General features: G+C 45.7%; 3 protein-coding genes across 3 annotated transcripts; 2 read left to right on the plus strand and 1 right to left on the minus strand.

Moving 5' to 3' along the window:
• Window positions 1–24,600: 24,600 nt before the first annotated feature.
• On the plus strand, window positions 24,601–30,170 carry LOC119362172 (2-oxoglutarate dehydrogenase, mitochondrial-like). The gene is made up of 9 exons (XM_037627369.1): window positions 24,601–24,743; window positions 24,846–26,408; window positions 26,901–27,127; window positions 27,216–27,548; window positions 28,131–28,377; window positions 28,668–28,796; window positions 28,891–29,106; window positions 29,198–29,321; window positions 29,686–30,170. The coding sequence occupies exons 2-9, from the start codon at window positions 24,861–24,863 to the stop codon at window positions 29,919–29,921; spliced, it is 3,060 nt and encodes a 1,019-aa protein (XP_037483266.1). The 5' UTR covers window positions 24,601–24,743; window positions 24,846–24,860; the 3' UTR covers window positions 29,922–30,170.
• On the minus strand, window positions 30,156–32,930 carry LOC119362173 (receptor-like protein kinase THESEUS 1). The gene has a single exon (XM_037627370.1). It carries the CDS (start codon window positions 32,836–32,838, stop codon window positions 30,361–30,363), a length of 2,478 nt encoding a protein of 825 aa, XP_037483267.1. The 5' UTR covers window positions 32,839–32,930; the 3' UTR covers window positions 30,156–30,360.
• Window positions 32,931–32,968: 38 nt separating this feature from the next.
• LOC119362174 (telomere-associated protein 1-like) lies at window positions 32,969–35,491 on the plus strand. Its single transcript, XM_037627371.1, has 5 exons — window positions 32,969–33,458; window positions 33,641–34,035; window positions 34,660–34,817; window positions 34,964–35,030; window positions 35,135–35,491. The coding sequence occupies exons 1-5, from the start codon at window positions 32,984–32,986 to the stop codon at window positions 35,174–35,176; spliced, it is 1,137 nt and encodes a 378-aa protein (XP_037483268.1). The 5' UTR covers window positions 32,969–32,983; the 3' UTR covers window positions 35,177–35,491.
• The last annotated feature ends 36,343 nt before the right edge of the window (window positions 35,492–71,834 follow it).

The raw sequence follows: 71,834 nt of genomic DNA on the forward strand, positions 1-71,834 counted from the left end.
GTAAACAGTACAAAAAATTCAGATTATAATGTTGGAGCCTATAACCAAACTTGCCTTAATTGAGTAAAAAATATGTTTGAGAGCTGCGCTAGTAATATTGGATTACAGAGGATTCTACCCAATTGACTTAGTAAAATTTTGGAAAGAACGTGGAGATTTAGTGCAAGCATGATGCCATTTCCCAGTTGAAAGAACATGCAGTGCCCCCATGTTTGGTTTTGGCAATTGATGACAATCTCTATGGACTAATGGTTGCCTTGAGTTATATTTGAAGGGTTTGTCCATAGGCTTTTCTTGGAGTCCATTTGTTGGTTTCAAGGAGAGTTTGTGATGACCAAGTTGCCATTAAGGAATTATCCAAAGATTGGTCTTATGAGTGTTGAGCTTATTGCAAGCATATCTTGAAGAAGAAGATTGTGTGATCATTCATGTTTACCTTCAAGACATCATCCAAATGAAGAGAGTTGGAAAGATTCAAGGTTGATCAAGACTAAGTCAAAGTATGAATCAAGTTGATCAACACACAAAGCATAGAAGATGTACCAAGAGGGATCAAGTGATCCCATGGTATGGTAAGCATGGTCAATTACGCTTTGTGTACTAACCCATGGTCTTCGTGCGAGTTCTTTGTGGGGTTAGGTTGCGGTGTGCAAGCTCAAGTAGAATCATCACGAAGAGATCATATGCTTGAAGCTTGCCATCCATTGTGGCGATAATGGACTTGTGAAGATGTGCAGAAGAGTGGCTCACCCATAGTGGAGTATGGGGGAGCAATCAACTAGTCTTCTTCGAGCCAATGCAATCAAGAAAGGTGGTCCAACTTGAGGGAGTCAAGATCGTCATCATCTAGCTCAAGTGGACCATGTGCAAGGCAAAGGTTTGCCCTTGATAGGTTTTCTATTTTACCGGTCTCACGGTAGTTGTGGGAGACCGGGTTATAGGATTGATTGCCGTACTATCAAGGGGGGCTCTCGATGAGTTGCTTGATCGTATCGTTCGTAGAGAGCTCAAACCATTGCATCCTTGCATCATCTTTTTGGTTCTTGTTTGGTTCTTCTCCTTGTGATATTTGGAGCTTATGGTCATCTTGATGACAACCTTGAGTTCATCGAAAACGGAGTTCGCATGCATCTTCTATGATGTTTTCGGTGTTGGAGGTTTTACCGGTCTTATCCAAGGAAGGGTTCTCACCATTTTCTTATGGGCCTTTTCTCATTTGCTTCTTATTGATATTTCTATCAAGATTGTGTTAGCCCTTGTTGCTAGCTTTCCAACAAACTTGGTTTCATCGAATTCGGAGCTCGTATGCGAAAGTTGTGGCTGTTTTGATATTGCCTGTTTTACATAGAGAGGTTGTACCGCCCCGTAGAGAGGTTGTACCAGTTGACCAGTACAACCGGTGTTTGGAGCGGTTGTACCGCTCCAAAATTGGTCCGGAGGTTGTACCGGCCATGTACCGCTCTACCACCGGACTAGTTTCTGTTTCGGAGCGGTTCTTGGGCGGTTGTTGACCGGTTTAACCGGTTTAACCGGTACTACCGGTTCCCCAGGCTGTTGTACCGCTTAGAGCTTTTCCCAGGTTGGGTTTTCCTCTGCTTTGGCCGGTTGTACCGGTTCGTGCACCGGTTGTACCGGTCCTACAGGTTTCTGCACATAACGGGCAGATTCGTGGGGACCTATTTAAGGGGGTCTTCTTCCCCAATGGTTCCCTATCTCTTGAGCTCGTTTTTGCCCCCATTGTTGACCTTCTTTGAGCTTGCTAACTCTCAATCCCTCCATGGATTCTTGCTAGTTTTTGAGGGAAAAGAGAGAGGAGATCTAGATCCACATTTCCACCAATCACTTTCTCCTCTATGTGAGGGGAACCCCTTGGATCTAGTTCTTGGAGTTCTTGGTGTTCTCCTTCTTGTTCTTCCTCTCATTTTCCTCCCTAGCATTAGTTGCTTCGGTGGGATTTGAGAGAGAAGGACTTGGGCACTCCGTGTGCTCTTGCCATTGCATTTGGTGCATCGGTTTGAGTTCTCCACGGTGATACGTGGAAGTTACAAGTTGAGAAGCTTATTACTCTTGGGTGCTTGGTGCCCTTGAGCTTGTTCCTCTTGGGTGCTTGGGCGCCCTAGACGGTTGGTGGTGTTCGGAGCTCAATCATTGTGGTGTAAAGCTCCGGGCAAGCGTCGGGGTCTCCAATTAGGTTGTGGAGATCGCCCCGAGCAATTTGACGGGTACCGGTGACCGCCCCCAAGGGTTGCCAAAGTGTACGGGTTCGGTGACCGCCCCCAAGGGTTGCCATTTGTACGGGTTCGGTGACCGCCCTCAAGGGTCCCTTAGTGGAATCACGGCATCTTGCATTGTGCGAGGGCGTGAGGAGATTACGGTGGCCCTAGTGGCTTCTTGGGGAGCATTGTGCCTCCACACCGCTCCAAATGGAGATTAGCATCCGCAAGGGTGTGAACTTCGGGATACATCATCGTCTCCGCGTGCCTCGGTTATCTCTTTCCCGAGCCCTTTACTTATGCACTTTACTTTGTGATAGTCATATTGTTCTTGTCATATATCTTGCTATCACATAGTTGCTTATCTTGCTTAGCATAAGTTGTTGGTGCACATAGGTGAGCCTAGTTGTTGTAGGTTTTGTGCTTGACAAATTAACCGTTAGGTTTATTCCGCATTTGTTCAAGCCTAAACCGTAAATATTTTAAAACGCCTATTCACCCCCCCCCTCTAGGCGACATCCATGATCTTTCAATTGGTATCAGAGCCTCGTCTCTCTTTATTAGGCTTTACCGCCTAGAGAGTAAATATGTCGACTAGGGGATTAGGATTCTCTGACACTCTTAGTTTCGATGGCACAAATTTTGATGTTTGGGTAATTCGCATGCTTAATCTCTTTAGGGTCATGGACCCAAATTTAGAGCGAATTGTAGATATGGGTTTTTCTCCTCCAAAGGATCCCCAAAGATTATCTTTAGAGGATGAGAAAAACTCTTATCTCAATGCTCAAGCTTCTAATGTGCTTTTCGATGCTTTGAGCAATGTAGTTATATTTCAACTCATGACGTTCCGAGATGCTCATGAGTTGTGGACGAAGCTTCAAGATAAATATGGCGTGTCCAAGATTTGTAAGGATGACTGTTCTCCCTCCACCTCCGGTCGTATAGTCTTCTCAACTTCTTCTACTTCACCTACATGTGGTTTGCCACAAGGTAATGATATGGTGAGTAGTGTTGGTCATTGCAATGATGATAGTATGCTTATTGTGGATGATCCTTCATCACTATATTATTGCAATGCTCCTTCTTTGGGCTTTAACACTTCTAGCACTCCAAATGTTTCACATGCTTGCGTTGATAGTCCTTGCATATCATGTAGAAATTGCTTGACTAAATCTCATGATGATATGCTTGCTATGTCTTGTTGCCATGATAAAAATGCATCTATTTCCTCAAATTGTTGTGCTAACAATGTAGAGGAAACCCAACCCTCCATGGAACAAGATATGGTGTTTAATGGTGCCTCAAGGGATCCTACACCATCATCTATTGCTTTTTGCCTTATGGCTAAGGCGTCAAAGGTATCTCCTACTTTGTACCCCAATATGTCTCTTGATGATGATGTTGATGCTAATGATGATGAGGATAATGATGAAGAGAATGATAATGTTGCCTCCTTAAAAACTAAGGGGGAAATGATTTTTAAAGCTCTTCATAAAAATAAATTTGCTCGTTCCAACTTCATGGAAATAATGTCCATTGCCATTGATGGCAAGAAATACATTGAGGAGTTGGAATCTCATCTAGAGGAGCATGAGGCCACCATTGATAAAATGGAAGGTCATGGGCGTGATTACGCTAATGAGATTGCGGACCTCTCTCAAGCTCTTGAACTTGAACAAACCACCAAGGAATCTCTTGAGGAGACTTTTGCTCTAGAATTATCTAGAGTGAAGGAATCTACTGATATATCTCTTAAGGTGGCCAATGTTTTTGAAACTAAAAATGCTAAGCTTGAAGTTTCTCATGCTAGACTCCTTGAGGATTTTGAGCACCTCGAAAATGGCTCAAGGGTCATCAAGGGTGAGCTCATCAAACTCACAGAGTCTCATGCTCAACTTGAAGCTTCTTATTTGAAATAGCTTGCCAAGTTGCCTTCTCCTCTTGTTGTTAATGATGATGCTTGTGCTACTAATTCTATTACTTGTGAAGCATCCATTTTGAAGGAGAATGTTGAGCTACGGGCTCAACTTTAGGTGCTATCTTGCAATTATGGGAAATTGGAAGAAAGTCATGAAAAGCTCTCAAGCTCTCATGATGATCTTCTAGTATCCCATAGTGTGCTAAAGATAGCTCATGAGGCCACGATTGCTAAGGTAACATCTAGTGAGCCTCATGTGGATACTAGCACTACTTCTAGTCAAAATAGTATATTGCCATGTGCTAGTCCTTGTAATTCATCTACTCACAATGTTGGTACATCTTGTGATGAATTGCTTTCCTTGCCTTGTTGCTCTAACGATGAAGCTTATACTTCCTCTAGTACTTGTGTTGAGACTAACCATGTAGAGGAAATCAAAGAGCTCAAGTCCCAAGTCACTTCTTTGAAGAAAGACTTGGAAAAGTGTCATGAAGGGAAATCCACACTCAACAATATCTTGAGTGTGCAAAAATCCCCCAATGACAAAGGTGGACTTGGATTCAACTCCAATAAGAAGAAGAAGTCCAAGTTTAACAAAAAGAAGGGCCAAGAACAAGTCAAGAATTCGGCCAAGATTGTTTGCTTCAAGTGCAAAATAGAAGGGCATCATGTTAGATCTTGCCCATTGAAGAAGAAGGCCATTAGTGTCAAGCAACAAGGGAAGAGGGCACAAGTTCAATCTCATGCTCAACATCAAGTTGAAGAAAGGCCTCTTCCCAAGAAGACTCAAGTTAATGCTTCTCAAATTGAGAAATCAAGTGAGAAGAAAGTGAAGAGTAGACATTGCTACTTATGTCGTGAGAAAGGTCACGTCGCTTCTTCATGCACTAGTGGTAACTTATCCAACCCAATTATTATTGATGATATCTATTCTCTTGGTAAGGATAAGGTTGGCAATGTGTTTGCCAAGTTTGTTGGTACTCAAAGTGGTGTCAAGCAAAGAACCATTTGGGTAGCCAAACCTATTGTGACTAACCTCTTAGGACCCAACTTGGTTGGGGACCAACAAGCTCAAACTTGATCAATAGGTGTTGTTGGAGGGCATTGGAGACTTGGCTACATTATGAAGAATTAAGGGGACTTCATCATTCTCTTTGTCTCAAGCCAAGTCAATTGGATTATCAAGTTTCTATCTTATATCCAATGTGCCTCCTTGCGGTAACTTGTACTTAAAATTGCTTACATTCAAAGTTACTTGCCCCCTTGCATGTTTTGGTTTTGTTCCTTGCATGTGTTTGTATATGCTGTGATTCCAACTTGCTTATCTTGAGCAATCAAGTATGTGTGTGTTGGTTTGCACATCATGTACGTGTGTGTCGTGCGTTGAGCCTTTATGTTTCTTGTTTGTATCCTAGTTGGCTCGTGTGAGAGATTAATGGAACATCCCATTTTGGGGGAGTGATGTGCTTTGTGCACCTCACAATCCTATAAATGTGTGTACATGAGGAATACCATCTAGTATTGATATTACAAGATTATCTAGTCGCTAGGTGGTATATCTCTCATGAGAAATTCAAACTCTAAATAGTCCATTAATTATCTCTTGTTTGTTCCTATTATTGCCTCTTGTTAAGTTCTTATTGGTATCACATTATGGGGGAGTAATATGCTAAGTGCATATTACAAGCCTAGAAAATGTGTACATTTGAGATATTGTCACCTAGAATTGATATTGTAGATTATCTTGTTCCTAGGTGGCATGTTAGCTCTACAAGTTGCAATTTGCGTGTGTTTGGTTTGAAGATGATGTTGGATATCATTGCTATCTACCAACGGGAATTATTTCCAAATACTTCTTGTCTTTTGACAATTGGTACTCACTTATGTGTGGTAGAAATTATTGATCATCTTCACGTTGGCGTTTGCTTTTTATTTGCCTTATCTCTTGCCAAGTTTGTGTCAACTCCCATTGTCTTCCCTACCACTTGTGGATCTTGTTTATTTCTTGTTCTTGTCTAGTGTTTTCTAGATATAGTGAAAGTGATGATCCCACCTTGTGCATTTTGTATTCAAATGCAAATCCTATGTAATGCACAACTTGTGGGGGAGCTATTCTATTTTCTCTAAAACGCTCATCTTGTGATCCTCATCAAGTGTGTTTTGGTGGAAGGCAAGCCATTTCTTTTTGGTAGTTTGTGCCATCATGAAACTTTGTTGAGAGCTTGGTATGTTTGGAACCATCCTCTCTTTGGGAGTTTGACATCTTTAGTTTAGTGTGTATCAATGGGTATCTCATTCCTTGATGTATCTTTAATGATATCTTCCAAGTGATGATTTCTCCATTTGGTATCCTTTTTACCTGGCATTTTTTTGTCTTTTGGTTTCGGGTTTTGAAAGTCTTGAGCATGCATGTTTACTTCATGTATTTCATTTGGCATGCTTTCTTTCTTTGACTCAATATATAGGGGAAACTCCACCTAGTCTCAATTTGGATGAGATGTGCATGAAATTCATTTTCATATCTATATGCACATATTTATGTGGAGTTTGTCCTATGTATTGGTGTTTCTAACTATTTGGTCCCGATGAGTTTGGGTACCGTTTAGTTTGTGTTGTTCTTCTAGGAACATTTGGAGATGCATTGGATGCTCGGCTCACTCACAAGGAAGGTGTTGTCACCATGTGCATATTGGAGTCAAGCTAGGATGATCAATGAACTAATATCTACCTTCAATTGGTATCTACTACATCCTTCCAATGATATCTCGGTAACAAGTATCTATTCATGCTTTCTCCTCTTGCATTCAACCTTGTGTAGGTTGCATCTTGGCATGATTTTCATTTCATATCTTGTGATACTTGTTTCCTTTCTCAAAGCATCCCAACGATGATCTCGTGTTGCTAGTTGTGATGCCCTTGTTGGATGTGTGTTTAGACTTCATTTATATACAATAAGACCATATCTAGCCAAGTGCTATGCTTTCAAGCAAATATCTTATTGGTATATTTATGACTTCCTTGTGGATATCTTGTTCCTTCGTGTTGTAACTATTTCGGGTGTACATTCTTCTTTGTAGATATATATATCATCATGATTTCGTCTACATAGAACCTTATACACTTGAGAGAAATTACATCTCTAGTTGATATCCTTTCTTTCACGTCCACCTTGTCTTTCTTATGTTATTTCTTTGGTGGCTCCGTGAAAGCTTTTGCCTTGAGTGCGTGTCCTCTATCGTTGCATCTTGATGCACTCTTGTGTGGTGAAGATTATTTTCCTCATGCTTATCGTTACGAGGCTTTTTCCATCTTAATTGGCATCCCTCGTCTTGATGAGGCTTTCATCTTCTATCTTCACCACGGGTTGTCACAAGCATAAGTTCTTTATATGCTTATTAGTAAGCTTGTGAACCCATTTGCTAGTTGTGTGTGGGAATGACAGGCCTTGCACCGTGTGCCTCATTCTTTCAAGACTATGTTGATGCTTAATGCTCATCCTAATTTTAGTCTTATCAAGTGCTTCACCATGACTCACACACATCATTTTGGTTGAGCCCATTCTTAAGTTGCCTCTTTTACTTGTTGCTCAACCATGTGTTTGTTGCAAGTACTAGGCTTTGTTTTCTTTATGCTCACTTGCACTTGTTGTAAGTTTCTATTGATTTTGGGGGAGATAGGATCCTATTTTGTGCACTTTGTATCCAAATACAAAAATTCTTGATGTGCACAAATCATGGGGAGCTTCTCCAGTTTCTTTAGAACACTGCTCCGCTCTTATCATAATATCCTTCATTCATGTGGCTCATAGGATCTTTGGTCTAGTTGGTTCAATTGATATCCTTTGATTGCTTGCTTCAATTGGTATCTTTTGATTGCTTGATTGCTTGTTTCTATCTTTGTTATGTCTTTTTGGCATATCTTTCTTTTGCAATCTTTGGGCCTCAATATAGTTTGTGTTCCTCCAAGTATTAACCGTTGGATATGTATATTGCATTCCACTCTCTTGTTGAGAAATACACAATTTATGGAGGACCACAATTTATATTGGCCTTCTTAGCTTTTCGCCCATTTTGGCAATCGATGCCAATGGGGGAGAAGTTTCAGAGAGTTTTGTGGAGAAGTTTAGAGAGCTATCTCCTCTTGCTTTGGTTTTGTTCCTTAGCTTTTGCATCTCATTCATTGCACTATTCATTGCACTATTATTGCATTGCATGGTGATGCATAATTCCTTATATATATAAACTCTCTTGAAAGTGATTGTCATCAATTACCAAAATGGGGGAGATTGAAAGAACATGCAGTGCCCCCATGTTTGGTTTTGGCAATTGATGACAATCTCTATGGACTAATGGTTGCCTTGAGTTATATTTGAAGGGTTTGCCCATAGGCCTTTCTTGGAGTCCATTTGTTGGTTTCAAGGAGAGTTTGTGATGACCAAGTTGCCATTAAGGAATTATCCAAAGATTGGTCTTATGAGTGTTGAGCTTATTGCAAGCATGTCTTGAAGAAGAAGATTGTGTGATCATTCATGTTTACCTTCAAGACATCATCCAAATGAAGAGAGTTGGAAAGATTCAAGGTTGATCAAGACTAAGTCAAAGAATGAATCAAGTTGATCAACACACAAAGCATAGAAGATGTACCAAGAGGGATCAAGCGATCCCATGGTATGGTAAGCATGGTCAATTACGCTTTGTGTACTAACCCATGGTCTTCGTGTGAGTTCTTTGTGGGGTTAGGTTGCGGTGTGCAAGCTCAAGTAGAATCATCACGAAGAGATCATATGCTTGAAGCTTGCCATCCATTGTGGCGACAATGGACTTGTGAAGATGTGCAGAAGAGTGGCTCACCCATAGTGGAGTATGGGGGAGCAATCAACTAGTCTTCTTCGAGCCAATGCAATCAAGAAAGGTGGTCCAACTTGAGGGAGTCAAGATCGTCATCATCTAGCTCAAGTGGACCATGTGCAAGGCAAAGGTTTTCCCTTGATAGGTTTTCTATTTTACCGGTCTCACGGTAGTTGTGGGAGACCGGGTTATAGGATTGATTGCCGTACTATCAAGGGGGGCTCTCGATGAGTTGCTTGATCGTATCGTTCATAGAGAGCTCAAACCATTGCATCCTTGCATCATCTTTTTGGTTCTTGTTTGGTTCTTCTCCTTGTGAGATTTGGAGCTTATGGTCATCTTGATGACAAGCTTGAGTTCATCGAAAACGGAGTTCGCATGCGTCTTCTACGATGTTTTCGGTGTTGGAGGTTTTACCGGTCTTATCCAAGGAAGGGTTCTCACCATTTTCTTATGGGCCTTTTCTCATTTGCTTCTTATTGATATTTCTATCAAGATTGTGTTAGCCCTTGTTGCTAGCTTTCCAACAAACTTGGTTTCATCGAATTCGGAGCTCGTATGCGAAAGTTGTGGTTGTTTTGATATTGCCTGTTTTACATAGAGAGGTTGTACCGCCCCGTAGAGAGGTTGTACCGGTTGACCAGTACAACCGGTGTTTGGAGCGGTTGTACCGCTCCAAAATTGGTCCGGAGGTTGTACCGGCCATGTACCGCTCTACCACCGGACTAGTTTCTGTTTTGGAGCGGTTCATGGGCGGTTGTTGACCGGTTTAACCGGTTTAACCGGTACTACCGGTTCCCCAGGCTGTTGTACCGCTTAGAGCTTTTCCCAGGTTGGTTTTTCCTCTGCTTTGGCCGGTTGTACCGGTTCGTGCACCGGTTGTACCGGTCCTACAGGTTTCTGCACATAACGGGCAGATTCGTGGGGACCTATTTAAGGGGGTCTTCTTCCCCAATGGTTCCCTATCTCTTGAGCTCGTTTTTGCCCCCATTGTTGACCTTCTTTGAGCTTGCTAACTCTCAATCCCTCCATGGATTCTTGCTAGTTTTTGAGGGAAAAGAGAGAGGAGATCTAGATCCACATTTCCACCAATCACTTTCTCCTCTATGTGAGGGGAACCCCTTGGATCTAGTTCTTGGAGTTCTTGGTGTTCTCCTTCTTGTTCTTCCTCTCATTTTCCTCCCTAGCATTAGTTGCTTCGGTGGGATTTGAGAGAGAAGGACTTGGGCACTCCGTGTGCTCTTGCCATTGCATTTGGTGCATCGGTTTGAGTTCTCCATGGTGATACATGGAAGTTACAAGTTGAGAAGCTTATTACTCTTGGGTGCTTGGTGCCCTTGAGCTTGTTCCTCTTGGGTGCTTGGGCGCCCTAGACGGTTGGTGGTGTTCGGAGCTCAATCATTGTGGTGTAAAGCTCCGGGCAAGCGTCGGGGTCTCCAATTAGGTTGTGGAGATCGCCCCAAGCAATTTGACGGGTACCGGTGACCGCCCCCAAGGGTTGCCAAAGTGTACGGGTTCGGTAAACGCCCCCAAGGGTTGCCATTTGTACGGGTTCAGTGACCGCCCTCAAGGGTCCCTTAGTGGAATCACGGCATCTTGCATTGTGCGAGGGCGTGAGGAGATTACGGTGGCCCTAGTGGCTTCTTGGGGAGCATTGTGCCTCCACACCGCTCCAAACGGAGATTAGCATCCGCAAGGGTGTGAACTTCGGGATACATCATCGTCTCTGCGTGCCTCGGTTATCTCTTACCCGAGCCCTTTACTTATGCACTTTACTTTGTGATAGTCATATTGTTCTTGTCATATATCTTGCTATCACATAGTTGCTTATCTTGCTTAGCATAAGTTGTTGGTGCACATAGGTGAGCCTAGTTGTTGTAGGTTTTGTGCTTGACAAATTAACCGTTAGGTTTATTCCGCATTTGTTCAAGCCTAAACCGTAAATATTTTAAAACGCCTATTCACCCCCCCCCCTCTAGGCGACATTCATGATCTTTCACCAGTGCTCCTCTCGACAAAGTTGGCATTTCAGTTACAACTTATTCAGTTCAAGAAATGGGAAGAATGCTGCATGAAGGATATAAAACATACACCTGACGCGTGTAATTCACGGGAAGTGCTTAACTATGTAATACAAAAAAATCTTATCAATTCTATTGAATAAAAACTGCACTTTATAGTGTTTTTGCATTGTTGATCCATCTGACTAAACTTAACTAGCTAGAATCCAGCACATCAAGTTCTACTAGAATATATACGTAAAATACTCGTGAGATGGTCAGATATATTATGTAGTTAGCGTCCTGGTTTTTTGATGAACAAAACATATTGCACAGAAATAAAACACAAAGAAAAAAATGACGATCAAGCATATAGCCTTGTGAAATTTATTTGCATAATTCTGAACAATGGAATAGTTGGAGCAAAACAAAGTAATGTATAAGAATATATTGACACATGTAACGACCATACTCTGCATTTACTCTGGACTTCAAAGTTTTCTCATACTGTGGGTGCCAGACTGCCAGCATAGGAGACCAAAGCGAAGATGGTGGCTGCTCCCCAGGATGACTTCTTAGGTTCAATCCATATTTGAGGACTCAAGCACCTGGCAGGCATGGCAAGGCCTGTGGTGTAGCAATGTTGGGGGCGAGCATCACCTAAAAATGGTCGGTGGCTGGAAGCACACTAGGCGGAGATGTATGATAAGGAGCCCCACCGGAGCCGGCTGCGTCAACGCCATAAAAAATGATCCACTAGTGAGCCGCCATGCCAAGCAGGGGAAGGCCGCGGCCGCCAACACCAAGATGAGCAGCGCGCGGCCCACCCCACAAGACCCATCACAGAGGATGCCACCGGGAACTGTAACCACGCCGAGCTCAACCAGAATCCGTTGTTCCGCTCAAGGTTGGGACGGAGATGGGAGATCAGAAGTGGGGGAGGCGGCGGCTGGAGGGCCGGGCGGCGGCTGGAGGGAGAGATGCGTTGGGGAGAGATTTGTGGGCATAGGTGGACTTTTCCCCTTTTCAGTATGGAATACTTATCTCCCTTTTTATTGGTCGTTTCAGTAGATAAGGATGTGGAATTTCCTTCTAAACATAACAAAACAACGACCGTCATACCTAGAGAGGGTTCACGGGGCTAATTTGGAGGTGGGACTCAATCATGTACCAATAACAACCAAGAGTTTTCAATCGTTGGTCGTTATTGACTTAATTTCTAGTAGTATAAGGTTCATACTTTCACTAGTGCAAGTTCTCTCAACAATAATAACATAACTGGATCACATAACAATCCCTCAACATGCAACAAAGAGTCACTCCAAAGCCACTAATAGCGGAGAACAAATGAAGAGATTATGGTAGGGTACGAAACCACCTCAAAGTTATCCTTTTTGATCTATCTATTCAAGAGTCTGTAGTAAAATAACATGAAGCTATTCTTTCCGTTCGATCTATCATAGAGTTCATACCAGAATAACACCTTAAGACACAAATCAACCAAAACCCTAATGTCACCTCGATACTCCAATGTCACCTCAAGTATTCGTGGGCATGATTATACGATATGCATCACACAATCTCATATTCATCTATTCAACCAACACAAAGTACTTCAAAGAGTGCCCCAAAGTTTCTACCGGAGAGTTAAGACGAAAACGTGTGCCAACCCCTATGCATAAGTTCACAAGGTCACTGAACCCGCAAGTTAATCACCAAAACATACATCAAGTAGATCACGTGAATATCCCATTGTAACTACAGATAAGCACATGCAAGACATACATCAAGTGTTCTCAAATCCATAAAGACTCAATCCGATAAGATAACTTCATATGGAAAACTCAATCCATTATAAGAGAGTAGAGGGGGAGAAACATCATAAGATCCAACTATAATAGCAAAGCTCGCGATACATCAAGATCGTGCCGAATTAAGAACACGAGAGAGAGAGAGAGAGAGAGAGAGAGAGAGAGAGATCAAACACATAGCTACTGGTACATACCCTCAGCCTTGAGGGTGAATGTCGGTATCAAAACCAGCGGATCTCGGGTAGGGGGTCCCGAACTGTGCGTCTAGGCGGATGGTAATAGGAGACAAGGGACACGATGTTTTTACCCAGGTTCGGGCCCTCTCGATGGAGGTAAAACCCTACTCCTGCTTGATTAATATTGATGATATGGGTAGTACAAGAGTTGATCTACCACGAGATCAGAGAGGCTAAACCCTAGAAGCTAGCCTGTGGTATGATTGTTGTTCGTCCTACGGACTAAAACTCTCCGGTTTATATAGACACCGGAGAGGGCTAGGGTTACACAGAGTCGGTTACAATGGGAGGAGATCTTCATATCGAATTGCCAAGCTTGCCTTCCACGCCAAGGAAAATCCTATCCGGACACGGGACGAAGTCTTCAATCTTGTATCTTCATAGTCCGGGAGTCCGGCCAAAGGTCATAGTCCGGCCATCCGGACACCCCCTAATCCAGGACTCCCTCAGTAGCCCCTGAACCAGGCTTCAATGACGATGAGTCCGATGCGCAAATTGTCTTCGGCATTGCAAGGCGGGTTCCTCCTCCGAATACTTCATAGAAGATGTTGAACACGAGGATAGTGTCCGGCTCTGCAAAATAAGTTCCACATACCATCGTAGAGAGAATAATATCTGCACAAATCTGGTCTGCTGACGTATTCCGCAGCATGACATCACACCACGGCCAAGCCTTTATTCGAATTGTTTTACTGTTCCACCTCAGCGCGTTTAGCGAGGTGGTTTCCTCGGCGCGTCTTGTCAAAGCAGAGATCGTGTCCCCTTATTCCGGGATTCTCATCAATACGAGCGTGGGTAACCCAACCGTGCCTTTGGTATGACTTCCTAATTGAAAGTGAGTCCCAAACGGTTACGGGGAGGGCTCTTGGTATTCAACCTCTTTATAAAGAGACCAAGGCTCGGCTCCTTTCTTTTCAATTCAATCAAATCCGCCCCTTGCCTCGAGTTCCAACACCCAAAGCTCCAGATTCAGGTGCTTCGGACCTTCGATGATGTCCGGCTCCGACCTCCAAGGCCGGTGGATGCCTTCCTCCGTTACGGAAGAGGACATGCGAAAGCTGAGAGATGCCAGGTATCTAACCGGTGAAATCTCGCATAGGCTGCCTGCTCAAGGGCAGGCTATTCCCACTCCCCAGCCCGGTGAGAGCGTGGTGTTCACATCTCACTTCCTTCGAGGGCTAGGCTTCCCGATTGATCCCTTCGTGAGGGGGCTCATGTTTATTACGGGCTGGAATTTCACGACTTAGCTCCGGAGTCCATCCTCCAAATCTCATCGTTCATTTCCTGTGTGAGGCCTTCCTCCATATTACTCCTCACTTCGGATTGTGGCTTAGAACCTTCAAGGTAGAACCGAAGATGATCGAGGGGCAGCACGCTGAGTGCGGAGGGGCTAATATAAGCAAGATGGCCAATGCTCCATGGCCCGAGGGCTCTTTTCAAGAGGAGTTCGGCTTATGGCAACGGGACTAGTTTTACATCACATCCCCCAGGGGCACCACATGGGTGGCACCACCTACTTTTCGCTCGGGCCCCCCACCATGGCTAGCGTCATGGGTCAATGAAGGGCTTAACTGGGGGCCGTCCAAAGACGTGCCCTTGCTGCAGGGCCGCATTCGAAATCTCCTAGAAAGAGATATCAACTTGACCGTAGTGGCGCAAGTCATGCTGATTCGCCGCATGCTACCCTGCAAACGTCGCCCTCTCTGCCTGTGGGAATTTAATCCGGAGGGACTACGAGTCCTCCAACATTTTATGGGCACGACGCCCGTGGAGATGTACAAATTGTTCTTCGGATCACAAGCAAGGTGTCCGGACTTGTCCGAGGACGCAGGTCTGAGCTGCAATCGCCCGGATGCTCAAGTAAGTAGCCCCGTATTTGGACACGCCATCCGTATTTTTATCATAAAACTGCCCTTAAAAGAGCTATCCTTTGAAAAGGAGTGGATAGCGAAAGCAAAGCTTATCAGGTGTCTGGCTCCCCTGCCTGAGACCACGCCGGATCCCGTGTTGACCAGGATGCTGAAGATTGCGCCTTCGGAAGAAGGCGAAGAGGGGAACCCAGGAGCTACCGCCTCCGTGAAGGAGGTTGTCAGGAAGGGAGGAATCGAGAATTCCCCCAACCAGGGAAAGAAAAGGACCGCCTCTGACGACCCGAAGGCGATGGCCTCAAAGCGGGGGAAGAAATCTTCGTTAGAGGGTCCGGCGCCGGTGAATGCCCCGACCGTATTGCGCCCCCAAGGGGATCAGCTCTCCACCGAGCCGTAAGTAAAGAGAGGGGTTCCAAAATGAGTGACATCCCTGTTTTATTTCTGAGGAAGATAACCGAAATATTACCTTGCAGTTCGGATCTCAACCCTTCTCAGCAGAGCTCATCTTCAGGGGATCTTCGTCCGGAGATGATGCAGAGCGAAACGCCTCCCCCAGCTGTACCATCTTACAAGGCAGGCGACCCCGAGGTGTCGTCTCAGAGGGTTTCTCCAAGTCTGGACCCTGAAAAAGGTCATCAGACTAGTCCGGCACCCTCTGGTGCGCGGTCGGAGGGGCTGAAGGATTTGCTCGGGCGAGCGTCTATCTCAGAAGAACACCGTGTGTTGATGAACATGATGATTGGAAGGATTTCATCCGCAGAAAGCAGATTGTACGAGGCCTCCAGGAGTTTACTGACAGGCTTTGAGATACGTGAAAAGGTGTACCTTTTGGTAGAGCCGCATATATAAAATGCGCCCTATATAAGTAGTAGCCCTTGAGACTCTATGTGTTGTCAAAAATGACGGCGCACAGAGGATCATAATCCCAGGTATAATATGTCACCTTTTCTATGTAGGTGGCGAGGCGTTCGGTGGCTAGCCGGACTGATGAATCTGCCGAGCTAAAGCGGCAACTTGACGTAGCAGATGCCGACATCGCGCTTGTAAATAAGCGGCTAGACGAGGCACAAGGTATGTAATGTCTCCAAAGACATCTGATAAGAGGAGCTCGATGCTTGTGCCTTATAATATATGTGCTTAATGTAGATGGTGCTGCTGCCTTGGAGAACCTTCGGGCGGAACTTGCCCGAGCCAAGGAGCAAGCGAGGAAAAGTGATGCGGCTGTCGTTAAAGCGGCTGAAGAGCTAAAAGCCGAACAGGCTGCTCACTACCATAGCAAGAAAGTAATAGCCGAGATGGCTATAAAATTAAAGGATGCTGCCGACCGTTGTAAACTTCTTGAACAAGAAGATAGGGTGGCTCAGAAGGACCTTAAAAAGGTCACCGCCAAGGCCAAGGACACTCGCTCTGCAATGAGAGCTATGAAGGAGGAGCTACGTCAGGCCGGAGATATCACGGCTGGAAAGCCTTATATGCTGCGGATGAAGTTCGGGGATCCTACGTATGCTCCGTTAGACCGGAAATGGAGTGCGGCGAACACTTATCTGGATTTGGCGGCGAGTGCCGCAGACGCGACCGAACACTTCCGGGGTCGAGGTGACCATGAATTGGAAGAACTTTTTTGGTCGCAGTTCCACAATCCAGAGCGCCCACTTTCGGTATCCGGCCATTTGGCCGCTTGGGCGGAGCTGAACAGGTTATCTGGACTCGCCATGAGGTACGTCGTGAGTCGTCTGTGGCCGGAAGAGCCAGAGCCGAAGAGTTATTTTAGCTTGGTGCAGCAGTTCCTTGGTTCGGTGCCGCATGTTGATGCGACGAAGAGGTCAGTGTGCATAGAGGGCGCACAGATGTCCCTTGCCCGTGTCAAGACATACTGGGCGGATATGGAAGCCAGTATTGTTGCATCCTGAGATACGGACGAAAGTCGAGTACCTGCCAAGCACTATTTTGAGGAAGTCCTGCAGGGCGCTCGTGTAATAGAGACGCAGTGCTCGAAGGATGTTGTGTTCAAATAGCATGTGCTATTGTAAAACAATATTTTGATGAAATATAAAAGCCTTTTATACTTGTGCTTTCAAGAATTAGAATGCCTCCTGTGCGGCCGTTAATGTATATGTATATAACCTGAAAGATGGCAGTCGTTGGCTTCAGCCCCCACGCATATAATACCGGGGTGTTCGCAGAAGGCGCCTTTTCACACTTAATCCAATGTCTTGGTCCTATAAAGGAGGTGATAGTACAGCGAACTAGGCAAACGGACTATAATGCTTTATCACTTTCACTTAGCTATAGGAGTTTGACAGTGGGGATACCGAATAGCCCCTAGGGGCACCGCGCTCGCCCGAATTCGGGGCGCGTGTGTGCCTGACCGGGAAGCGGCCCTTCGTTAATGTGGAGGAATCCTAAAGATTTCGAAGGTCATCGAGTGGTTGACCAGTCTCTCGCTATATCATGACAGTCAGTTTTCGGCTTTCTCTACTGAGGTGCTCGCCTGGCCGAACCGGGGCACAATCGCAGTAGTTCTCCTGGTGCCGCCTTAGCCGATAGAGCGGAACGTAAGGCAGCAAAACACAGGAGCCGGGCAAACCCAACTTTTGACCAAAGACATGATTCAGAGCTGATGCATATAAGGCCAAACTCGCGACGCCGAACACTCCCTAAGGTATTCGGTCTTTATGAAAATGGGCCGAACAAAAGCCCTTGGTGCCCAGGAACGCGCAAAATTCTGGCGTGGCCACATGCCAAGACGCCAGCCTCCTCCTCGGTTATAGCAAAACCCGGGGGATGTTATCAACAAGAGACAGTAAAAAAGGTTTACGCAGGGTCTTAATCTGAAAAGAATCCTTGAAACGGGTCCCTACTGCACGTCTACGCCTGTGTCTCCGTTGTGCCGTATCCTGGACGGGTGTAGCACGGTGTTTGTCTGCGAAAGAGAGGAACTTAGTGGAAAATAATCGTGCGAGAAATCTATGTTAAAATAAACAAAATATAATACAAAAACATGAGTAGAATCGAGTTGTATTGTCTCCTGGTGTAAACACGCGGAGCCCCTTGTACAGGGTTATGCGGCTATTAAGCCTTTGTATGTTTATGCCGGACTCATTGAGCCATGTCCGGGGTAGTAAACCTGGATTAGTGTGCGGCTGTCAAGGCAGCCGCACCATTATCCGCACTTCGGAGAACACTTGATATTTCCCTTTAATGAGATGATGCCTCGTGGACCGGGCATTTTGAGTGTGAGGGATGCATAATGCGGTATTGCGTTAAAGCGGGCGAAAGCTACGCGTCCCAGTAGCGCTTGATAGCGACTTATGAATGGGGCGATGTGGAAGGTTAGCTTTTCGCTTCGGAAGTTGTCGGGGGAGCCGAACATGACTTCTAACGAAAGGGAACCCATACTCTGGGTATCCGGGCCTGGCGTGACTCCTTGAAAGGAAGTGTTGCCATGGCAAATTATTGCTGGGTTTACTCCCAGTTTGCGGGTTGTGTCCTGATATAGCAGGTTTAGGTCACTGCCGCCGTCCATTAGGACTTGTGTAAATTGGAATCCGTCAATAACCGGATCTAAGACCAAGGCAGTCCAGCCTGCGTTCCGAATACCTCTAGAGTAATCCTGATGATCGAAGGTGATTGGCTGTAACAACCAGTGGCGGGGCTCCTCTGGGGCAGGCCGTATGGCGTGTATCTCCGTAGGCGCCACTCTGTTTTTCCCTTTTGTCACCTGAAGTGAATTTACTGTTTTGACTTCTTCTGAGAACTTCTTTTGTTCTCCGGTGTTCTGCTTGTGGGTGCGTCGTTATCCTCGCTTGGTGTGTCGAGCCCCTTGTGTTCAGCGTTGAGTTTGCCGGATTGCTTGAAGATCCAACAATCTCTGTGGGTGTGGTTTGCAGGTCTCCCCGGAGTACTGTGGATTTGACATATTTTGTCCAAGATTTTGTTGAGGTTAGATGGCTCGTCCCTGTCATCTTTGGGGGGCGGCTTATTCTTATTTTGCCGAGAGCTTTTGAATCCGGCGTTGACTGCCGTGCTCATCGGGCTGTTATCCTTGATCCAGCGCGGTTCTTTGTTACGACGCGGTTTCCCGTTTCCATCTCTGAGTTCGGATGTACTTGGGTCGCTGGTGCTGCTTCTTACCAACCAGCTATCCTCTCCTATGCAAAAGCGGGTCATGAGGCTTGTCAATGCGGCCATTGTTCTTGGCTTTTCTTGGCCAAGGTGTCTGGCGAGCCATTCGTCTCAGACGCTATGTTTGAAAGCTGCTAGGGCTTCGGCGTCCGGACAGTCGACTATCTGATTCTTTTTGGTAAGAAATTTGTTCCAGAGTTTCCGGGCTGACTCTCCAGGTTGTTGAGTTATATGACTCAGATCGTCTGCATCCGGAGGTCGGACATAGGTTCCTTGAAAATTTGCCCGGAAAGCATCCTCGAGCTCTTCCCAACTTCCTATGGTGTTTTCGGGAAGGCTTTTAAGCCAATGCTGGGCTGGCCCTTTGAGCTTAAGGGGTAAGTATTTTATGGCGTGAAGGTCATCTCCTCTAGCCATGTGTATGTGGAGGATATAATCCTCAATCCAGACTCTAGGGTATGTTGTTCCGTCGTATGCTTCTATGTTTACGGGCTTGAATCCCGCTGGAAATTCATGGTCCAGTACCTCATCGGTGAAACATAGGGGATGTGTGGCGCCCCTGTATGTAGGTGTGCCGCGATGTTCGGATATTTTTTGCGTTGTATTGCTTACTGGAGCTTGCTTTCTTGGCCCGTAGATGGATCTGGTTGGACCTTTTTTTGATGCGAATCCTTGGGCGGATCGCGTACCGGATTGAGTGTGGCGCCCTTTGTCGCTTGATGTTGATCGTGGGGTCGTCTATCCGACCTGGTGGCTTCCTTGTTTTTTGACTGTGGGGGCTCGAAGGCCTCTTCATCAAATTCCGGTAGTAATTTCCGCTTCGGATAGCTCTTTGTGTGATGACTGTTGTTGTACTTGTGTGCGGTATTGAGTACTTTGCCCCATCTGATTATGAGTGCATCTTCCGCTGTTTTGAGCTTACGCTTCTGCTTTTTCAGGCTACGCGCAGTGGCAACGAGCCTTTGGCGGAGGTTCTTCTATTCCAGCGACTTGTCCGGCGTGAGGTCGTCCAGACTATTATCTTTGCCGGGGACGGATTGTTCGGTTTGTCCGCCCTGTTTGGACTGTTGCTCGATGGCATGTTCGTCTTTCGTTGATCCCCCCTGCTCTATGGCTGGGTCTCTGTTGAGGTGGGGCTTGGCGCGGTGCTTACGCCGCCGCTTTGATTGTTTTTCGAGGGAACGATCCCTGGTTGCGCCCTTTTGATCCTCGTCGTTGCTTCTTTTAGGTGTGTCCACCATGCATACATCGTGTGATGAGGTGATTGTCCGGTGCTCTATAGGCGCTGGTTCTTGATTATCTCCTTCATCGGCGTCCATACCGTCGATGTCTTCAGAGTCGAAGTCGAGCATGTCGGATAGATCGTCGACAATGGCTACGAAGTGGGTGGTGGGTGGGTTTCGAATTTCTTCATCGTCCGCATCCCAACCTTGCTGACCATAGTCCGTCCAGGGCTCTCCTGACAAGGAGAGAGACTTTAGTGAATTCAGGATGTCGCCAAAGGGCGAGTGCTGAAAGACGTCCGCGGCGGTGAACTCCATGATCGAAGCCCAATTGGGTTCGATCGGAAGGGGTGTGGAAGATCCGGAGTCTGGAACGGAGTCCGGTACCTTGGAGTCACATGCCTCACAAAGGACCTGGCTGGTATTCGGCTCGATCGCCATAGGGATTGCGGCTTCCGAGGCGGCGTCCAACCGTCCGCCCCCGATTGGCGCGGTCAGCTCCGAGCTAAGGGTCTGAGCGGACACCTGAGCGGCGCTCTGAGCGTTGTCCGGCGGCAGAGCTAGATCATGCCCGTCGTGACAGTGCGGCGCGCTCGGCCGTGGCTCGAATCCGTCAAAGATCAAGTCCCCGCGGATGTCGGCCGTGTAGTTTAAGCTTCCAAATCTGACCTGATGGCCAGGGGCGTAGCTTTCGATCTGCTCCAGATGGCCAAGCGAATTGGCCCACAATGCGAAGCCGCCGAATATGAAGATCTGTTCGGGAAGAAAAGTCTCACCCTGGACCACGTCGTGGTTGATGATCGAAGGAGCCATCGGGCCTGAAGGTGACGACACAGAGGAACTCTCAATGAAAGCACCAATGTCGGTGTCAAAACCGGCGGATCTCGGGTAGGGGGTCCCGAACTGTGCGTCTAGGCGGATGGTAACAGGAGACAAGGGACATGATGTTTTAACCCAGGTTCGGGCCCTCTCGATGGAGGTAAAACCCTACTCCTGCTTGATTAATATTGATGATATGGGTAGTACGAGAGTTGATCTACCACGAGATCAGAGAGGCTAAACCCTAGAAGCTAGTCTATGGTATGATTGTTGTTCGTCCTACGGACTAAAACTCTCCGGTTTATATAGACACCGGAGAGGGCTAGGGTTACACAGAGTCGGTTACAATGGGAGGAGATCTTCATATCGAATCGCCAAGCTTGCCTTCCACGCCAAGGAAAATCCTATCCGGACATGGGACGAAGTCTTCAATCTTGTATCTTCATAGTCCGGGAGTCCGGCCAAAGGTCATAGTCCGGCCATCCGGACACCCCCTAATCCAGGACTCCCTCAGTGAACTACTCCCTCCTTGTCATGGAGAGCGCCGGGATGATGAAGATGGCCACCGGTGAGGGATCCCCCCTCCGGCAGGGTGCCGGAACAGGGTCCCGATTGGTTTTTGGTGGCTACAAAGGCTTGCGGCGGCGGAACTCCCGATCTATTGTGCTCTAGGATGTTTTCGGGGTATATGGAGATATATAGGCGAAAGAAGTCGGTCAGGGGAGCCACGAGGGGCCCACGAGGGTGGGGGGCGCGCCCAGGGGGTAGGGCGCGCCCTCCTGCCTTTTGGCTTCCTCGAAGCTGCTCTGACTTCTACTCCAAGTCTCCTAGATTGCTTCCGTTCCAAAAATAACTCTCGCGAAGGTTTCATTCTGTTTGGACTCCATTTGATATTCCTTTTCTGCGAAACACTGAAATAGGCAAAAACAACAATATGGGTTGGGACTCCAGTTAATAGGTTAGTCCCAAAAATAATATAAAAGTGTATAATAAAGCCCATTAAACATCTAAAATAGATAATATAATAGCATGAATGCTTCATAAATTATAGATACGTTGGAGACGTATCATGAGCTCATAAAACTGCTATTGTTGGTAGTGTTGTTCTTCCCTCCCTTGGTCTCGTTCTTAGAGCCAATGCTCCTACCTGGTGAGGCTCTCAGCCAGCCCCCCCCATTGCTCCGCCTTGTTTATAGGAGGATTGCAGCATCCTTTCACATGCACCAGTCTTCCACACTGAAAGCAAAAGTGCAAAATCTTTTCATAATGAAAATCAAACCAGGTGCCCACTTTATCCTCCTAAGACGTCTTGAGAAAGAAACCACGGACCAGGGGCTCAAAGAGCGAAATCCTAGCTCTAACTCACAGCTGGTTTCCTCTGGCCATACCATCTTTATCGACATCCACTTTCACAACTTCACCAAGCCAATTGCCCACGGCTTTGCCAAATGCCTCCGTTCGCTTTCCTGGTGGGAGGCCCGTGACTGAACCACACATCTGTCTTGTCAAAAACCATCTTCGATGGTCGTACATTACTCTCATATAGTCATATTCCTTCAGTGCCAGCACATTGAAATCATATTGCCATGGTCCGCTATTCATTGCATGCTTCCAATCCCCTTCACTCCCAAAGTGGACAGCGAAGATGTTGTCGCCCATGTCTCGGAACCTTGCCTCATGATGGATCCCCCAAGCCGTATGCATCATTTTCTCTAGCACCGTCCTGTTGAGGGGTCGCGGGGAGAAAGCCTTCCCCACCTCCGACCACTTCAAGTTCTTGGGCAAGATCTGATCTGGTTTCTCGAAGACGAAACCCTCCGCCTCCTTGTCTAACAACATCATACCTCCCAGTCTCGCTGAGAGGCTTGCAGCGGGATCCAGCGTCTTGCACGTGATCGGGGACTCTGAAGATCCTCCGCTTGCTGCTTTCCCCGGGGTCGCTGTCGCCGCCGAGTTTGCCTTTGTCACCGGTGTCACCACAGATTTCTCCTTCGCCTTCTCCCCCATGGCAGCGCCCCGTAGAGGAGAGAGGCTACACCAGTCCGCGTCGAGGGAAGCACAGTCGCCGCCACGGACACCACCGTAGACACACCACCCCCGCCGCCAAAACCCTAACCCTAGCGCTGGCAGGAGATCGCCAAGCAATCGCCTCCCAGTCGCCCGTAGCGTTTCACGTGTGGTGGACCCTTAGTCAGTTTACATACATACATATTCTAGTGGTCCAATATCATTCATGCTTGACATACATCTTACATCCGCGAACCAACTTGTGTTTGGATGGTTAGAGGGACTGGTGGTCGCATTTATTCCTGGATTTATTTCAGGATTTCCGGCGATGCACATTCAGTGGCAGGAGACGTTCCCGGCGACGACGAGGCGCCTACGATGACTTCGTATATCGATGATATGCCGGCTCAGTCTTTCGGAGGCGCTCATAAGGGTAGGGCGTGCGTGTGTGCATTCATAGGTGTGAGTGTATGCGCGTGTATATGAGCGCTTTATGTCTGTACTGAAGTTAAAAAATAATCATACATCTTACATCCATCATATTCTGGATTTCGGTGAGTTTTGATTTGATTACGGACGGAGAAAAGGGAGAATGTTTTGATATGGGCGAAGTTTTGAAAGATTTGATTTGATTTGAGCGTGGGTGAGGAAAGGAAAATAAGTTTGGATTTAGGTGAAGTCTTGGTAATTTTGATTTTATTTGGATATGAATGAAGGAAGATAAGCAAAGTTTTTGATTTAGTTGAGGTTTGGTGAGGTATGATTCGATTAAGTTAATGCATAAACTCCCCGCAAGCGAATCAACCTGTGGTTGAGATGGTTAGGTGGACAGTGGTATCCCCAACCCACCAGGGTTCAAATCCTAGTGCTCGCATTATTCCTGGATTTATTTTAGGATTTCCGGCGATGCGCTTTCAGTGGGAGGAGACATTTATAAGGGTGAGTGTATGCGCGTGTATATGAGCGTTTGTGTCTGTACTGATGCTAAAAAAACTCCCCACAAAAAATAAAATAATGCAGAAACGTGAGATAAGGTGGCGGGCCGGAGGCAAAGTAAAACGTACAAACCAGATTTCCTTTAGTAGTAGAGATAATGGAAAAAAAATGTTACGGGAGTTTGAAAACACTCATATAAGATATCTTCCCTTCCCCTAAAAAAAAGATATCTTCCCTTGGTCACGTATCTTTTATTCAATTTTCATCATCGCAATAAAGCGAAGATAAGTTTGAGATACCCCAAGGAGAAGACATTATTAAATTCCTAAATATTATCTCTAGATGACAGTTTCAAAAGAAAAAGTTGTCTAGATGACCACGCGGCGCCGTGTCGGTGAGCGGCGACACGCTTTCTTTTTTCCAGAAGGAAAAAGAAAAGCACATCCACGAGACGTTTTGAACCGGAACCCCTGCCCCCCACCCCACCGGGCCGGACCCGACTGGTGGGCCCACCCCCGTCCACCACCGCTTTTGACCCGAACCCATTCCGTTCGTCCCTTTCTATCTACTCCCCCACCCCACCCCCCTCGTACAGCACCGCATTCGCATCGGGGGCTGCACCCTCTCCCAAGACAAAATCTCCAGAGACGAGGCCAAAAAAAAGGCAAAACAATCTCGCCATCCCTCGATTCCGACGAGGGTTTCGCCGAAGCCGCCGCCGCCGCCATTGACCGCACAAGGTTCGTCCCCATCCCCATCCCCTCCTCTCCTCCCCGATCCGCCGTCTCCCGGCCCCGCCCCTCGATCGATTCGCTAACCCCGCCGCGCCCGATTCGATTCAGGACGAGGAGACGGCAATGACGTGGCTCCGCGCCGCCACGGGCCTGGCCCGCCACGCCGCGCGGCGGGCGGCCCTCGCCCGCGCAGCCACCCCGGGCCACGCGGGCGCCCGATCCGCGGGGTTCCACACCTCGGCGCTCCGCCGCAGGGCCGCGGCGCCGGCCCCGCGGGCCGTCCCGCTCTCGAGGCTGACCGACAGCTTCCTCGACGGCACCAGCAGCGTGTACCTCGAGGAGCTGCAGCGCGCGTGGGAGGCGGACCCGGCCTCCGTCGACGAGTCGTGGGACAACTTCTTCCGCAACTTCCTCGGCCAGGCCGCGGGCTCCCCCGGCGCGGGCCTCTCCGGCCAGACCATCCAGGAGAGCATGCAGCTGCTCCTCCTCGTGCGCGCCTACCAGGTCAACGGCCACATGAAGGCGGCGCTCGACCCGCTCGGGCTCGACGACCGCGCCGTGCCCGAGGACCTCGACCTCGCCCCCTACGGCTTCACGGAGGCCGACCTCGACCGCGAGTTCTTCCTCGGGGTCTGGATGATGGCCGGCTTCCTCTCCGAGAACCGGCCGGTCCTCACCCTCCGCGAGATCCTCGGCAAGCTCGAGCGCGCCTACTGCGGGCCCATCGGCTTCGAGTACATGCACATCCCCGACCGCGACAAGTGCAACTGGCTCCGGGAGAAGATCGAGACCGTCGCGCCCAGGGAGTACCCCAAGGACCGCCGCCTCGTCATGCTCGACAGGCTCATCTGGAGCACCCAGTTCGAGAACTTCCTCGCCACCAAGTGGGCCACCGCCAAGCGCTTCGGCCTCGAGGGCGGCGAGACCCTCATCCCCGGCATGAAGGAGATGTTCGACCGGTCCGCCGATCTCGGCGTCGAGAACATTGTCATTGGCATGCCCCACAGGGGGAGGCTCAATGTGCTGGGGAACGTCGTCCGCAAGCCCTTGTCTCAGATATTCAGCGAGTTTGCTGGCGGGACGAGGCCTGTCGAAGGCGAGGATGGGCTCTATACTGGAACTGGTGATGTCAAGTACCATCTGGGTACCTCCTACGACCGGCCGACCCGTGGTGGCAAGAGGATCCACTTGTCGTTGGTCGCCAATCCCAGTCATCTGGAGGCCGTCGACCCTGTTGTCATTGGCAAGACGCGTGCAAAGCAGTTCTACTCCAATGATGATGACAGGACAAAGAACATGGGCATTCTTATTCATGGAGATGGTAGCTTTGCTGGGCAGGGCGTGGTGTATGAGACGCTCCATCTGAGTGCCCTTCCAAACTACACAACTGGAGGAACCATTCACATTGTTGTCAACAATCAAGTTGCCTTCACAACTGATCCAAGAGCCGGCAGGTCTTCCCAGTACTGCACGGATGTTGCCAAGGCCGTGAATGTCCCTATATTCCATGTTAATGGTGATGATCTGGAGGCTGTTGTACGTGTCTGCGAACTTGCAGCTGAGTGGCGCCAGACCTTCCATTCTGATGTGGTGGTCGACCTGATCTGCTACCGTCGTTTTGGACACAATGAAATTGATGAGCCATCCTTCACACAGCCAAAGATGTATCAGGTAATCCCCATGCTACTGAATCTGTGTATTTTGCATATGTCGTTGATCATTTCCACTTAGGTAGTTAGGTTTCTAACCAATGAAGTATACAGCTCAATGTTCATTCCTTTTTAGCCGCACCTGATTACCCTCTCTATCGTGTTCCTGTCCAATTCCTGTCTCTACCATGCTTGTGCTTTTATGCTGATATTGATGTTTTGTGCTTAGGTAGTTAGGTTTCTAATCAATAAAGTATACAGCTCAATGTTCATTCCTTTTTATCTGCACCTGATTACCCTCTCTATCGCTGCCTGTCTCTATCATACTTGTGCTTTTATGCTGGTATTGATGCTTCAGCTCAATTCTCATTCCGTTTTAGCCGCATCTGATTACCCTCTATCTTGTTCGGTTGTTCCTGTCTCTATCATACTTGTGCATTTATGCTGATATTGATGCTTTGTGCTTCTAGCACCCTGTGGTTCACTGTTTCTGATGAAAATTATTCTTTGGCAGGTCATTAAGAACCATCCAAGTTCATTGAAGCTTTATGAACAGAAACTGCTTGAAACAGGTGAAGTCACTAAAGAAGATGTTCAGAGGATCCACGACAAAGTGAACCGAATCCTAAATGAAGAGTTCGCTAAAAGCAAAGATTATGTTCCCAACAAGAGGGATTGGCTCTCGGCTTACTGGACTGGCTTTAAGTCACCTGAGCAAATTTCACGTGTTCGCAACACCGGGTAACAGCATTTTTTGTGTTGATTATGCTTGTAGTTCATGTCTTCAACAGTTATGTCATCCATCATCATTGAAATGCTTGCTTTGCAGGGTTAAGCCGGAGGTACTGAAACGTGTTGGGCAAGCAATTACTACTCTGCCTGAAAGCTTCAAGCCCCACAGAGCAGTGAAGAAGATTTTTGAGCAGCGTGCTGCAATGATCGAGAGTGGTGAAGGTATTGATTGGGCTGTTGCCGAAGCCCTTGCCTTTGCAGCACTCATAGTTGAAGGCAACCATGTTAGGCTGAGTGGACAGGATGTGGAAAGGGGAACTTTTAGCCACCGGCATTCAGTTGTGCATGACCAGGAAACTGGGGCGAAATACTGCCCGCTCGATCATGTTGTGATGAATCAAAATGAGGAGCTGTTTACTGTTAGCAACAGGTAAGTCTGCTAATGGAACTACTCCCTCCGTCCCAAAATTATTGTCTTAGATTTGTCCAAATACGGATGTATCTAGTTACGTTTTAGTGTTAGATACATCTGTATCTAGACAAATCTAAGACAAGAATTTTGGGACAGAGGGAGTATTATTTATGTCATCCTAGTGACTGCTGTAATAATATCTGCACTTATTAAATTTGGAAGCTTATAAGATCGTTCTTGTTCCCCTGGTCCATAGACAAAAATGAAGAAACTATATCTGGTTCTGTAGGTTTATTTGGCCCATCTATGCTTTGAATATTGTTCAGCTTACCAGTAGAACAATAAGCTCTACTTTCCCTTGTCTTTAGACATGAATGAATCGATAAAAGTATCCATTATTTAGATAAGCTCTACTTTTACTTATTGCCTCGAATCGCCCACTTAATTTTATTAACTTGCCACCTTTCATATGCAAACTTAGATTATTCCAGTTATATATAGTTTTGAGATGGCTCCTGTTTTACCTGTAACAAGTTTCAGTTTGAATAAGGGGAATTTGCTTTTTCTTGGGATTTGAGGACACGAATGTGCCTTTTGCAGTTCACTTTCGGAATTCGCTGTTCTTGGATTTGAATTGGGCTACTCCATGGAGAACCCGAATTCGCTAGTACTCTGGGAAGCTCAGTTTGGTGACTTCTCCAATGGTGCACAAGTGATGTTCGACCAGTTTCTGAGTAGTGGAGAGGCAAAATGGCTGCGTCAAACTGGCCTTGTTGTTCTACTGCCTCATGGTTATGATGGCCAAGGTCCTGAGCACTCCAGCTCCCGTTTGGAGCGCTTCCTTCAGGTAATTCACAGAACATACTTTTTTTTCCCTTCTGTATCATGCAGCCAATTAGTCCTGTCCAGTCAGAAGCGTCTTGTTTTGCATCCTTGTTGTTTGCTAGTTCTCTAGCATGCTTTAGTTGTTTGTCGGTTTGAAATATCCAGTCACTATTCAAGAAAATACGGTTTGTTTTACAACTTTTGATAGCTAGCCATGTTATGGTGATGGTGGTCTTTGTTATTTGTGGATGAGTGGTATGATCGGTTCTTGAACGTTTGTTGCTTACTGGAGATTATCAATTTGCTTCACAGATGAGTGATGACAATCCTTTTGTCATACCTGAGATGGACTCAACACTTCGCAAGCAGATACAGGAGTGTAACTGGCAGGTTGTGAATGTGACAACCCCTGCAAACTATTTCCATGTGCTGCGTCGTCAGGTTAGTTTATTTTCACTGTTCTGAAGTTTTCGCCAGATGCCATCTTGTGGCTACTAGCATGAAATAACCCTTATACTCTGTCTGTGGGACCTAGATACATAGGGATTTCCGGAAACCGCTGATTGTGACGGCCCCCAAGAACCTACTTCGGCACAAGGAGTGCAAATCCAACCTCTCTGAGTTTGATGATGTTGAAGGGCACCCAGGATTTGATAAGCAAGGAACATGTTTCAAGCGGCTGATAAAGGACCGTAACGATCACAAGGAAGTCGAGGAGGGTATCAACCGCCTTGTATTATGTTCTGGAAAGGTATGTGTTCCCTTTTAGCACAAAATCAAGCTAAACAAATTACCAGTTGAGTGCAGATATGAACTCCCTTTTTGAAATCGTCATATTGCAGGTGTATTATGAACTTGACGATGAGCGGAAAAAGTCCGAGCGCAGTGATGTTGCCATCTGCAGGGTTGAGCAACTTTCCCCATTCCCATACGACCTTATCCAGAGAGAGCTAAAAAGATATCCAAGTATGAATCCTTCTCCTCAAAAATCCAATCCATTGTTTTTGTGAATGCTTGCATTTGCCATGTTTTTCAGTAGTTCCCCTTGTCTGTGGTGGCATTGCTTATTTCACAGCGAGCTTTGGTTTTGTTGCACCTGTATTGTTATTACCGGTATGCTTGTAGAGAGCAGCATAGTCAGTTTTGGCACCTGTGGATGGTACCACACCTCACTGGGCTGGTGTCCTGAATCCTGATATGTACTAGCTGATTGTTCACAGTAGATGCTGCTGGATTGCTAGCAGTTGTTGCTGTCCAAATTTTTATGCTGCATTTTTCTCTCGGGTATATTTAGTTGTACGGCTGTTCATGTTCGCGCTATCTAACACAGATGCGGAGATCGTGTGGTGCCAAGAGGAGCCGATGAACATGGGCGCATACAGCTACATCTCACCCCGCCTCTACTTGGCCATGAAGACCCTCGGGCGCGGCACTTTTGAGGACATCAAGTACGTGGGCAGGGCGCCCTCGGCCGCCACAGCCACCGGCTTCTTGACGGTCCACGTGCAGGAGCAGTCGGAGCTGGTGAAGAAGGCATTGCAACCGGAGCCGATCAAGTTCCCCTGATGCGGGAAACCCTCGCAAAAATAACCCTTTCGCAGGCTCGGGTTGTCCAGCCTTTGCACACACCGTCTTAAAAGTTTTGGCCTGTACAAGTTCTTTTTTGCTCTCTCTCTTTCGTTCTTCTGTGAGGCGTTTCGCTCCGAAGGTCGCGAATAATCAACTCTTATATGAACCTTCTTGCTGTTGGGGAGGCGTGAGCCCTGTCTCAGCACGAGCAACATTCCTGAATCGTTATGATAGTTTTTGCTGACAGTATGGCACTACCTTTTATCGTATTCTTCCACTGATGGTGCTGAAAGCAGATTAAAACGGTAGCGAGTCGTTATTTCCTTCCATCATCTTACGACCAGAACACCAGCAATTTCAACGGAAATACGATACTGAACCGCAGAAAAACAAGTATTTTTTGTCAACTGTCAGGCCACCTCCCAAGCAGCAGCATCTACCTTCCCCTTGGATCCAATATCTGTGAGAAGACCCTTGTTGCCACCCCAGCGTCCGCACCATCTTCAGCATCGCCGTCCACCGGACGAACCCTGCCCGGAAGCCCCTGCCCGCCGTACGCAATGCTGCTGCTCCCCTCTCCGCCGGTGCTCAGGAACGCCTCCTGCAGCCGGAGCGCGCGCTCCAGGCTCCACAGCACGTCGCCCATCGCCGGCCGATCGGCGCCGTACTCCGCGAGGCACTTCTCCGCGGTCTCGCCGAACTTGCGCAGCGAGGCGGCGCCGACGCCGCCCGCGAGCCGGGGGTCCATCACCCTCTCCAGCTCGCCGAGCCTCTGCCGCGGCATCGCCCAGTCCACGAGGCTCGCCTGCTCGCGGGGCAGCGCCGGGTCGACGGCCGGCCTGGCGCAGAGCACCTCCAGGAGCACCACGCCGAACGAGTACACGTCCGACTTGTCCGTCAGCGTCTGCCGCCTCAGGTAGTCCGGGTCCAGGTACCCGAAGCTGCCCTTCACCGCGGCGGCGGCGGCGGCGCCGACGTCGCGCGCCGCCTGCTCGGCGGCCGGCGCCGGCATCGACAGCCCGAAGTCGGAGATCTTGGCGGAGAGGTTCCCGTCGAGGAGGATGTTGGTGGTCTTCACGTCCCGGTGGATGATCGTCTCGGAGACGCCGGTATGAAGGTAATGCAGGCCCTTGGCCGCGCCGATGCAGGCCTCGAGCCTCTGCTTCCACGACAGCGGCCGGAGCGCGCCGGGAGCGCCGTAGAGGTGGCTCCGGAGCGGCCCGCCGGCCATGAACTCGTAGACCAGCGCCATCTCGTTGTCCTCGTGGCAGTACCCGATGAGCGACACCAGGTGCCGGTGCCGGAGCCTGGACAGCATCTCGATCTCCGTGCGGAACTCCTGCAGGCCCTGCTGCGACCGCGGGTTCCCGCGCTTCACGGCCACCGCCGTGCCGTTCTCCAGGACCCCCCTGTACACCTTGCCGAACCCGCCGACGCCGACCACCCGGCCCTCGTCGAAGTCGCCGGTCGCCCGCCGTATCTGGCCGATGCTGAGGGACGGCCCCGAGGATGGGCGGCTGTGGCTTCTAGTAGCGGCTGAGACCTTGGACGCGGAGACGCCGGTGTGCGTGTGGAGGCCTATGGAGGAGGACGGCGGCCGGCCGAGGGACCGCCGTTGTTTCTTACCCCGCCGGCGGTGCCTGAGGAGCAGCAGCGTCCCCGCGATGCAGATGGCGATGAGCGTTGCTCCGCCGGCGGTTGCGGCGGTGACAACCGCAATCTTCTTCTTGCGCGCGGCCTTCGATGTCTGAGCGGTGTTGAGGGCGTCGACACGGCGCACCGCCTCCCGGTCACCGAGCTTCATGATCTCGACGCCATTGAGGATGGCATTCGGCTTCGAGTATGACAGACGAGGCGGCCCAAGCTGCAGCAAGATTTTCTCGGACCCTGGCGGTGCATCGGCGATGAAATCCACGAAGTAGGCGTTGAACAGCCCGAGCTTGCCGGACAGATCGAAGGAGCTGAGCACGGCGCCGCCGTTGATGTAGACGTCGAAGACCAGGTCGGTGGAGTTGCGGCCGACGATGTCGCAGAGGTGCAGCCTGACGGAGTAGCGGAAGCCCGGGTCGACGGGGAACGCCCAGGAGAGGTTGAACCGCTGGTTGCCCACGCCGGCGTCGGCCATCTCCTGCGCGTCGGCGTACACCGCGGCCGGAGCGGCGTACGGCGGGGCGCCCCCCGCGGGGTAGCGGACGCTGGCCGGGTCGACGGAGACGGAGCGCGCGGCCGCGGGGTTGAGGAGGTACGCGGCGTCCCCCTCCCACAGCCTCCAGAAGGAGTCGTTGAGCGAGGCCTCCCCGCTCGCCGCGCCGGCATTGACGCGGTAGCAGGTCTGGGCGAGCCGGAAAGGCTCCGGCGGGCTGAGCGGGAGCGGGAGCAGGGCGTCCGGCGCCGGGAGGAGCTCGACGGCGCTGAGGAGAGCGAGGGAGCCCGGGCGCGGCGAGACGCGGAGGCGCAGGAGCCCTCCGCCGCCGCGGTGCGGCAGCAGGTACTCGCGGTAGCGGTGGCGGCCCGTGGTTGCACGAGAGGCCGGACGGGCGCCGGAGACGAGCTCGAGGTCGCCCGCGGCGACGGCGAACTGCGCGGGCTGGGGGAAGTGGAGGCGGAGGAGGAGGTGGCGGTGGGGCGAGCGGGGGACGGGGAGGGAGTAGGTGGCCTCGGCGGAGAAGGCGCGCGCCGTGGAGTAGAGCGGCGAGGACGCCGTGGTGGTGGTGGCGCGGGAGGCGTGGGCCGGTGAGATGGAGACATTGGAGTCCGGGAGGAAGACGCGGCCGTCGGGGAGGGTGATGGCGGCTGGCGCGCCGCACGCGAGGAGGAGAGGGTCGCCGGCGACCACCACCGCCACCGCAAGGTGGGAGAGCAGGAGGAGGACCAGACCGCCGCCGGCGGCGGCGTCGGTGGTGGTAGCGGCCATGGCGCAATCTCTTGCTCACTCACTGAAGCTCGGTGCCACTGAGCTGGACTGCAATGGGGAGCCAGGGGACATGGAGTTGGGCCAAACTCAAAGCCCATAACCAGGCCCAGACCGAGCCCAACCCAACAAAAAGAGTGGGAGCGAGATGGTGGCCCGGGCGACCCAGCAGGCCAGCACCACCATGCCGCCCCTGGCCGCCGCCGACGCCTTCCGCGTGCTCGAGTTCGTCGCCGGCAACCGCCGCGTCCCCCACTCCCTCTTCGCCGGCCTGCTCGCCGCCCTCCCGCCCGTCTCCCCGCACACCTCCCCGCGCCTGCGCAAGGCCGTCGCGCTCCGCGCCCTCGACGCCGCCCTGTCGGGCTCTGACGCCGACGGCTCCGGCGAGCTCCTCCGCAAGGCGCGCGACGTCCTCGCCGACCCTGCCATCGCGGTCTGCTTCCCCGAGCACCTCGCCGCCGTCGGAGATGACGTGGCCGCGCTCAGGCGCCTCGTCGACGCCGAGTGGGAGAGCCTCCCTCCCTCTGCGCTCGAGCTCGAAGCCGACCGGATCGCCAGCGCCGGAGCCCTCGACACGTGGGCCAACGCCGACCACGACAAACGCAAGAAGCTTCGCCGGCTGGGTGAGCGCCGCATGCCCTTTCCTTCCTATCCAGATCTCATTGAGAATTTCCAGATCTCAGAATTTCCATGGGTCATGTTGAGCGAACCTCCTCCGACTCTGGGTTCTGAACTTCTGATCTTGTTTTGATATAGCTAGAAAAAAATTACATCTCAAGTAACGCAATTTTGTTGGTTGATGCAGTGGGGGAGGCGACGGAGCGTGAGATTTTGGGCAAGCTTGGGCAAGATCCATCCAAGGCTCCTCAAGTTGATGAGGCGGCCAATGCGCCCAGCACAAGCGGCGCGAACGAGGGTGATCGTGCTCAGCAAGATGATGAAGCTCATCTTGGTAGGGAAAAAGGAGAAGCTAACCATGCCCAAGAGGATTGCGCTCGACATCAACAAGAGCCAGTAGAAAGAACAACAGATGCTCGGGTTCCTGAAAAGCCGGTAACAAGCGCAGCAGTCAAAGGCAAGGAGCAAGCTACGTCTTCTCATGTCACTGGACAGGCTGCCCCTGACCATAACAAGAGCCATCCAGTAGCTGGTTCTAAGCCTAGTCTTATGGAGAGGAAACCTAGTGCAATCGTTTATCAGGTGATTTCACGTTGGCTTTTATTGATGTTCTGTTAAAGATCTGATGCTGCGAGGCTTATGGGTATTTAAATTGCTCGATAGCGTTCCAATTTCACTCAGCTTCTAGCAACTTTGGTGTGGGGCTGTGGGCAATATATCAGCTTTCTTAGCTCTTTATCTTTGAGGATAATAAAAACCCAACATTTTGGCATAAATCCTGTCATAGTTATTCATGAATAAGTTTGATCGTACAGGAGGAATGAGTTCTATGTGTGATCTACTTGTATGATGTTAGGTCATATTGTTACTCTCATCACTTTGTTAATATGTCATGCTCCTATTTTGATGTTCTCTGCAAAGGGCGGTGTAGGGATCTCATATCTATTTTCTCAAAGTAAACCCCTGGTATTGTTAGAAAGTACAAATTTAGATAATCACATAAATGCCCGACCACAGATTTGAGTTACAGACTTCCCACCATCTGCAACAAAAACGCTTGCTGAAAATGCACATTTAAATTTGGCAGTTTAACTCTGCTAGAAGACACAAGAAAATCCAGTTTAGTATTGATCGTCTTCAACGTTATTTTTTGGGTTGCATGGGGTGCAGTATTCCTGATCGTATGCTGTCATCTTGTAAATGCAGTGGGATGATTCTGGCGACTCCGACTCTGAAAGGCCGCCACATCAGCGCCGGTTACCGACTTACGAAAGGAAGATGAGGCCCCCGCCCGCAATTCCACACAAAACAAGAAAGAAATGGACCGAGATACAAGAGAGAACCCTGATTGAAGGGGTTGCCAAGTACGCTGTCTTCTCTCGCTCTTACTTTTCACATCGAAAACAGAGCTCTCCTAGAGAAACCTTTGCCTCACTTCTTCCTGATGGTGTGTTCATTCATTCATCCATTCTTTCATTCACTCATATAATTTCATCTGCTGCTGCTGAAGGTACGGAAGAGGCAACTGGAAGGACATCAAGATCGCCTACCCGGACGTGTTTCAAGACAGATCGACGGTACGTATTCCTCGGTTCCTGTACGTGGCCCTTCGCTTCGGTGACACGGTCTGCCTTTGGGTTTGTACCATGTCTGAGGCTGAAATGACGGTTCCTGTGCGCAGGTGGATATGAAGGACAAGTTCAGGAACTTGGGGAGGCACTAACAGCGAATGTGCTTGGACATGGAGGGCCATTCGGCCAAGTAGACATCTCCGGCACATATAGTAGGCGAATGTATGTAGATTATAGAGCGGCAAATTGCCATGGCGCAAAGGGCATGAGATATCTTGCCCTTTTGGTTTGTGGCAACCCTACCAGCAGGTGTGGTGTGAGGGAGACCCCAGCACAGCACCTTTCTCTTGTACAGGGAGATGTGGGCAATCTCTGCTAGCCATGATCTGAAGTTCTCTGTAAGTAAGTAACTAACTGATGAGGTGTGTGATTATGATGATGATGATGATGCCTGTGCCATTCTTCTTCTTCTTCTGTCTGCATCATCCATCTGGTTCATACTGTGAGTAGCATCTTTTCTTTGTCGTTAATGTCACTGATGCCAAGTCTTGTTTTTTGGAGGACTAGCAGATGTCTGTGTCCGGTGGGTGGGCCGGTGTCGGTTTGGCGGATTTGATAGATCCAATCCACCTCTCTGACTGGCACAAATGCATCTCACTTAGTTAATACTGTACGTGGATGCAGATTAGTAGTTAAGCATGAGAAAGGGATGGCAATGGCATGAGAGAGCTGAGGACGCATGTGATGTATACCTTACGTCTCTGTCTGTTTGCTCATGTTGTTACAGTTAGTTGTACCAAACCCAAACGGTCTAGAACTCTAGATCGTCCGTGCAGGTGCAGTGCAGCATTAACGGACATGCAGCCGCAGAAGGAAAATAAATTTGTTTTATGTTTGTTTGTGTATGCATGTGGGTCCAAAATCAATGATTCTGTAATAGGGTCCGCCCTGCGTGGCTGATTCTGCAACAGTTTATCTAATTCACATTTAGATGTTTTTTATGGATGTCACATCTAAGCTCCCACAAATATATAATGCAGCAACAAGAAACAACAACAAAAAAAAAACTAGGACAAAAAAAAGAGAGACCACAAACAAAGTGGACATCAGCTTCTAGATGTGTCCTAGACAGGCCCATTATGTAATGAAAGATTATAAAAGAACTTGTTAGTTAATTATCTTTCTCAAGTTGGGCAAGAATCAAAGATTGAGTTTTAGATATTTACGAGCATTGGGTTTTTATCATGCGGAATGTTTATCAAGATTATTACAGCATGACTGAACCCATCTACTTCTTTAGAGAGATAATATATAACCTTTTCATTATGATGAATGCACCTTCGAAGATTTTGGTTGAAATTCTTTTGGTGATGCTTAAATTTATTCATTGTCTCCTTGAGCTCGTCTTCCTGTTGATAAATACTAAATGTATCTATTTTTTCATTAATGACTTGTTCAACAGGTTTACCTTTTTCTTGAATAACCTTCTTAAATTCCTTCATGTCTTCAACATGATAGATTTTTCCAGTATGCTTAACGGTTCCTCAATATTCTATTGTTCCTTAGCAGCGGTCATAATACTTTCCATGAGTGCTTTTCCTTCTTCAAGAGTTAGAGCCATGAATCGCCCACCTGCACTCAAATCAAGAGTAGACTTGGATTCATCGTTAATGCCATGATAGAACATATGGAGTATAACATATTCAGCAAAACCATTGTCAGACAAAGATTCAGAAATTTAGAATATCTCTCCCAGGTTGCATACAAACTTTCTACCACTTCTTGAGCGAAGGAAGTAAGATTTCTTCGTTGTTTGGTAATCTTGGATCCAGGGAGGAGTTTAGCCATGAACCTCTCTGCACACATTTTTCCAACTGGTTATGCGGCCATATGGCAATCGAGTGTACCATATTTCCGCATCATCCTTGAGAGAAAAATTGAAGAGTCTCATTAAAACAAATTCTCAAGATGCATCTTTCATTTTAAAAGTCCCACATAAAGTATCAAAGAACATAAGATGTGCTTGAGGGCCCCCCTCTTCAGTCCCTGCAAAGGCACGCCTTTTGACTTCCTTAATAAGATCACAGTTAGTCGAATACTCGGTTGCATAATTGGTAGGATATACTATGGGAGATCTTGAGCCCAAGAACGGAGCACAATACTCTCTCACTGATTTATCTTGTTGTTGAGTGATCGATATTTCTGCAAACAAAGTATTAAGCTCAGTAGTCGGACTTTTAAAATGAAGCTTGTTACTCCTGAGGAAACGGAAAATGTATTTAGGTAGATAAGTCTTCCCTAGAACGAGTAGAGCCCTTGTCACCAACATGAAGCATCATCTACAATAACAACACCTGCAAAACAATTACGAAACAAATACTCTACACTTAGATCCTCGGCAACAGCGATAAAAAAATGCTTGATAACTTGCAAACCAAACGTGGTGGTGTAGCACTTTGACATAAATATCCCAAATAGTAATCGTCCCAACGAAGAGTAGAGGCGAATATTTATAAGTAGTGTTTTTGTCACACACAAGTTGTCACAGTTCTTATGTGTAGCAACTGCTTGTGACTTTGCCGACGTTGTCAGTGTCCCAAGATGCAAATGAACCAGAGTAGTAAATATGATGAGTTTGTGGCGACAAGAGTAATAACACTTGAAAGTAAAGAACACAAATATAACAAAAAGTAGAGATGTTTTTCCTACAATGGAGAAATTAGGAGCGGAGACAATTCAGTTCATGATATACATCAAGTGTGCCAGTGCGACAGTAATACCAGTTACCTTGTATCATGGATACAGTACTTGATTTATTTGTTCAGTTGGCAGATCATCCTAAGGTTATGGATCTCCTCCTCACCGGATTATATTCCATTCTATGGTCCTGCTTCACCGTTGCCACAGAGGGGTCGTCTCCATAATTAAGGTCATTAGACCGAAACCAAGCATTAACTCTGGTCTTGAAAACCGGTATAGTTCTAGGAACTATCAAGGGTTCGAATCCCTCTCTGTCATTTTGCTTATTGAATACGCTTGTTTCTTTCATTTTTCAGCTTCCTCCGACGACACCACTTTTACTCTCTGTCGGAATCTGTAGACATAGTTTCTGGGCATCTTTAAAAACTGATCGACTTAGTTGTTACACACAGACCTGCGCAACGGCTTGGGAGTAAAAGAATTTCCTGCCTGGATTATATTCCATTTTATGGTCCTGCTTTGCCGTTGCCACAGAGTGGTTGTCTCCACAATTAAGGTCATTAGACCGGAACCAAGCATTACGTTTAATGGATCATCATTGTCTCATGTTGTCTTCGGTCCTCATAGATGTCTTCACCTATCACGTCGGAGGTCGCTGATTTCCTAAACAATATGTGTTACCTGTGTAGGTCTTGAGATCATGCTGCTTGGGCCCTTAAATTGGGTACAACACACATAGAGTTCGCCATAGAATAAGAACTTACTATACAGATCATAAGACTACAAACACGAATGATGACATATAGAATATGCACAAATGAATCTTACCACTCACCTACATCTCCTACGCTTAGGGGGAACTACTCACACATCTCAGAGAATAACCAATCATCTCAGAGAATGAACCAATGAAAACCATATCAATAATACCGTGAAGATCCACAATAAGATGAATAATCAAACAAGTCTCGATCTCCAGATGAGTATGAATAGAGTTTACAACCCGATCTTACAACTTGGAGTTTCTCTTACAATAGTGAAGGTGGAATTGACGACTGAGATGAAAGGACCAAAACTAAGAAGATCTCCGGTGGTTCTCCGGATCTCTTCTCTTTATGTTCTGGATGTAGTGGCGGCGGCTAGGGTTCTTCGCAGAAGTTTCTTGTGCTGGTAAGGTGGAGCCCCAAGCACTTCATATCACCATCCATGAGAGCATGCTCGCTCGTATGGAAGGCTGTCTTTTACTCGGGTGCGCCTGGTGGTCGAGTCTCCAATACGGGAGTTGCTGCATTTGGCTTGATTTTGCAGTAATTCTCCTTGATTTTCTTCCATATATGATATTTCCTGCCAAACAATGAAAAACCCGTTTTTCTTCTCACTTGAAATGTTAGCGTTAGAAATTACCGAGAAGTGATATAATTCCGGTGAAAACCAAATGAAAACCCCTTGCAAATAATCTTAAATTCTTGAGCCATCATGAATGTGATCATATATAGGCATTACGTCCAAATACTATGAAACCGAGATCCTCTATGCACCTAATCTAATAGCTAAATAGCGTGTCCACAGATCAAGATCCTCTCTGCACCATCTAGACTTTAAGTGTACACAAGGGTAATTGCACTTAGCAAGATGACATACTGTTATGAAATGGGGACTATGAATTATCTACTAAGCCATAACCCTTAGTGGCAATAATTCAATGCAAGCCTTCTTCACTTTCTGCCACCACAGTAGATTGATTGCAAGATTGAACCCAACTAATGCACATCTCTTCCACTATTGATTCACTAAAAAAAATCTGTGATAATACGTGTTGTCACAGTAGGTCACGTTTTCTGTCACGCATGTACATCCGTGATGATTTTATGACATAATCAAGAAAGCCATACTTGTGCTGTCACGAAAGTGTTCCATGACAATACTCAATTTATTGTCACAGAAGTGTTTACTTTCGTGATGATAAATGGCGCGTCAAGGAAGTGTTTTTGTCAAGGGTAATCAACACGTGGCATCCACCATAATGGTTCGTCGTTAAGCTATTGGGTGCCGATTTTGGATCCAATACCCGTTAACAGCCCCGACCAATGACAATTTTCCACGTGTCAAATTCTCATTCATCAACAGGAACACGTGTCAACATGGTGTTGTGATAGTTGCATCCGTCCAATGGACAGGACGCGCCAATGAAACGTTGACACATGGAACGGCTTAACAGCAGCCCATTTAGGTTAAAAGGGCTGGCCCAACCAATGGCCCACAAAATTTGGTCAGATACTAGTGGGCCGACCATTAACAGCCTGCCATGTCTTTGGGCCAAATTACGTCCCATATGAAGATCCGGCCCATAAACAATCCATTATGTTTTTGGGCCTAATGAAGGCCCGGTTTGTCTTTCGGCCTGTGTAAAGGCCCATTGAACAGTCTGACCTACTTTGGCCCAAGGTTTACTTCGGCCTCTTAACACCCTTGGTACAATTAGTTCGTTGTCGGACCGGTTTCACTTTCGTCCATTTCACAGTCCGTGCGGTAGTTGGGCCCATTTTCTGGTCCGAAGTGACTTTCGGCCTCTTAATAAACTGTGGGCTTCGTGGATAAATTTCAGCCCGACCTAACTATCAGCCTGTTAAAGGCCCGTGATATAATTGGGCCTAATTACGTCCTGACTTTGCATCTGGCCTACTTATAGCTGCTACTTGTGGGTTGCGTTGGGATTTCCTCGAAGAGGAGAATGATGCAGTACAATAGAGATAAATATTTTCCTTAGTTAAGAACCAAGGTTACCAATCCAGTAGGAGAACCACGCAAGACCTCGTGAACAGCACCTACACATAAAAGAACAAATAATTGCACCCAACGCAAATAAGGGGTTGTCAATCTCTTGGCGGTTAATTGCAAGGATCAAATCTCGTAGTGATAGATAGATAAACAAACACACACAATAAAATAACGGTAAATAAATTGCAGCAAGGTATTTTTGGATTTTCATATATGATAAAGATAGACCCAGGGGCCAAAGTTTTCGCTAGAGGCTTCTCCGTTGAACATAGTATACGGTGGGTAAACAAATTACTCTTGGGCAATTGATAGAAAAGCGCATACCTAAGGGTTTGTTTGGTTGAGGAACCAACTGCCATGGAATGGAATGGTTCCCTTCCATAGGAACGGGTCCGTTCCATTCCTGTGTTTGGTAGGAGCAGAAGAGCGGAATGGAACGGTTCTGTTCCGGTGTTTGGTTGGAAGCACGGAATGAAAATAGAATGACATAAAATTCAAAGTTTTGGCAGCATTCATTTGTATTTTCAAGAAAGACAACATAACAATATATATTGACAATCTTAACATATAAATGACAACACATATAACATAGTTTTCAACAAAGTGCACATAGTTAACACAGTTAACAACCATACATGTGTAGTTGACATACGAAATTCCCAAAAGCAACCACCAAGGCAATAGATCCATACATGTCAAGTTCACATATTTGACAGCCACATGTCAAGTTCACATACGAAATCTCCAAAAGCAATCAAAGTGCACTACAACCTTACATGTCAAGTTCACATACTTGGCAACCATACAACCATATCGAATTTAGAAGTTCTTCTTAACATACCTACTCACCCAAACGGAGTTGTTGATTTGGGTAAGTTTCATGAAGGCTATTGCAGTCTTGGGGTTATCCACAAGATGAGCATAGTAGTGGGCTAGGTGCTCTTCATCAAAATCTGGCAATGTGGATATTACATCCCAAAGGTCATCGAGTATGTCATCATCATCTCCACTAGACTTCACAATCGCTTCAGCCACAAGTTTGAACCCATCTTTGAGAGTGATAACTAGTGGATCATCAACAACGTGCTTTACCTTAGCCTTCTTTTTGGGTGGTGCTTTGGGATCAAAAGACTCACCAACATTTGGTGAGGTGTTCACCTCACCATTCTCCTCTTCTTCGAGATCAATAGAAATAACATCTTTCCAGACCTAGCATTCTGCCCCTTGGCCCCCATTGTCCCATAAATGGAAGCCATGGCATGCTAGTATTCAATTGGTGTATTCAAGAAAGGGGCATCTGCTTTGTGGGTCTACGAACATTGTGCAAATTAATTAGCATAATGCAAACATAAATGGCATCAAATTTGTGGGGAGAGAAGCATACCATACAATGCCCTGCATAGTGCTCATCGTTGAGCCTAATTGTGCAAGTGTCTTCATCCCATAGAGCTCCACTTAAATACTTCAAGTTGGCTACCCTTCCCCAAATCTTCCTCCACTTCTTGAGATGGTTTTTGACTTGTTCTCCAGTGACAGAAAGCTTGAATTTCTCATTCAAAACAACAACACATTGTCTATGATGCACATCCCTGAATCCACTTGAAGTTCTCTTCCCATCAGCAACAAGACTAGCCAAAAAACCAAGCATGGTTTTCATCATGGAATTGGTCCATACAATGATCCCAGCTCTCCTGGAGCTCCCACTTACAGCGGTGACTTTGACACTCTCCATATCTGTACAACCAACAAAAGATTGCGAAAACATGGATTATAACATTTCAATTATATTGTTCAAATAGAGTAAATGATACAATCTATCCAGCCATCAAATAAGTTCAAATGTAGTTGCCTAAACATTTCAATTACATTGTTCAAATAGAGTAAATGATACAATCTGTCCATCCATCAAATAAATTCAAATGTAGCTGTCTAAACACCACAAATACACGGTTCAAATAGAGTAAATGATACAATGGAGTGTGCCACACTCATAGATTAGCATACATGAGTTGTCTATCTTCCCACATTTGGGCTGCCATTTGTAGCCTACGGTCTACCACGACCCCAGTGTCACTTGCTTGTTGCCTTGATGTTCGAATTGGTTGAGTGGTCCATGTCATTTCTGGTATAATAAATTCATTAATCCCTTGTGATAGTGCATAATTGTGAAGGACACAACAAGCTATAACAATGTCAACTTGTGTCGGGAAAGTAAAGAATGGTTTGGCATCATCTAAAATTTTGAAATGCCTCTTGAGAGATCCAAAAGCCCTCTCTACCGTCACCCATAGTGAAGAGTGCCTAAGGTTTAATAGCTCCTTATCATTTTGGACTGGATTGTTGCCCCACTCATTCAAATGGTACCTCACACCACAAAAAGGTGGTAAGAACCCGGGCTTGGCTCCATAACCGGCATCAACTAGGTAGAACTTTCCTAAAAAGGTGAAACAAATAATTGTGACAATGGTTTCTTGAGGCAAAGAACATATGGAAAATCTGTATCTAAGCCAACTTCTTACCTGGTGGTACTTGTAAGCCTCTCTCACGCATTAACACATCAGCTAAAATGGTTGCATCATTTGCCGACCCTCCCCAACTAGCCAACACATACGTGAAGCGGAGATCAAAATCTACCGCTGCCATCACATTTTGGGTTGTAAAGGCCTTCCTACCACGAAAAGAATGCTCCACATCTTTGGTAACACCTGCTCGCACATGTGTACCATCGGTAGCTCCAATACAATCCTATATAACACTACGAGGGAAAAGCCTAGCAGCAGCGTGGGTTCTAGGTATATCAGTAGCGCGGGACACGATGCTACTAATAAGGCGCTATAGCTAACTCGTAGCAGTAGTGCGTGCCCGCCCGCGCTACTGCTATGCAAGTGTAGCAGCAACGTTCTTCCCGAGAGCTCGCTACTGCTAATAGCTATAGAGCGGTTCTCCTGAGCGCGCTACTGCTACTGTCGCTCTGCTGCTAACTTTTCTTCACTCGCTACTACTAATTCTAGTAGTTTTTGTTTTTTTCTGCATATTTGTTTTGTATTTGAACATTCTTTATAGAAGAATCTTTAGCACATACAAATGTCATCATGATACACATACAAATGGTTGTGAGACCACAAATGTAATCATAGCATATACATACAAATAGTCTCATCATAATCATCATCCAACACAAAGTCTCGAATACTTGCAACTACAACGTCATCCATCTAAACAAAGGTATACGCGAGAAGAGCTATCACTATGAGTGAGAGCGGAACTATGCAGTACATGAGGCGGCGGTTACGAGTCCTCTCTCGCGCTAGCGTGAACCTCAAGTAACTAGCTTCTCCTTCTTGTCTGCTTTTGAAGCCTTTATGGCTGGCGCCCGAGAACCCATTCACTTGCGCTTGGCACTCAGACCACTCATTGTACACCCCCGGAACCTTCCCTTTGTACATGACATAACACAACCATCTCGCCATCAAGAAGCTAGGTACCTATTAGAGATGCATCTTCATCAAGAGGATGTACAATCATATGCAACAAAATATACTAGAGAAACACGAAAAAGAAAGGGTTAGCAACTAGATGCAACATACAGTACGCAAACTAATTAACTAGAGGTACGCATGTCATCATACCCAAACTAACAAAGTAGCGTTACGCAAGTTCGGCAGGGATCGTGGACATCACAAAGTTTCATTGTTACAGAAAGTATACAAGTTCAATCGACACATATCATCATCATCGGCATCGTAAATCACTAGAAGTTCCATCCTTCCATATCATCCAGGATGGACCCTAGCATCTTGAATAGCGTGAGGTCATGACGTTGCATGCCTATGCGAGTTCGGACGTCAGCTCGCGATATAGGGCCGTGGTGGAACATCCCCTTCTCATCAACGACTTCTTTCATGATGATCGTCGCAATGTCCCTTTGGATGCGAAAGAAGTCATCTCTTCTGAGTATATAATCCGCTTGTCCATGAGATTCTACCCACTTGTGGATATGATCATCATTTCTGCCTGTTATGCGAAGCTTTTGGTGATCCGTGCTGAACTCAATCATGAGTTGGAGGATGTAGAATCCATATTTCTTGCTTGGTTTTGGGACTTGGATGTAGCAGAAGTTAGTTTTATGCGCGAAACCCATTTTCTTGTTCCTTTGTTTCCTGATCTGCATGTGGCCACCTCTAATGTTGAAGCCTTGGAGAGCATCATCTAGAATATTCATTATGTGGGTGTAGTACTTCTTCTCGTAATCTCTGGAAGGGTCGAAATAGACGGCGTGGGAGACTCGCGGGTAAAGAATGATAAGGACGGCGCGCCCGTTGCTGCGGGGAAAAGACACCTCAAATTATTCTCCATATGAGCGAGAAGGAATGATTGAAATGTACAAAATGGTTGTCCGGAACTGACTTACTTTGGATGATAAGGCACGAGGACTTTCCTGGTCCTTATTCTGTACCATGAAGTTTTGGAGGTAGTCCCTAGCAGTTTCACGCTCAAAGTCGCCGAGACTCAAGAAAGGCTCGTGCATGTAGTACAGATCCGCCACACAGATTTGTGAGACTTCTTCACTCTTCATGACTGAGCTCATATGTAGCGCAAAAAGGCGGACGATTGTAAAATCGAGCCGCCTTGTCAGAAACATCTCAAAGATATGGTCAAACCACAGGAAGAACACCTCCATGGGTCGTGTGTCGATGTAGCACTTCCCCTCAGGCACACGAGCCGCGTATGTCGGATATCCTGGATCCTTTGAGGCTAGTAGGCTTTTCTCAATGGGCAGCACATGGTCATGCAGTCTCCTGAGATCCCCTGATAGTGCCTCCAGCGGTTTCGGCGGTAGCATCGGCTCGCCCGTGAGATGGAACATGGCCGCACCTTTCATGGGTACACGCTCTTCAGAATCCATCCTCTGGCTGCTATGTGCTCTGGCTTGTTTGGAGGCAGTTATCTTCCCCGATCTGTTCCTCTCCTTTTTCTTGGGACACCTTCCAGACCCTTCCTTAAACCCTGCCCAGGGTTCCCAGGCTAAGCACTATACGACCCCCGACTAGCTGAGCCTGTGTTGAGGCGGCATCTTCAGGCGTGTCCTGTGAGGAATTCATGAAGAGAGACTTTTTGCAATCCTTCCAACGACCTTCCTGCCCGGGCATATCATCCATATCCTCATTAGCATGCTGATAGCCCGATTCGTCATATGGTTGACTAATCATATCTATGTCACAGTCATACGCGTTTGCATTGAGGAAACCCATAGGGTCAACCTCCGTCTCATCATCCATTCTCTGTTCTACAAGACCAATTACATCAGCCAGTACTATTGCACCCCCTTCATCACGTCGTCCGCCGCTCTCAGCCGGCACTACAGGAGCTGGTAATTGCGTAGGTGGGGTGGCGGTCTCCGCACATGCTTGTTGATGTGTGGTTATTGGTGTGCTCTCGGTCGGATCCAGACGAATAAGATTCTTTGGCCATAGCAGCACCCAACCCTTGCAGCTTCCCCTCTGCGGCGGGGTCTCGTCGTCCTCTCCCACATGCTGTACTGGAGGAGGCAAAGCCTCGTGCCCGGATTTCACACTGGACAAGCTAACCCTGAAATGCCCAGCGGGGATCGGCTGGTTGTGGAACGTGGGTTGCAATGGGTTCATTATCATCCCCTTTCCCACGTTCACCTTCTGGCCTTTGATCAAGTAGAGTATGGTGCACGGGGTTTCTTCGCCCTGCAAACACATATGTCTGTGGCGAAAAACATCCGAAAGACAACGAAAATGGAATATTCTATATATATATATATATATATATATATATGTTGGTGCGACATGTAATTACTGTGACGGCGTCGAGCTCAGCCAAAGACGAAGGCCCGCCTAGCACGCCGGAGATTGAGGACGGGCCGCTATGAGCGGGAGCGACTGCGAGAGGAGGCCTGGTTTCATGAGCAAGTGATGGTGCGGTGGTGTTGTTGTTGTTCATGGAGTTGCTCCCGACGAAACTGGGCATCAGGAAATCATGTACCGTCTTGTCTGGATTTTCCTTCGTCTAGTTGATGATAGCTGGAACCAAGTTAGTAGCGAAATCATTTCTGCAGGTAGTTACAGCTACATTGACTGCCTACTGTAGCAACTCATTTTTCTCCTCGGCTGTTTTTTTCGCATCCTCAGCTGCTTTTTTCTCGACCGCAAGCTTCACCTTCACGTCGATGTCCGCCTGACTAAACTTCTTTTCTGCTTCTTGGCCTCCGGGCCCTCGTTGTAAAACACCTTCCACATGACGCCGTCTCCAGCGCCGTGCACACGACCATATTGCGGCCGCTGGCCCAAAGGGAGTCCCTTCAGTTTGTTTAAGGCCCGGTTGAGAGGGGTGTCCCACTTGGGCCTCATCGGAGAAGTAGGGCTTTTGGCTGCAAGCTGGTGTTGCTTCTCCTGCAGAAGGAGCGTGAATCATTTAGGAATGTGTAGTCGACTAGATATGGAGCTAAATGTAAGGTGGTACAAGAATAATTACCAGTAGTCTAATCAATTTCCTCATGATCTGGTCCATGTAAAAAACCTTTTTTTCCTTGTCCCACTTGTAGCGGGCCCTGATGAAGTCATGCTCCAAGGGGTTGGTGAACTTCACGAAGGGGTCTGGGATACCCGCGGCTTCACATTCCGCGTCCTCCTTATCCCATATGGGCCTTTTACCGAGGTAGCCACGGCTTCCGAGGCGATGCTTCCCCGTGTTCCTTTGCTGAAGGCTCTTGAATTTCGCAGCCTTAGCCTTGGATGCCTCGGTAGCGCAAGTGTCCTTGAACTTTTCGAACTCCTCTTCCGTAAGTGTCGGATTTTCCTCCAGAATCTTGGACAGGGGTTCCTCAGCCTCAATAGCTCGTTTCACCCTCCCTTTCCAGGAGGCCAAATCATTGCTGAACATGCCCATGGTGTGATTGTTAATCTTTTTCATCTTCGGGTCATCCCACGGTTGTTCTATGTTATCATCCCGGTCAGGGAACTTGAATCTCTTGTGCAACTTCGTTAGGAGCAACTGTGTCAAATGGTCTTTACTCCTTAAGTCATCGTCGTTGATGCTCGCGCATTCCCGTAGGATGCATCCTACTTGGTTCCCATAGCACTTGCGAGGTTCTTCCGGCTCTAATGGCTCAAACTTGCTAGGTGCCATCTTTGTGATCACTAGTCGTCCAATCCCTAGTTTGTTAGGTTTTTGTATCCTCTGCTTTTTATGCTTCTTCTTTTCGGTAGCGGCATCGGCGCCGGTACCTTCCCTGCCGCCATCAGTGCCGGCGCCGTCGGTGTCGATGTCGGCGTCAGTACCATCATCGAGGCCGACCTGCAAACCTTGCTTAGCAGTCAAATAGTCGAGGTGCTCTTGTTCACCCTCGTAATCCATCTCGTCCGCATCTTGGTCAGAAGGCCCAGTTTCTTTGTTGTTCGACATGTTTCCTATGATTAAGTCTCCTCGTTTATTTCTAAAAGTATGAAACAAATGAGAAATGACATAAAAAATAAATCATGTGCCAGCACTCGATATGCCTACTATGTAGCACAAATCATGCCAAAATCCACGTAAAATTTCGGCATGACCTTTGCTAAAAAATGGACATATCGAGCGCCTGAAATTCACCGGAACGGAAATGAATCAACATTCCGTCGTAACATAGGCCACTCGGATCATTTATCAAAATTGAACCAAGACATCACATGTCCAAATGACATGTCCAAATTCCAAACATGACATGTCCAAAACATGACATATCCACATATCACATGTCTAGTTCAAATTTGCATATAAATTCAGCCTACCTAAATTCAGCCTACCTAAATTTGCTTTAACAAGGGATGTTGATTTGGACAATTTCTTAAATGTTGCATTTTCTTTTAACTACAATTGCTTAACCCTAAATTTCTGTCCTATTTTAAAACCTAGCTAAATTCATAACTAAATAGATAACCTAATTAACCTACTGCCCAAACTAAAACCTAAGTAAATTAACCGTAGAACCCTAGCTAGCAGAGAGAGGGGGGGATTACAGAGGGTGCAGGGGTGAGGAGGCAGGCCCGACGACGGCCGAGGTTGGGAGGGGAGGAAGCAGAGGAGGGAGGCGTGGCACGTCGGGGTCGGGGGCGAGCGCCGGGGTCAGGGGCGAGTGCAGGGGCGCGGCGATGTGACGGGGGAAGATAGAGTGGGGATTTGGGGGGAAAGAGGCGGGATGAAGTAGAGAGAGTGAGGATTTTGGGTTAAGTGGGCGTAGCAGTAGTGCGTTTAGACCAAACACGCTACTACTATTATAGGCAGCTATAGCGGTTTTATACGGAAACCGCTACTGCTACCTTGACTAGCTGTAGCTCTTTTTCAGTAAACCGCTACTACTATAACCAGTTTCCCTTTTTCTTTTCCTTTATTTTCTCTCACTTTTCCTTTTTTTTCCGAGAGCAGTGAACGAAGGGAAGGCGATATATATTGCATCATTTGACGGTTAAATATGTATACAAAATAGGAACATATATATTACATCATTGGACCCATGCATAATAATGGCTAAGTGTGTATACAAAATAGGAATATATATATATATATATATATATATATATATATTACATCATTTGACTGATAACATACGGTTCCTCAACGTTGACGTTTTCGTTTTTGAGTCAGCTTCTTTCCCTTCTTGTTCGTTGAAGAATAATTGTGCCCCTCATTGTGACTTTGCCTTTTCCATGGAGTATGATTTTTCTTAGGTAATGTAGTATTGATTCTTATTTTGACGTATACTTCATCATCATCATCATCTTCCCTCATTGGGTTGCCGTATTGATCGTAGTCTTCCTCGTTGGCGACTCCATCCATTCCAATGATGTTCCTTTTGCCTCTCCTCATGACAACATGGCTGGGATTGCGCGGGTCGGTTATGAAGAAGCATTGTGTCACGTGCTTAGCATGTAACCATGGATCGTTTTTTGCGATAGCGTTCACGGTAGCGCTCTTGGCGTCGGGTATAGTCATGGTAGTGAAAATCCGGTTTTCTCTTTCGACATTCTTAGCCCATCTGACACGGAACATCGTCGTGTTGTGTAGACCAGAGTAGTCAACCTCCCAGATCTCCTCGACTCTTCCATAAAATCATTCAGTTGCACTATTGTCACTGCCGGTCATGCATTCCATCGTCACCCCTGAGTTCTGATCATCACTGTCCATATCTTTGGCCTCCGTGTAGAACGTGTATCCGTTGATATCATATGCCTGATAGGTTACAAGGTTGGGCGAGGGGCCATGTGCTAAGGCGTATATGAGCAATCCGTCCTTAGAGCTCTCCTCCGGGGGATTAGCAATAATATGCTCTTTGAACCAATGCAGGAAAGTGGAGTTGTGCTCTCTAGTAACTTCGGCGTCCATCCTGCATACCCCCCGGTCACGATACTTCTTTGCAATAATTTCTTTGTGCAGTGCCACGAAAGGATCTACCTCCTCTAGGTGTTGTAGCACTACCAAGTTTGCTCTATCAAAGTCGCTGCGTCGATCTGAGTATGCCACGTGCAGTTCCCTGCGATCGTTGCAGTGACCTTCTCCTTCGAGCCTCCCATCGTGCTTGTTAACGGGCAAACCAACACTAACACCAGGCGGCTGCTCTGCGCCATATAGAAAATTCTCGCAGAAAGAGATGCACTCTTGTGTCACATAGCCCTGGATGATGCTTCCATCCGGATGGGACATGTTACGAACGAATCCTTTGATGATCCCATTCATCCTCTCAAATGGATCATGTTGTGCAGGAATGACGGCCCCAGGTCTATTATGTCATCCACAATATGGACACACAGATGCACCATCACGTCAAAGAACGCGGGCGGGAAGTACATCTCAAGTTCATTCAATATCACAACGATCTCTTCCTGTAGCCTCCGGAGCTGCTTCACACCGATCAACTTTCAAGAGATGACGTCGAAAAAGTTATAGAGACCAATAAGCATGTCACGGACGTGCTTGTCCATTATCCCTCTAAGGGCAACAGGTAGTATCTGCGTCATCATCACATGACAGTCATGGGACTTCATCCCGCTGAACCTTTTCTTGTCCGTGTCTAGATAGCTGCTTATCTTGCCACAGTAACCGGAACTAACTTTGAATCCAGTAAGGCACTTAAAGAATTGATCGATCTCGGCCTGACTTAAGGTGAAGAAAGAAGGGGGGCAATAATCCTCTTTCTTTATTTTCTTGCCCTTCTTCTCCCGTGCCTCTGTCTCTGTCTCTGTCTCGTCTGACATTTTACGAGGCGGCATGTGCAGATCTTCCCTGATTTTCAAATCTTACAAGTCTTTTCTTGCCTTCGGCCCATCCTTGGTCTTATCCGGCATTTTCATCAGTGTTGCGAGCAAGCTCTCAAGGACATTCTTACAGATATGCATTTGATCAAGGCAATGAGGTGTATCGAGTTTGTGCCAGTACTCCAAGTCCCAGAACACAGACCTCGTCTTCCATACCTTCAGCAGCGGCTCCAACGCCTTTCTCATCGTCTTTCCCGGCGCGGGGCACTCCTTCTAGTTTTTCAATAGCTCATTGATTTTGGCACTGCTCCGCTTACGTGGAGGTCCTCGATGCTCAGCGTGACCATTGAATAGATCTCCACGGTTTCTCCACAGGTCGTCCTGTTCGATCCATCTTCAATGCCACATGTACACGATTTTCTCAGACCCGCCATCTTTCCTTGACGTTAGCTGTTGAGACATCGTATCATCCATGCACCGCGTGCATCCGGAATATCCATGGCACACCTGGCCTGCGACATATCCGTAATCGAGATAGTCATGCACCGTCGTGATCAGCGCGGCTCTCATGTAGAAATACTCGCCTTTGCTGGCGTCCCATGTCTTGGCCGGTGTTTTCCATAACGTGTCTAACTCCTCTTGAAGTAGCCCAGATACAAATTAATATTATTTCCTGGTTGTTTCGGCCCTTGAATAAGCATGCTCATGTGAATGTACTTCGACTTCATGCACAACCAGGGGGAGGTTGTACATCCATACAAACATGGGCCATGTGCTATGGTTGGTGTTATGGTTGCCAAACGGATTCATGCCATCGGTACACGTGCCGAGCACGATGTTCCTTGCATCACATTCTAAATACCGATAGAAGCTGTTCAACGCTCTCCACTGGCTTCCATCCTTGATGTGTCTCAGCTTCGGATTATCTCCATCGTCAGGCTTCTTCCTCTCCGCATGCCAACGCATTAGCTTTGCTTCCTTGGGATCTACAAAATACCGCTGGAGACGGGGAGTGATTGGTAAGTACCATACAACTTTTTGGGGACATTTCTTCCCGGCCTTCTTGTATCGAGAAGCATTCCACACCGGACAACTTGTTTTTTCCACGTGCTCCTTCCGATAAATTATGCAATCATTGATGCATGCATGGTATCTAACGTGTGGCAGATCAAGAGGGCACACGATCTTCTTGGCCTCATCAACACTAGTAGGACATAGATTCCCAGTGGGAAGAACATCCTTTAGGTACTTGAGATGCTCATCGAGGCTAGTGTCGGTCCATTTGTTTTTAGCCTTCGTCTTCAGGAGTTGGAGCGTGAAACTCAAGCGGGTCACCTCAGGATTGCAACCATCATACAATGGAGTGTTCGAGTCTACCACCAGTTGCTCCAGCTTAGCCTCCTCTCTAGAAGCAGCTCTCTCAGTACTCGTCTCCTTGCGGAGCAATGCTTGAACATGAGGGTCCCGCACGATTGAACTTAGTACCGATGAACTCTGTTGCGTGGAGTCCACGTCGTTCTCTCTGCCGCCATGTCCGCCCCCCTCTCCGCCGCTATGTCCGGCCTCTTCCCCGCCGCCATTATCGATCATCTCTTCGTCTTGCCCCGTGTCATCATTGCCTGCCCTGTCGGCGTCCTCAACATCATCATCCTCATCTTCAATTATCCACCGAGTATAGCCATCCATGAAACCAGTCATGAGCAGGTGCGCTTCGACACGACCATCGTCATGGGGGTCGAGCCAAACTATTCCTTTGCATTTTCGACATGGACATAAAACCTCTGTCCGGTTATTTTCTTTCATGTCCTGCACCGCCGACCGCAACCACCTGTCCACCATCGTTCCGCTGACCTTAGTGAACGTCTGCACGGAAATAAAAAACAAATTGATTATAAAAATGCGTGCATGCATCAAAGTCATACAAAATTTTGGCATGACCTTCCCTAAAAATAGGACATATATAGATCTAGAGTTTGCCCGAAATTCGCCAAAATGGAAATAAACCAACATTTCGGAAAAACATAGGCAACTCAAAAGCACAATTTGGCGTCAACTCATGCCACACACACAATTTCCATCATATCTTGCAATTATGATGAGGACATGACTACCTTGGATACGACCAAAAATATTGCATACATGCATATTTGTCAGGTGATTTCTAGTGCAAACTATTCAATAATCTATTTATGTTATCCAGAACAAAAATACTTCACACACTTTTGTGTTTTGTCTAATTGCAGGTGTATGGGATATTTGTACAATTCACATATGAAGATAAGGGAGAAAGAGATGTTTAAGTGCTGTTCAAAAAGTTCTTTCACGTCACTTTTGGGCCAAGAGAAGATAGAGTCCAAGTCTCTCACGTTCTGGATTCAGATTCGGACTACACAGACATACCTAACTCAAAACGCAAACAACTTTTTCATACGGACTCCGAATTGGGTGATTCATTTTTTGTTGGATTCTAGATTTCGTGCTCTTTGCAGTCCAATTGGATTCACCTTCAACTTCATCCGGAGCGTTGAGATATCGACGAAACAATCAGACGCTGCAGTAGAATCCGAGTCAAACAACAAGTCCAAAAGGTGTTGCATCACCTCCACTTGGGCCCATTGGCCTTGTACGACCTAGGGTTAGTTTTAGGCTGCGTTGGGACGTCCTCCCACCTCCTAGGCCGCCACCCCTTGCTCCTATATAAGTAGATCCATCTAGTAGCTTTTCCCTTGGGGTTTGTTTAGTTAAAAGTTAGCCATTGCAACTTCGTGTACTTCGTTTGTGTCCAACGACCAGACCAAGACCGCTTAAGGATCCCCACCTTTACCAATACTTCATACATATTCGCAATATTCAGATTGCTTTTATCATATTCTTGCTCGTTCTTCGATTGCTTGCATGAATAGACCTTCATGGTCAGGTTGATCGTGCTCCGACGTGGTCAATAACCTCAGGAGATTGGTTTAGCGATTGCTAAGGTGCAACATCGTGCACGTTTGTAGTCGGATCGTCAAAGTCGTCTCCACCAAATCGATAGTTATCATCTCATCAAAAGATCGGGACACCCCGCCTCTATCAAGTGGTATCAGTTTTCAGGTTGCTCGGTGAGAATTTCTAGTTTTCCCTAGATTAGATTTATTTTCTTACCATAGCCATTGCAAAAAAAGATAGATTTTTTGGTGGTTTGAACCATGATATTCAGGCAAGATTTAGGTATATTCCTCGTTGCATTACTGGTATGTATGTTCGTGCTTGTACCTTTGAGAGACAGCTACAGGAGGATGCATTGGGTGACTACAACAACTACTATTCCAATTCATGCTCACTACCATCCGTTGATTCCTCTACCGTTGCACCTACTAGAGCAGCCACACCTCAGATTGTGAGTGCGACATCATCTCAAGTGTATGGTGCATTGTCATTGTCCATACCGACATCAGCTACGTCTTTGCGACAATGTAGCAGTATATGTATGGATGATATAACTTCACATGAGAATGATGCATCCCTAATTAACTTAAATACATCATGTGTTGAGTTACCTGTTGCTTTGAGCACGCCACCTATTTTAGAGAATCATGTTACTACCATGAATGCATCATGTGATCAAACAACTGAAATACCAACAATTTTGAGTGCACCCATTGAATTAACTATTGATGCAAAAGAACCAATGTTTAATCATTTTGACATGACCTCTAATCTTGGCGATGATTCTGTGTCCAATAACTATTGATGGAAAAGAACCAATGTTTTGCGTGCACGCGCTACTGCTAATTAGCAGTAGCGCTTCTTTTTGAGGCGCGCTGCTACTAAGATTCTGTGTATAAGGTTTTCCCTAGTAGTGTAATGACAAGTAGTAAATACCATATCATATAGCCTACATACCTAAGGAATAGTTTTATAAATTACCTTAAAATATGGGTCAACCCGATGATTTCCTGCAATTTTTGTGGGGGTCTCCAATGATGGTGGCCGTATATAATCATTATGAAGCTCGCCTATGGCGTGAAGAGCCTTTCTAAAATAGACGCTGGTTGTGCCGTATGATCTACCAAAATTGGGTGACACAACCCTATTCCGAAGGTTATGCCCAACTGTATGCAAAAACATCGCTAATTGTTGCTCCACAGTAACCTGTGGACTATCTTCTAGCAACTCGTGATCCCTCATTATGCCACACAAATTAAAAAACATAGCTCTTTCAAACCTTAACATGTTTTTACACAACACATCACTTTGCCATATTTTTGGGTTTAGATAATCAAATCTGATTCGATCTCTTTCATGCATTGGCCCATAGGTAATGTGTGGTCTTCTTTTCCTTATTACAGCCCGAACAATGACTGCCATTGCAGCTAGTGCAACAAAAACAACAGCTCCCCTAACCATCCTTTTTCTTTTGTTCATCTTCTTGACCATCTACAAGTGATGCATACTATCAAAAATATGACTACCAATGATGCTTACATCAACATATATATTGCAAAGATACACTGGACATCATGTATTTTGGTACAAATTAGGATAAGAGACCACTGATTCTAACAACATAAAGCAACAAAAGTGAATCACCAACAACCATGAGTCATCACAATAAGTCTCCATCTCTCTGTATCATTCTCGGTTGGAATATACATGAGCAACAACATATAGAAGAGGAAGTGATTGATGGTTTTACCTTCAGACTGAGGTGTTGTGCTGTGCCTCTACTGCTGCTGTCAGCTTGCCGGAAGGCGTTGCCACCCCGCTGCTAATCCTCTACAAGCCGCCGCAACAAGATCCAGACCGAGCCCCCCCTGTTCTACTGTAGATCGCAAGAGGAAAGAAAGGGCTTAGCGGGCGGCGGGAAGGGAGGAACCAGCCGGCGGTGAAGGCAGGAATCGGCCGGCGGGAAGGGAGGAACCAGCCGGCGCCGCTCAGATCGGTGGAGGGGGGAGAGAGGAGGGGAGGTGGCGCACCTGGGAGGCGAGGCGATAGGGCTGCGAGAGTGCAAAGGTGAGAGGTTCCGCGTGGTTTGGCCGTTTTTGAGGTCTCACCTCGTTCCGCATTTGGGCCGAATATTCGGTCCGGGGGAATGGGTGGGTGTCATTCCACTTGTCTAACCGAACGTGAAAACGAGGCCTGGTAATGGGCCAGACCCATGCCATTCCGGTCCATGACTCCAACCAAACACACCCAAAAACGATATTCAAGGCAATGATCATGTATATAGGCATCACTACTAGTCCGACTCCTGCCTGCATCTACTACTAGTCCTTCACACATCGACCACTATCTAGCATGCATCTAGAGTATTAAGTTCATAAATAATGGAGTAACGCCTTAAGCAACATGACATGATGTAGACAAAGTAAACCCAATCAATATGAATAAACTCCATATTTTTATCATTAATGGCAACGATACAAATATGTGTCATGTCCCTTTCCATCACTGGGATTGAGCACCGCAAGATCAAACCGATCACAAATCACCACTCCCATTACAAGATAAATCAATCTAGTTGACTAAACCAAATAGATAGATTGGAGAGAAATACAAAGCTATAACAATCATGCATATAAGAAACTCAAATTATATTCATGAAGAATCTGATCATAAACCCACAATTCATCGAATCGCAACAAACACAACGCAAAAAAGGATTACACCAAATAGATCTCCAAGAACATCGAGGAGAACATTGTATTGAAGATCAAAGAGAGAGAAGAAGCCATCTAGCTACTAGCCATGGACCCGTAGGTCTGTGGTAAACTACTCACACATCATTGGAAGGGTAGCAAGGTTGATGTAGAGGCCCTCCATGATCGATTCCCCCTCCGGCAAAGTACCGGAAAAGGTCTCCAAATGGGATCTCCGAAGAACAGAAACTTGCATTGGTGGAAAAAAATATTTGGGTGGTTCTCTGATGTATTGGGAATATTTGGGATTTATAGAAGTGGAATTAGGTCAAGATGTGCCACGAGGGGCCCATAAGCCTGGGGTGCGCCTTGCAGCTTGTCACTCCCTCGTGGCTCCGCAGATCTTCTCTCGAACCATCCAGGGTCCCTTCTGGTTCAGAAAAAAATGTCAAAAAGTTCCGTAGCGTTTGGACTTCGTTTGGTATAGATTTTCTGAAAAGCCAAAAACAAGCAAAAAACAGCAACTGGCACTGGGCACTAGGTTAATTGGTTAGTCCCAAAAAATGATATATAATTGCATAATAAACATCCAAGATAGATACTGTAATAGCATGAACAATCAAAAAATATAGATATGTTGGAGACGTATCAACATCCCTAAGCTTAATTCATGCTCGTCCTCGAGTAGGTAGATGATAAAAACAGAATTTTTTATATCGAATGCTACCTATCATATTCATCATGTAATCTCTTTTGTGGTATGAATATTTAGATCTGAATGATTCAAAGCAATAGTCTATAATTTTACATAAGGACATCAATACTCAGGCATGCCAACAAACAATCACGCCTTTCAAAGTATCAATGCTAAAGAATGCTATCCGTACAAAATCATATAGCCTTTTCATGCTTCGTCTTAACACAAAGTATAAATCATGCACTACCCCGCCAGGTGTTAGCCAAGCAATTGATTCATACTTATTTAATGCACTTCAACTTTTTCAACCCCCACGCAATAGATGAGCGCAAGCCATGCATATAGCACTATGGATGGAATAGAGTATGGTGGTAGAGATGATATGGATAAGACAAAAAAGAAAGAAGTCTCACATTGACAAGGCTAATCAACGGGCTATGGATATGGCCATCAATTATGTCAATGCAAGGAGTTGGGATTGCCATGCAACAGATGCACTAATAGCTAAAAGTGTATGGAACTTCAAAATAAAAACTAAGTGGGTGTGCATAGAACTTGCCTGCTCATGAAGACCTCGGGCATTTGAGGAGGCCAATCATTGAAATATACAAGCCAAGTTCTATAATGAAAAATTTCCACTAGTATATGAAAATGAAATCATATGAGACTCTCTATATGAAAAACATGATGCTACTTCGAAGCACAAGTGTGGAAAAAGATAGTAACATTGCCCCTTCTCTCTTTTTCTCTCAGGCACTTTTTGGCCTCTTTTTTCTGGGCTCTTCCTAGTCTTTTTTATTTCCTCACTTGGGACAATGCTCTACTAATGAATAATGATGATCATAACACTTCTATTTACTTACAACTCAAAATTACAACTCGATACTAGAACAAAATATGACTATATGAATGCCTCTGGTGGTGTAGCAGGATGTGCCATGATCTAGCGTAACATGTATAAAAAATGATGAAGGGTGGCTGAGCCACAAATATTATGTGAGCTATATGATCATGCAAAGCAATATGACAATGATGATGTGTGTCATAATAACGAAATGGTGGAAGTTGCATGGCAATATATCTCGGAATTGCTATGGAGATGCCATAATAGGTAGGTATGGTGGATGTTTTGAGGAAGATATAAGGAGGTATATGTGTGATAGAGCGTATCATATCACGGGGTTTAGATGCACTGGCAAACTTTGCACCATATCTTGAGGTGAGAAAGGGCAATGCATGATACCGAAGAGGCTAGCAAATGGCAGAAAGATGAGAGTGTGTATAATTCATGGACTCACATTAGTCATAAAGAACTCACATACTTATTGCAAAAGTTTATTAGCCCTCGAAGCAAAGTACTACTATGGGCTTGATGAAGTGGAAAAGGGAAAAGATCTCAATCAAGTATCTATTTGGCGATCTCCCTTTTTCATTATCTATTAGTGTGTCATTCGCGCCATCTATCCCAAGATGGGTGACAAAGGTTCCTTTAACGGGTATTGTATTGATCTCATGTATTGTCTCTGTGAGAATCCCAATGGAAAGATCAATATTCGTCACTTCCTGTGGCATGAGATTCGTCTTGCTAGTCTTCAATACAAGCGGGCCTTTCCTCATGCTCCTTTTCCTCAGGCCTTCATTGAGAGTATTGCTCCTTTTCCCATTGCTCGGACTCATGTTCATCCACGATGGGTCATTCCACCTCATATGGCGGATGATTGGGCTCCCAAGAAATCCTTAACTGCTCGAAGGTCCGCTGCTCAGTCTGGCCCTACTCCCCCTAGCTCGGGGTCTTTCGGCCGCATTGTTCGCTTTCTCGGGAAGGCCCATTTAGCAATGATGAAGGCCTTCTCCTTCCACTGTTCTCAAAACCATGATGTGGTCACTCGCATGGTCTCTTCTAGAATGCTTTGAAGGCTTGTCTGAGAGCCTCCGGAGCCACAGATGTGAGTGAGGATGAGCGTCTTCCTGATGCTCCTCCTTCCGACTTTGGGTTCCCTTCTGGTCCTGAATGGGAAGATTTCTTTACGAGGCAGGAGGCAGTGGTGTCCATGGCGACGACGATGACAGTGATGATCTCTGAGAATGTGGTGGCTTTTGCGGCGCCTTCCCCTTTTGGGTACTTGATGCCAAGGGGGAGGAGATTTATCATAGACTTATCTTACCTCTCTATTATTTATGTATGATGAACCACTATGTTGAGCTCTTTGGACCATTATGTCTTATGTGTTAAGTTGAACCACTATGTTGTGATATATGTGTTCTTAACATTATGCTATCTATGTATGTTGAGATGAGCTCTATGGTGTACTATTTGTATGATACCATTTTGTGCTATGAAATGTTCTATGTGCCTTTTATCAAGTAATTATGAGCTCATGACCATATTCAGTTTTACTATGCATACAATAAGGGGGAGCTCAATTACAAATCTCTCATAAGCTTCATTAGTCTATTTATTTTGAGAGCTATATGTATGTTGTCATCAACTACCAAAAAGGGGGAGATTGAAAGTGCAATCATGCCCTTAATCATATTTTGATAGTGGTTGACAACATACATATAGGGAACTAATCAATTCTGTCAAGTGTGTCTCGGTTTTGTTCTCGAAAGATATTAGTGTGGTTAAAAACTGACATATCCAAGATACTCAAAGGACGGAGAAACAAGACACAAAGCTTAGATCTTTATTTGTTTTCCTTTTTGTTTGAGTATAGGGATCCCGCACTATTAAGAGGGGATCACTAGTTCTCGCAAAATACTTGCTCAAAATCTAGGATAAAATCTCTTAGATAGTGTTCCTATCTTAGATATGCTTTTTGGCCTCTGTTGTCGTCCGGGCAACCGAAAGTCTCCGGGCGTCCGGTGCTTCCCCGTCCTCCGGATGTCCGCTGCTCTCTGGATGTCTGGTGCCATGATGTCTACTACACAACCTTCTTCTTGTAGACGTTGTTGGGCCTCCAAGTGCAGAGGTTTGTAGGACAGTAGCAAATTTCCCTCAAGTAGATGACCTAAGGTTTATCAATCCGCAGGAGGCGTAGGATGAAGATGGTCTCTCTCAAACAACCTTGCAACCAAATAACAAAGAGTCTCTTGTGTCCCCAACACACCCAATACAATGGTAAATTGTATAGGTGCACTAGTTCGGCGAAGAGATGGTGATACAAGTGCAATAGGGATGGTAGAGAAAGGTATTTTCAATCTGAAATTATAAAAACAGCAAGGTAGCAAGTGATAAAAGTGAGTGTAAACGGTATTGCAATGGTAGGAAACAAGGCCTAAGGTTCATACTTTCACTAGTGCAAGTTCTCTCAACAATAATAACATAGATAGATCATATATCAATCCCTCAACATGCAACAAAGATTTACTCCAAAGCCACTAATAGCGGAGAACAAACGAAGAGATTATGGTAGGGTACGGAACCACCTCAAAGTTATTCTTTCGGATCAATCTATTCAAGAGTTCGTACTAGAATAACACCTTAAGACACAAATCAACCAAAACCCTAATGTCACCTAGATACTCCATTGTCACCTCAAGTATCCATGTGCATGATTATACGACATGCATCACACAATCTCAGATTCATCTATTCAACCAACACAAAGTACTTCAAAGAGTGCCCCAAAGTTCCTACCAGAGAGTCAAGAATGTGTGCCAACCCCTATGCATAGGTTCATGGGCGGAACCCGCAAGTTGGTCACCAAAACATACATCAAGTGGCACATGATATCCCATTGTCACCACAGATAAGCACGACAAGACATACATCAAGTGTTCTCATAAAAGACTCAATCCGACAAGATAACTTCAAAGGGAAAACTCAATTCATCACAAGAGAGTAGAGGGGGAGAAACATCATAAGATCCAACTATAATAGCAAAGCTCGGGATACATCAAGATCGTGCCATAGAGGGAACGCGAGAGAGAACACGAGAGAGAGAGAGATCAAACACATAGCTACTGGTACATACCCTCAGCCTCGAGGGTGAACTACTCCCTCCTCGTCATGGATAGCGCCGGGATGATGAAGATGGCCACCAGTGAAGGATCCCCCCTCCGGCAGGGTGCCGGGAAGGGTTCCCAAGAGGTTTCTCGTGGCTACACAGGCTTGCGGTGGCGGAACTCCCAATCTATCTTGATTTCTGATGTTTTTAGGGTACATAGGCTTATATAGGCGAAAGAAGTCGGTTGGGGGATGATACGTCCATTTTGCATCATGCTTTTATATCAATATTTATTGCATTATGGGCTGTTATTACACATTATATCTCAATACTTATGGCTATTCTCTCTTATTTCACAAGGTTTACCATGAAGAGGGGGGATGCCGGCAACTGGAATTCTGGCTGGAAAAGGAGTAAACGTTGGAAACCTATTCTGCACAACTCCAAAAGTCCTGAAACTCCACGAAACAACCTTTTGGAATTTATAAGAATTTCTGAGCAAAAGAAATAGGCCAAGGGCCCACACCCTGTCCAGGAGACAGGGGGCGCGCCCCCCCTATAGGGCGCGCCCCTATCTCCTGGGCCCCCTGGTGGGCCTCCGGCGTCCATCTTCTGCTATATCATCACTTTTACCCTGAAAAAAATCATGGGCAAGCTTACGGGACGAAACTCCGCCACCACGAGGCGGAACCTTGGCGAAACCAATCTAGGGCTCTGGCAGAGCTGTTCTGCCGGGGACACTTCCCTCCGGGAGGGGGAAATCATCACCAACGTCATCACCAATGATCCTCTCATCGGGAGGGGGTCAATCTCCATCAACATCTTCACCAGCACCATCTCCTCTCAAACCCTAGTTCATCTCTTGTATCCAATCTTGTATCCAAAACCACAAATTGGTACCTGTGGGTTGCTAGTAGTGTTGATTACTCCTTGTAGTTGATACGTATTGGTTTACTTGGTGGAAGATCATATGTTCAGATCCTTAATGCATATTATTACACCTCTGATTATGAACATGAATATGCTTTGTGAGTAGTTACTTTAGTTCCCGAGGACATGGGTGAAGTCGTGCTATTAGTAGTCATGTGAATTTGGTATTCGTTCGATATTTTGATGAGATGAATGTTGTCTTCTCCTCTAGTGCTGTCATGTGAACGTCGACTACATGACACTTCACCATTATTGGGCCTAGAGGAGGGCATAGGGAAGTAATAAGTAGATGATGGGTTGCTAGAGTGACAGAAGCTTAAACCCTAGTTTATGCGTTGCTTCGTTAGGGGCTGATTTGGATCCACATATTTCATGCTATGGTTAGGTTTACCTTAATACTTTTGTTGTAGTTGAGGATGCTTGCAATAGGGGTTAGTCATAAGTGGGATGCTTGTCCAAGTAAGGGCAGTACCCAAGCACCGGTCCACCCATATATCAAATTATCAAAGTACTGAACGCGAATCATATGAGCGTGATGAAAACTAGCTTGATGATAATTTCCAATGTGTCCTCGGGAGCTCCTTTATTATTATTAGAAATTGTCCAGGTTTATCCATTGCTACATAAAGTACTGGGCCACCTTGCTGCACCTTATTTACTTTGTTTACTTGTTACTCGTTACTATTTATCTTATCACAAAACTATCTATCACCTACAATTTCAGTGCTTGCAGAAAACCTTACTGAAAACCGCTTATCATTTCCTTCTGCTCCTCGTTGGGTTCGACACTCTTACTTATCGAAATGACTACGATAGATCCCCTACACTTGTGGGTCATCAAGACTCTTTTCTGGCGCCGTTGGCGGGGAGTGTAGCGCTTTTGGTGAGTGGAACTTGGTAAGGAAACATTTATATAGTGTGCTGAAATTTTCTGTTACTTGTCACTATGAAAACTAATCCTATGAGGGGCTTGTTTGGGGCATCTTTGCCCCAACCAGAAGAGCAAAGAGTTTCTCCTCAACCTACTGAACTTTATGAAAATATTTACTTTGAGATTCCTTCGGGTATGATAGAGAAACTGCTAGCTAATCCATTTGTAGGAGATGGAACATTGCATCCCGATTTACACCTTATCTTTGTGGATGAAGTTTGTGGATTATTTAAGCTTGCAGGTATTCCCGATGATGTTGTTAAAAGGAAGGTCTTCCCTTTATCTTTGAAGGGAGATGCATTGTCATGGTTTAGGCTATGTGATGATATGGGATCTTGGAATTATAAGCGATTGAAGATGGAATTTCACCAGAAGTTTTATCTTATGCATCTTGTTCATCGTGATCGTAATTACATATATAATTTCTGGCCTCGCGAAGTAGAAAGCATCGCTCAAGCTTGGGGGAGGCTTAAGTCAATGTTATATTCAAGCCCCAATCATGAGCTCTCTCGGGAAATGATTATTCAAAAAATTTATGCTCGGCTTTCTCTTGATAATCGCAACCTGCTCGATACTTCCTGTGCTGGTTCTTATATGCTGAAGACTATTGATTTCAAATGGGACTTATTGGAAAGAATTAAAGCAACTCTGAAGATTGGGGTTTCGACGATGGTAAGGAGTCAGGTATGACACCTAAGTTCGATTGTGTTAAATCTTTTATGGATACCGATGTTTTTCGTGGATTTAGCGCTAAGTATGGACTTGACTCTGAGATAGTAGCTACTTTTTGTGAATCTTTTGTTACTCACGTTGATCTCCCTAAATAGAAGTGGTTTAAATATAATCCTCCTGTTGAAGTTAAAGTAGTTGCACCTATTACAGCCGAAGAAAAGACTATTACCTATAGTGATCCTATTGTTCCTACTGCTTATGTTGAAAAACCTCTTTTTCCTGTTAGGATAAAGGATCATGCTAAAGCTTCGACTGTTGTTCGTAAGAGTAATACTAGGACTTATACACCTCCTGAGCAAATTAATGTTGAACCTAGTATTGCTATGGTTAAAGATCTCTTGGATGAGGACTTAGATGGGCATGTTATTTCTTTCTTGGGCGAGACTGCTAATATTGCTAGGCCTGACACTAAGACACGTAGACCTGTCGTAGGCATGCCTGTTATTTCTGTTAAAATAGGAGATCATTGTTATCATGGCTTATGTGAGATATGGGTGCTAGTGCTAGTGCTATACTTTATGATCTTTATAAAGAAATTATGCACGACATTGCACCCGTTGAATTAGAAGACATTGATGTTACTATTAAGCTTGCTAATAGGGATACCATTAAACCTATTGGGATTGTTAGAGATGTTGAAGTTTTGTGTGGGAAGGTTAAATACCCTGCTGATTTCCTTGTTCTTGGTTACCCACAAGATGATTTTTGTCCCATTATTTTTGGTAGACCCTTCTTGAATACTGCTAGTGCTAAGATTAATTGTGAAAAGTATATTGTCACTGTTGGCATAGATGGTATGTCTCATGAGTTTAATTTCGCTAAGTTTAGTAGACAACCTCGTGAAAGGGAACCACCTAGCAAGGATGAGATTATAGGTCTTGCTTCCATTGCTGTTCCTCCAACTGATCCGTTAGAACAATATTTGCTAGACCATGAAAATGATATGTTTATGAGGGAAAGGGAAGAAATCGATAAAGTGTTCCTTAAACAGGAGCCTATGCTGAAACATAACCTTCCCGTTGAAATTCTTGGGGATCCCCCTCCACCCAAGGGTGATCCTGTGTTTGAACTCAAACCATTACCTGATAATCTTAAGTATGCTTATCTTGATGAAAAAGTAATATATCTTGTTATTATTAGCGCTAACCTTTCAGAGAAAGAAGAAGAAAGTTTATTGAAAACTCTGAAGAAGCACCGAGCTGCTATTGGATATACTCTGGATGATCTTAAGGGCGTTAGTCCCACGCTATGTCAACACAAAATTACATTGGAGGACAATGCCAAACCAGTTAGAGATCCTCAAAGACGATTAAATCCCAAGATGAAGGAAGTGGTAAGAAAGGAGATACTAAAGCTCCTTGAGGCAGGTATTATTTATCCCGTTGCTGATAGTGAATGGGTAAGCCATGTCCATTGTGTCCCTAAAAAGGGAGGTATTACCATCGTTCCTAATGATAAAGATGAATTGATCCCACAAAGAATTATTACAGGTTATAGATGGTAATTGATTTCCGTAAGTTAAATAAAGCTACCAAGAAAGATCATTACCCTTTACCTTTTATTGATCAAATGCTAGAAAGGGTATCCAAACACACACATTTTTGCTTTCTAGATGGTTATTCTGGTTTCTCTCAGATACCTGTGTCAGGGAAGGATCAATCTAAAACAACTTTTACTTGCCCTTTTGGTACTTTTGCTTTTAGACGTATGCCTTTTGGTTTATGTAATGCACCTGCTACCTTTCAAAGATGCATGATGGCTATATTCTCTGATTTTTGTGAAAAGATTTGTGAGGTATTCATGGACGACTTCTCCGTCTATGGATCCTCTTTTGATGATTGTTTGAGCAACCTTGATCGAGTTTTGTAGAGATGCGAAGACACTAGTCTCATCCTGAATTGGGAAAACTGTCACTTTATGGTTAATGAAGGCATTGTCTTGGGGCACAAGATCTCCGAGAGAGGTATTGAAGTTGATAAAGCCAAAGTTGATGCTATTGAAAAGATGCCATGTCCCAAGGACATAAAATGTATAAGAAGTTTCCTTGGTCATGCCAGTTTTTATAGGAGGTTCATTAAGGACTTTTCTAAAATCTCTAGGCCTCTAACTAATTTATTGCAAAAAGATATTACTTTTGTCTTTGATGATGATTGTGTAGAAGCGTTCGAAGTGCTTAAGAAAGCTTTGATCACTGCACCTATTGTTTAGCCTCCTGATTGGAATTTACCTTCTGAAATTATGTGCGATGCTAGTGATTATGCTGTAGGTGTTGTTTTAGGGCAAAGAGTTGATAAGAAATTGAATGTTATCCAGTATGCTAGTAAGACTCTTGATACTGCCCATAGAAATTATGATACTACTGAAAAAGAGTTCTTAGCAGTTGTGTTTGCATGTGATAAGTTTAGACCTTATATTGTTGATTCTAAAGTTACTATTCACACTGATCATGCTGCTAGTAAATATCTTATGGAAAAGAAAGATGCTAAGCCTAGACTCATTAGATGGGTTCTCTTGCTCCAAGAATTTGACTTTCATATTATTGATAGAAAGGGAGCTGAGAACCCCGTTGCAGATAACTTGGCTAGGTTAGAGAATGTTCTTGATGACCCACTGCCTATTAATGATAGCTTTCCTGATGAACAATTAGCAGTCGTCAATGTTCCTCGTACTGCTCCATGGTATGCTAATTATGCTAATTACATTGTTGCTAAATATTTACCGCCTAGTTTCACATACCAGCAAAAGAAAAAGTTCTTTTATGATTTAAGACATTACTTCTGGGACGACCCACACCTTTATAAAGGAGTAGATGGTGTTATTAGACGTTGTGTGCCTGAGCATGAACAGGAACAGATTCTACGTAAGTGTCACTCTGAATCTTATGGAGGACACCATGCTGGAGATAGAACTGCACACAAGGTACTACAATCTGGTTTTTATTGGCATACTCTCTTCAAAGACGCTCGTAAGTTTTTCTTATCTTGTGATGAATGTCAAAGAATAGGTAACATTAGTAGACGTCAAGAAATGCCTATGAATTATTCTCTTGTTATTGAACCGTTTGATGTTTGGGGCTTTGATTATATGGGACCTTTTCCTGCCTCCAATGGTTATGCACATATTTTAGTTGCTGTTGATTACGTTACTAAGTGGATAGAAGCTATTCCAACTAGTAGTGCTGATCATAACACTTCTATTAAAAATGCTTAAAGAAGTTATCTTTCTGAGGTTTGGAGTCCCTAGATATCTTATGACTGATGGTGGTTCACATTTTATTCATGGTGCTTTCCGTAAGATGCTTGCTAAGTATGATGTCAATCATAGAATCACATCTCCTTATCATCCGCAGTCTAGTGGTCAAGTAGAGTTGAGCAACAGAGAGCTCAAATTAATTTTGCAAAAGACTGTGATTAGATCTAGAAAGAATTGGTCCAAAAAACTTGATGATCTATTATGGGCTTATAGAACTGCATACAAAAATCCTATGGGTATGTCTCCGTATAAAATGGTTTATGGAAAAGCATGTCATTTGCCTCTTGAACTGGAACATAAAGCATATTGGGCTATTAACGAGCTCAATTATGACTTCAAGCTTGCCGGTGAGAAGAGGTTATTTGATATTAGCTCACTTGATGAGTGGAGAACCCAAGCTTATGAGAATGCCAAGCTATTCAAAGAAAAAGTCAAACGTTAGCATGATAAGAGGATACAAAAGCATGAGTTTAACGTAGGAGATTATGTGTTATTATTCAAATCTCATTTAAGATTTTTTGCAGGAAAGCTTCTCTCTAAATGGGAAGGCTCCTACGTTATTGAGGAGGTCTATCGTTCTGTTGCCATAAAAATCAACAACTTCGAAGGCACAAGTCCGAGGGTGGTAAACGATCAAAAAATTAAACACTATATTTTAGGTAATCCTATCAATGTTGAAACTAATATTATTGAAGCCGTAACCCCTGAGGAATACACAAGGGACACTTTACAAAACATTCCAGACTCCGAAAAGGCATAGGTACGTGGTACAGTAAGTAAACCGACTCCAAAACAACTCCAATGGCAATTTTTATCAGTTTTGGAATATTTAAGAATTTTAGGAAGAAAGAAGTACTCCGAAAGGGACACGAGGCTCCCACGAGAGAGAAGGGCGCCCCCACTGTAGGGCGCGCCCCCTGTCTCATGGGCACCTCGTGTGCCTCCCGGACTCTATTTTCTTGCATATTACGTATTTTGGTTGGTAAAAATTCGTTATTTATACTCCCGAAGGTTTTGACCACCGTATCTTGCAAATATCCTCTTTTTTCGTTTTGAGCTGTTCCTGTTGCAGAATTAAGCAAGATGTCTTCTCAGGAGTCAGTTGGGGAGAGCCGGGTGTCTCACCCAATGCCAGGTCCAGGAGCGAATAACGTTGCCTACCACTTGGGCCATCAACGGAGGATGAGATAGAGGCTGGTTTGAAAAGGATTGATGCCATGGAAGAAGATCAAGAAGTCACCTCTCGCCTTTGAGCAGAATTCATGATGGGGGAACTACCTAGCGTGGCTGTTCCAACTTCGGTCATCCCTTCCAACTCTAGATTTCTTTCTGATGAGAATATGAAAAAGAGTTTCACTTGTTCTCCAGAAGCTATGCAGCATCCTTGGGTAAAAGGAGCTTTGGCCATTACGGGCAAGCTCCGTAAAGAAATTATGGATCTCAAACAACAAGTCAATAAGCTCGAGGAGGAGAACCGCATCCTGAAGGGCATCATCGCCAAGAAGATCATAATACCAACCGTGAAGAAGGAGAAATAGTCACATGGGTATGGGCACTCCCCTTGGCAATTGGCAATCTTGGGGGAGGTGCCCTGGTATCGTATCACCATCACACTCCTATCTTTACCATTTTATTTAGTTCGATCCTTTTAGTAGTATCTTGCTCTTGTAGATTGAAGTTTTGATATCAAGTAGTTTTGAGTTTTTGCTTAGTGATCTCTTTGTGTAATCAAGTCCGTGAGTTATCTGTAATAAAGATTAGTGTTGAGTCAAGGGCTTTGCTTTGTTGCTATGATCTTGAGAAAAATAGAAAGAATAGAAAGAATAAAAGAGTTCATATTGATCTTATGGATAGTGATAACTTCACACATAGAAAGTATGAGGCATAAAAATTGTTGGGAGTTAATGAACGTAGTTTTGGTGATCGTTGCAATCAATAGGAAGTAATAAGGGAAGAGATGTTCATATATAAATACACTATCTTGGACATCTTTTATGATTGTGAGCACTCATTAAGTATGACATGCTAAAAGAGTTGACGGCGGACAAGGAAGACAACGTAATGGTTTATGTTTTCTCACATATCAGTTAAAGTATGTTGTCATTGACCTTCCGAACATGTTGAGCTTGCCTTTCCCCCTCATGCTAGCAAAATTCCCAGCACCAATTAGAGATACTACTTGTGCTTCCAAATACCCTTAAACCCAGTTTTGCCATGAGAGTCCACCATATCTACCTATGGATTGAGTAAGATCCTTCAAGTAAGTTTTCATCGGTGCAAGCAATAAAAATTGCTCTGTAATTATGCATGATTTATTAGTGCGGAGAAAATAAGCTTTATACGATCTAGTTATGGAAGCAATAAAAGCGATGGACTGCATAATAAAGGTCCATACACAAGTGACATATAAAGTGACGTTCTTTTGTGCTAAGATTTTGTGTATCCAACCCTAAAAGCGCATGACAACCTCTGCTTCCCTCTGCGAAGGGCCTATCTTTTACTTCATGTTTTTAATTTATACTTTTATTTTACGCTTGAGTCAAGGTGATCTTCACCTTTCCCTTTTTCATTTTATCCTTTGGCAAGCTCCTCGTGTTTTAAAGATCTTGATATACATATCCAATTGGATGTTCGTTAGCATGGGCTATTATTGTTGACATCACCTAAAGGTGAATACGTTGGGAGGCAACACAATAAGCCCCTATCTTTCTCAGTGTCCGTCTGAAACTCCATAACCACAAGTATTGCGTGAGTGTTAGCAATTGTAGAAGACTATATGATAGTTGAGTATGTGGACTTGCTGCAAAGCTCGATTGTTGACTCTTTCTGATGTTATGATAAATTGCGATTGCTTCAATGACTGAGATTATAGTTTGTTAGTTCTTAATGAAGTTTGTGAACCATACTTGATATTGTGAATTGATTGTTACTTGAGCATAATAAATTATATGATGGAATCTTTATATGTTGCTGTTATAAGAATGATCATGATGCCCTCATGTCCGTATTTAATTTTTATCGACACCTCTATCTCTAAACATGTGAACATATTTTTCAATTTCGGCTTCCGCTTGAGGACAAGCGAGGTCTAAGCTTGGGGGAGTTGATACGTCCATTTTGCATCATGCTTTTATATCAATATTTATTGCATTATGGGCTGTTATTGCACATTATATCTCAATACTTATGGCTATTCTCTCTTATTTCACAAGGTTTACCATGAAGAGGGGGATGCCGGCAGCTGGAATTCTGGCTGGAAAAGGAGCAAACGTTGGAAACCTATTCTGCACAACTCCAAAAGTCCTGAAACTCCACGAAACAACTTTTTGGAATTTATAAGAATTTCTGAGCGAAAGAAATAGGGCAGGGGGCCCACACCCTATCCAGGAGACAGGGGGTGCCCCTATCTCCTGGGCCCCCTAGTGGGCCTCCGGCGTCCATCTTCTGCTATATCATCACTTTTACCCTGAAAAAAATCATGGGCAAGCTTACGGGACGAAACTCCGCCGCCATGAGGCGGAACCTTGGCGGAACCAATCTAGGGCTCTGGCAGAGCTGTTCTGCCGGGGACACTTCCCTCCGGGAGGGGGAAATCATCACCAACACCATCACCAACGATCCTCTCATTGGGAGGGGGTCAATCTCCATCAACATCTTCACCAGCACCATCTCATCTCAAACCCTAGTTCATATCTTGTATCCAAAACAACAAATTGGTACCTGTGGGTTGCTAGTAGTGTTGATTACTCCTTGTAGTTGATACTTATTGGTTTACTTGGTGGAAGATCATATGTTCAGATCCTTAATGCATGTTATTACACCTCTGATTATGAACATGAATATGCTTTGTGAGTAGTTACTTTAGTTCCTGAGGACATGGGTGAAGTCTTGCTATTAGTAGTCATGTGAATTTGGTATTCGTTCGATATTTTGATGAGATGAATGTTATCTTCTCCTCTAGTGGTTTCATGTGAACGTCGACTACATGAGATTTCACCATTATTGGGCCTAGAGGAGGGCATAGGGAAGTAATAAGTAGATGATGGGTTGCTAGAGTGATAGAAGCTTAAACCCTAGTTTATGCGTTGCTTCGTTAGGGGCTGATTTGGATCCACATGTTTCATGCTATGGTTAGGTTTACCTTAATACTTTTGTTGTAGTTGAGGATGCTTGCAATAGGGGTTAATCATAAGTGGGATGCTTGTCCAAGTAAGGGCAGTACCCAAGCACCGGTCCACCCACATATCAAATTATCAAAGTACCGAACGTGAATCATATGAGCGTGATGAAAACTAGCTTGACGATAATTCCCAATGTGTCCTCTGGAGCTCCTTTATTATTATTAGAAATTGTGCAGGCTTATCCTTTGCTACATAAAGGATTGGGCCACCTTGCTGCACCTTATTTACTTTGTTTACTTGTTACTCGTTACTATTTATCTTATCACAAAACTATCTATCACCTACAATATCAGTGCTTGCAGAAAACCTTATTGAAAACCGCTTATCATTTCCTTCTGCTCCTCGTTGGGTTCGACACTCTTACTTGTCGAAAGGACTACGATAGATCCCCTACACTTGTGGGTCCTCAAGACTCTTTTCTGGCACCGTTGCCGGGGAGTGTAGCGCTTTTGGTGAGTGGAACTTGGTAAGGAAACATTTATATAGTGTGCTGAAATTTTCTGTTACTTGTCACTATGGAAACTAATCCTATGAGGGGCTTGTTTGGGGCATCTTTTCCCCAACCAGAAGAGCAAAGAGTTTCTCCTCAACCTACTGAACTTTACGAAAATATTTACTTTGAGATTCCTTTGGGTATGATAGAGAAACTGCTAGCTAATCCATTTGCAGGAGATGGAACATTGCATCCCTATTTACACCTTATCTTTGTGGATGAAGTTTGTGGATTATTTAAGCTTGCAGGTATTCCCGATGATGTTGTTAAAAGGAAGGTCTTCCCTTTA

The sequence above is a fragment of the Triticum dicoccoides genome, chromosome 2B (genome assembly GCF_002162155.2).
Source record: "Triticum dicoccoides isolate Atlit2015 ecotype Zavitan chromosome 2B, WEW_v2.0, whole genome shotgun sequence".
In the NCBI taxonomy this organism is placed as follows: domain Eukaryota; kingdom Viridiplantae; phylum Streptophyta; class Magnoliopsida; order Poales; family Poaceae; genus Triticum; species Triticum dicoccoides.

Bases quoted from the DNA above. Each gene is read 5' to 3' on its own strand.
- LOC119362174 (XM_037627371.1), top strand. From the start codon at position 32,984: ATGGTGGCCCGGGCGACCCAGCAGGCCAGCACCACCATGCCGCCCCTG. The intron at 34,036-34,659 runs GTGATTTCACGT...TTGTAAATGCAG, and splicing joins CTAGTGCAATCGTTTATCAG to TGGGATGATTCTGGCGACTC. The intron at 34,818-34,963 runs GTACGCTGTCTT...CTGCTGCTGAAG, and splicing joins CTGATTGAAGGGGTTGCCAA to GTACGGAAGAGGCAACTGGA.
- LOC119362172 (XM_037627369.1), top strand. From the start codon at position 24,861: ATGACGTGGCTCCGCGCCGCCACGGGCCTGGCCCGCCACGCCGCGCGG. The intron at 28,378-28,667 runs GTAATTCACAGA...TTTGCTTCACAG, and splicing joins GTTTGGAGCGCTTCCTTCAG to ATGAGTGATGACAATCCTTT. The intron at 29,322-29,685 runs GTATGAATCCTT...TATCTAACACAG, and splicing joins AGAGCTAAAAAGATATCCAA to ATGCGGAGATCGTGTGGTGC.
- LOC119362173 (XM_037627370.1), bottom strand. From the start codon at position 32,838: ATGGCCGCTACCACCACCGACGCCGCCGCCGGCGGCGGTCTGGTCCTC.